Source organism: Dreissena polymorpha, chromosome 12, assembly GCF_020536995.1.
Source record: "Dreissena polymorpha isolate Duluth1 chromosome 12, UMN_Dpol_1.0, whole genome shotgun sequence".
NCBI lineage: Eukaryota > Metazoa > Mollusca > Bivalvia > Myida > Dreissenidae > Dreissena > Dreissena polymorpha.
Window position 1 is genome coordinate 63,532,285 of NC_068366.1, and position 72,089 is coordinate 63,604,373.

At 34.9% G+C, this 72,089-nt stretch overlaps 1 protein-coding gene and 1 long non-coding RNA gene across 7 annotated transcripts; both read left to right on the forward strand.

The window, feature by feature from the left end:
- The first annotated feature begins 1,286 nt into the window (after positions 1-1,286).
- On the forward strand, positions 1,287-38,595 carry LOC127853456 (polyphosphoinositide phosphatase-like). Of its 6 annotated transcripts, none has more exons than XM_052388004.1 (24): positions 1,287-1,447; positions 3,716-3,814; positions 5,759-5,885; positions 8,476-8,635; positions 9,401-9,451; positions 13,535-13,635; positions 14,809-14,934; positions 15,426-15,526; positions 16,143-16,305; positions 17,196-17,293; positions 18,131-18,273; positions 21,651-21,764; positions 23,138-23,273; positions 23,676-23,734; positions 24,588-24,754; positions 25,088-25,226; positions 26,461-26,519; positions 27,142-27,170; positions 27,646-27,752; positions 30,180-30,254; positions 32,802-32,879; positions 35,656-35,910; positions 36,827-36,904; positions 38,366-38,595. In XM_052388004.1, exons 1-24 carry the CDS (start codon positions 1,391-1,393, stop codon positions 38,538-38,540), a joined length of 2,697 nt encoding a protein of 898 aa, XP_052243964.1. In that variant the 5' UTR covers positions 1,287-1,390; the 3' UTR covers positions 38,541-38,595. The 6 variants fall into 6 exon arrangements, with proteins under 6 accessions (XP_052243964.1, XP_052243963.1, XP_052243962.1 ...); XM_052388003.1 differs by lacking the exon at positions 27,142-27,170 and adding an exon at positions 27,507-27,535; XM_052388002.1 differs by lacking the exon at positions 27,142-27,170 and having other exon boundaries at positions 27,617-27,752.
- A 9,275-nt stretch (positions 38,596-47,870) lies between these two features.
- Positions 47,871-50,390, forward strand: LOC127854210 (uncharacterized). The gene is made up of 2 exons (XR_008036966.1): positions 47,871-48,155; positions 49,566-50,390. It is a non-coding gene; the product is annotated as an uncharacterized LOC127854210 (long non-coding RNA).
- Positions 50,391-72,089: the final 21,699 nt, after the last annotated feature.

Genomic DNA, 72,089 nt, shown 5'->3' on the forward strand with positions numbered 1-72,089 from the left:
GAGGAGTCAAGGCAACTATGTGGTGAATAATTTTATATAACATGATTAGAAGAAATTGTGTTCTGCATGTTTCAAAAGTGGGACAATTTAGGGTGTCTATCATATTAGTAACTGAGCTTGTGTTGTGATATCTGTTTGTTACGAATCTGTTCGCACGTCTTTGTACGTTTTCCAGTTGATTTGTTTGAGCTTTTGTATGTGGGTCCCAGACACTGGAGAAATATTCTAATGTAGGCCTAACTATTACTAAGTATGATTTTTAACTGTTGATGAGATATTTTTAAGTTGCGGCGAAGAAATCCTAGTGCCTGGTTTGAATTATTAGTGATTGAGTCAGTTTGTTTATCCCATTTGAGGTTACTTTGAAGTGTGAGACCTAGATATTTGGCATGATTTACTTTTTCAAGGATATGATCATGTAATTTAAATGAGCAAATTATAGGGTTTCTTTTTTTATTTATGGTGAGGATGTTGCATTTTTATAGTGGAATTTCATCAACCAGTCCTGCTCCCATCGACCAGCAGCTTCAATATTTAGCTGGAGGTTATGGGCGTCGAAGTGCATGGTTGTTGATGTTGTATAAATGATGATCATCTGCAAAAGTCTTAGAGTGTTATGTTTTATATAATCTGCAAATTAATTTGTATAGATCAGAAATAAGATTGGGATCAAGACAGTGCCTTTTGGGACTCCGGATGTTTTAGGTACCTAGTCTCAAATGGTTCCCTCCAGGACAACAGTCTTGGTTCTTTTTGTTAGGAAGTCAGATATCCAGAAGAAAGCATTCAAATAAATTCCATAGTATTTTAGTTTGTATAAGATGTGCTAGTGAGGTACTTTATCGAATACTTTAGTAAAATCCATTATAATTATGTCAGTTTGTATACCTTGATTATTTGATTGTGTAAGGTTTTGGAGGAATGCTATCAGTTGTGTTGGAGGTCATATTAAATATTATTTTTATCCTGGTGGTACATGATAGAGCTAGCGATGACATATTTAGCATTGTGTTTGTTTCCTTTTTTATAGATAATGCATACGTTTGCATGCTTCAAATCAGATGGAATTTTTCCAAGGGACAGGGACTGTGTAAAGACTAGAGTCAGGATTGGGGATATTTCTATCCTTAAGAACTCTGCATGATATTTTATCTGGATCTGAGGCTTTATGAATTTGAAGGTTTTGTAATTCTTTAGTTATTCCATTTTCTGTGAGGTTTACTAAACATACGAAAGGCTTTCCGGGCCGTTTTCCGCTAGCTAGTAATACTTATTTTAGTGGTTTATAACCTACCACAATATTGTACTTACTAAGTATGTAAATAAGGAAATGATCAGCTGATGTATTAATTAATGTATACGGCTGCAACCAAACGAAGAGGTTGTTGCAATGGAGCTGCCTTTAATCTCATCAATTCAACGTGTTCAAGTTTATGAGACAAAAGCGGTAATTTTTATATCGTTTTACATGCTGCAATCAAATCATTCGTCCCAATTTTAATCGTTCCAAAATGAAAATGGATTCGTTCTTATCCACGTCGTGCCCATTTATCAATGGATTCGTTTTCATTTTTGATATTACAAAAATTTAGCCTACATTTCGCACATGGAAGCGATGAGAATAAAAAACAAATCTTATTCTTAAGTAATGTTTAGACGCTAATAGCAATGATAAGTCTAGAAATTAACTTGGTGTAGTTGTTTCATTCAAGTCATATATTCCAAAGAGAAGTCTTACAATGAAACAAAAGGATTTTGCCAGACTTGACAAATGCCTGGTGGCCTAAAAAGGCGAATGGTGACATCTTTCATAAATAAGCGTCAGATTGTAAACTTTGAACATTGTTTAGTGTATTGATTGCGCTGTTTCCACCTAGCATGTCTATGCTTAGTATCGTCCCTCTTAATGAATACATACACATTTTGGAAGTGAACAAATACAAAAACATGCATATGTTATATGTCAATTTATAGTTAAATGTGTATTATTTGATATTACAACAAAAACCGCATTTAAATCAGCAATGTTTTGACAAAATACTGGCTAGACTAAGCTCTCTGTAGTAATCTGTTTCATGTACAATTAATTGTCTCATAGTATTTGTCTTTTTGTTTGTTGCTAAGATTTGATACTATGCACATGTTCTTGTTGTGACAAAAAGTAACTTAGTGGAAAAACGAAACTCTTGCTCATGTTGCTCTTAAAATAAGTTTATTCAAAAGTAAGCGAAATATTAAACATGATGAAGCTACTATTAACCCATAAACAAACTAGCACATTAAGTGTTACGTAATTAAAAATCACAGCACTTCCCTGGAATAAATATGACCTACTTTCCAACGATCACAGGAAATCATGACAATGATCGTCATAATAGTCATGCAAAACCATCAAATAAATTATAACTTCTAAAAATTGAAAAAACATTATCTTTCCAGCTCTTCTTGAAAGTTTTTCGTTAAAGGCAGGATACTATCCGGAGTACCTACATGTATGTAATGCTTAAGCTAGGCCTAATTGGAAGAGCGCCCCGCCCTGCCATCCCGAAGCCCCGCCCTTCCCTTCCGAGGCCCCACCCTGCAGAGGCTCCATCTTGCCCTGCCCTTTTATTTAAAAAAAAAAAGATTTTTACATTATAATTATTTTTTTCCTCATTTTAGATATTTTATTTGAATGGTTTAATAATAAGGGGAATAATAAATTCTAACAATTATTAATAGCATATAAATTAAACTGCAACAGGGAGCATTCAAGATAAGTCTGCGTGCTCGAAAGTGCCCTTTTAACAAAATACTGTGCATCGAAAGTGCCCTTTTAACAAAATAGCCGCCCCTGCCCTTTTAAAATCCTAGCTGGAGCACTGCTATGAGAGTAAGGGATAAGAACTATTCAGCAAATATAGTCCAATCAGGAAAACAGCATATACATTACATTTAGCTGTACACAAGTAAATACATTGAGATCATATAAATAAATTGCATATTTCACATTTTCAAAAAATATTTTAAACAGAAAACTACAGTTATTCTCGAAATCTGATCTAGACAATTCACTTACAGTGTTTTTTTAGTCCCATTCTCAATCTCAAAAAGTGTATATGAGTCGTGTTCTGAGAAAACTGGGCATAATGCATGTGCGTAAAGTGTCGTCCCAGATAAGCCTGTGCAATCTGCACAGGCTAATCAGGGACAACAATTTCTGCCTTAATTGGGATTTTTGCTAAGAAGAGACTTCATTTAAATGAAAAATGTCATAACAGCGGAAAGTGTTGTCCCTGATTAGCCTGTGCGGACTGCACAGGCTAATCTGGGACGACATTTTAAGCACATGCATTAAGCCCAGTTTTCTCAGAACACGACTCATATTATTCCCAATGACTGCCAAAATTATCAATATAAATCGTCAGAACAAAAATGAACATTAAGTTCATTTCCCTATCCAGCTCTTTAAGTTGAACCTAAGTAAATACACTATTTGAAAACATTTTTGTTTTCAATATTTAAGTCTTTGTTTAGTAAAAACAACAAAAACACTAATTTCCCAATTGTTATCAAAACGACCTCATTTTTCCCCATCCCAAAGGCACCAGGTCCCATACCCAAAAAATAGTGAAAAAACCCTCTGATTTATGACAGCAATGAAGAAAACTTTAATATACTTATCATTTAATAGTAGAATTCTGCTCACCAGAATTTGAAAATCTCCCTTTTTCAGCGTTACTACATTATTGGGTCCAACAGTACAGAGACGGCGTTCAGAGTTCTCAAGATTGACAGACAGGAGCCAAAGGATCTCGTGATTCAAGATGACAAGGTATGGCGTAGTTATCCCCACACTTTTCGGAGAAAAAGTGGAGATAATGTGGTTATCTCCGCCGTCTGTCCGTCCTGGCCACTATCTCCTGCTACCCTATTAGCTCTAGAACCTTGAAACTTACACACATGGTAGCTATGAGCGTATGTGCGACCGTGCACTATTTGGAATTTTTATTTGACCCCTGGGTCAATAGTTATGGGGGTTGGGGTGGGGCCGGGTCAGAGATTTTCACTCATTTTTAGCTCGACTATTATATATCAAATATATATAGTGGAGCTATCCTACTCACCCCGGCATCGGCGTTAGCGTTCTTATTCCCGATAGTGTTAGCATGCAAATGTTAAAGTTTGCGTACCACCCCAAATGTTTTCATTGACCCTTGACATATTGCTTTAATATTTTGCATACTTCTTTACCAGAATGACCCCAATCTATAAGAGCAGACAACTGTATCAAGCATTTTGTAAGAATTATGGGTCTTTTTTCACTTATAATATGCATATTACTTTAGTTACATTGCCATATCTTCTTTATTTATGATCAGATTTTATTAATACTTTGACAAAACAACACTTACCTGAATACCAAATGGATTCCAGTTTCCACCCAAACAATACCCCACACCCAACCTGGAATCCCTGCCCCCCCCCACCAAATTATTTATTTTTTCCTTTTTTTAATTTTGAAAGATCATCTAATAAATGACCACACCCCACATTATACCCCCCTCTCAACCCCCCCCCCCCTACCCAACCCAAAACGAATATGTTTTTCTTTAAAACATTGTTACAAAAAAAAAAATAAAAAAATATTTACTTTATTTTTGAAGGACCTTCCAAACTTCCCACCCAAGCTATTGGTTTAAACATATTTATTCTAGAATGTGTGTACAAGATACCCAAGCTATTGCTATCAAACTTGAAATAAAATCTTATAAGTTTGTTTTATGTCTTTACAAATGTTCAGATTGTGGAAAATATACCTGAACTACTACCTTGACCTTATTGAATAATTTGAACAATTTCCCCATGATGGCTTACGTTATACTGTCAAGCACTCGAATAGTCGAGCGCGCTGTCCTCTGACAGCTCTTGTTTTAGGTTGTTTTAAATTGACTTCTTCACTACACCGATTTACTTCAAATTGATACTGAACATCTCTTATGACAATTCAGTCAATCTCAACTATACATTACCAACCCTGGGGCGCCCCTTGGTCAAACATGTGGCGTGGGGATAAGCACCATGTTTACTAGATTACTAGATGTTTATTTATTGGAAAAACATGGCAATAAAGGAAAACTAGAAATGAAGCGTCAGCATCTGCCGCATCATTTCTTGTTTTCCTTTATTGCCATGTTTTTCCGATATTGATGATTCAATAAACATCTAGTAAACATGGTGCTTTAACAATAATGGAATAAATAAAGATTTGCCACAATACAATTTGCCACATAACAATTCATCACTGCAAAAATATGATTTGCCACAAGTTTATAACACCTATAGAAGTGTGTTTGTAACAGCAATAGATTTTCCTTATTATTAATGTGATTGATACCTCATGAAATATTGAGGGACTTAAGCTAGATATTCATAGTATTATTTGTTTTTGTTTCCACCAGAACTGATCGAAACGTTTCTTGATATAATAAAAATCCTAATTTCTTATACGCAAGTTATTTTATGTTTTATATGAAATGCGTCATGCACAGATGGTTCTGATGCCACACAGGGCTTGTGCATCTGCCTAGTCTTATCAGGAGCTACCCAGTCTGTTATAAAGCCACGCAAGGTTTCCAGGTCCCATTAGCTGACAGTTAGCTCCTGGCAAGAATGCCAGTGCATAGACTGAGCTGGATCTATGCTTGCTGCATATGGCATAAGATCCCTTTTTGCATGATGCAGATTGTATTTACCCAATATGCACATTCCTTTTCAGCATGTATACAATAAAGTGGACATACGAAAGCTCCTTGAGATGATAGCCTCTGGAAATGTTAAAGCTGGAAAGCAGAAGCACACAGGGGAGGGCTTCATGAAATATGTGTCTGCATACGGGATAGTAGGTGAGTAGTACATACATGGTCAGATTGGCCATGCTTAATAGGCCTGTATTATGTTTATTTTGGTTAATTATTTTTTTGTTTCATTATATAAAAGGTTCAGATTTTCATGCCCCCCTTCGAAGAAGAGGGGGTATATTGTTTTGCATATGTCGGTCAGTCGGTTGGTCGGTCCGTCCACCAGATGGTTTCCGGATGATAACTCAAGAGCGCGTAGGCCTAGGATCATGAAACTTCATAGATACATTGATCATGACTGGCAGATGACCCCTAGTGATTTTCTGGTCACTAGGTTAAAGGTCAAGGTCACAGTGACTCTAAATAGTAAAATGTTTTCCGGATGAGAACTCAAGAATGCTTAGGCCTAGGATCATGAAACTTCATAGGTACATTGATCATGACTGGCAGATGACCCCTATTGATATTCAGGTCACTAGGTCAAAGGTCAAGGTCACAGTGACTCAAAAATTGTAAAATGGTTTCCTGATGATAACTCAATAATAATTAGGCCTAGGATCATGAAACTTCATAGGTACATTGATCATGACTGGCAGATGACCCCTATTGATTTTCAGGTCAAAGGTCAAGGTCACAGTGACGAAAATCGTATTCACACAATGGCTGCCACTACAACTGACAGCCCATATGGGGGCATGCATGTTTTACAAACAGCCCTTGTTATTGATGTTCCTTTTCTTAAGAAGGAAGTATTACAGGGGCATATGTAAGGATTTGACAAATTACAATGAAACAAGGTTGTCCGATCTTTAGGATGATAATTGATTGATATAAATATAAATAAACATATGAATGACAAGATTATTTATTAAACAAATGTATCTTTTTAATGAAAAAATGCATAAATGAAATGTTTCAAACAATTTAGAGAAAGAAGTCAAACATTTTTTTCTGAAAATTGGTCCTGATATTCATCTACATGTCACTGTTTGGAACTATTGTGATAATTAAAAAAAATCATAGATTTGCTTCAGATTATCTGCATGCTGTATGTTTTCAAAGTGTTTAGTTTTTCTAAACATATATCGTTAAACTTGCTGGAAAGACCTTTTATTCTTCAGATTTTATGAGGTTATTAAAGTTTATTTGTTTTATAATTTAATGTTATTTTGGTATGTTAATACTTTGTAATCTGAATTTTGGGTTGGGACATAACTTCGGCCCTGTTGACTCAAGACCAAACAAAATGCAGTTTGATTATCTAGTAAAATGCAAATATCCAAATTTGTTTTAAATGGAACTAATAAAACATTGATATTATCTAACAGGGGATCATAAATTGCCAAAAAAAGATCCATAGAAATTTTGCTAAAAAAAATGACTTGTCTGAGGTTCTTTATACTTTGGAAGATCACTTCAGCTTTTAACCAGCCAATGGTGAGCTGGTGTCCACTTAAGTAAACCTCTGTTTTTGGTTTGCAGATCAAGGTTTGGGCATGAAACTGTTATATGTGCTTTCTATTTTGAATGCATTGGGAATATAACATGATGGTGGTGTTCCGGTTGGTTTAAATACAAGTTGATGGTGATATGTGGTTTTCATGAGCCCACAGGGCGAGGGTAATACAATTTGTAAGCAGTGGATGCGATACAAACCATCGGAACACAACAACTATGAAATATTTTATTGATTTATTCCTTCATATGATCAAAAACAACATGACAAGTCACAACAACAACGCAACAAATGATAGTTACATGTAAGTAGGTAATATCACAATCATCATAATGACAGAGCATTCAGCCTTCTTTGTTTCATATTTTGCAGTTTTCTTGTCTTGAAATTTTTGTATCCCCCGCCAAAGGCAGAGGGATATAAAATTGGGTTTGTCCGTCTGTCCGTCTGTCACAAAACTTTTTAGGGCTATATCTCAGAAACTAGATTTCAACATAAAACTTCAGAGGTGCATAGATATCGATTGGGAGAAGTGCCATGCACAAGAACCATAACCTTACACTTTCTTAAATAAGAGTTATTGCCCTTTTTTGTATGATGAAACTTTTTCAGGGCTCCTTTTCAGATATGATACAACATTTTAACATGAAACTTCATGGGTGTGTGAAAATAAATGGGAAGAAGTACCATGCACGAAAACCATAACCCTGCACTTTCTTTACTTAGAGTTATTGCTCTTTGTTATTTTTGCATGATGTAACTTTTCTATACTATATCTCAGATAGGCCACCATTTCCCAAAGGTTTAAGAAAACACTGTGAATAAGAATTGGTATTCATATAATTGTGTGGCATCCATAAAATGTACAGATCAAATAAGCATTTTACTTCGAAAAGTGGGTAATTTGTATAACATAAACATTAGCATCGCTCTCAGGGAACCATGTTTAATGTATGTGGGTAAAGAATTATCCCAGATGAGCCTGTCCAGCCCATACAGGCTAATCTGGGATGACACTTTCGGCCTCTATGGTATTTTATGTTTCAAGGCAGTCTCTTCTAAGCAAACATTCTCTTAAGGCAGAAAGTGTCATCCCTTATAAGCCTGTGTGCAATGCACAGGCTAATCTTGGATATATTTTTTTGCAAATGCATTAAGCCCGGTTACCTACACATACAGGATTTGTGCGCTTTCTGGAGGGGTACTACATGGTTCTGGTAACAAAGAGAAGCATAGCGGCAGTCATTGGTGGTCATGTGACCTACAAGATCGAGGATACAGTGATGCAGTACATTCCCAACATGCCCGCTGATAAGTACATGCACCCTGATGAGCCCAGGTGTGTTGAATTATGTCAATATTAAGCTATTGTTATGATGTAATCAAATAAATACTACATTCTTGTAGGGCCATACTTAATTTTGTTAACTCTTGAAATAGACAACAGTAATGTCTTGGGTTGACAGAATCCTCTTGTGCCATCCAAGAATTCAGCATTTGTATTGTAATATGACCATTATTATTATACCTCATTATGAAGTAAATGGGAGTAAAACTACAGTCACCAAAGATGTCTTTTTATCTAAAGACACAAACCTGTCTCGATACAAACTTGTACCACAAATTACTCCTACACTTTGCAACATAAGACATTCAACATTGCATGTATTGTTCATTAGGCTTTGAATTTGTTTATGCGCTATGGTTATTTTCCTACAATAAAAAATGCTTTACAAGTTATACCTCTTTTTTAACTTGAAAATGTAAATGGCGTTAAGGGATATTTGTGACTTCGACGACATGCTCTAGTTTGTAATTGACCCTCACTCTGGATAAATGGGGTTTAATGCATGTGTGTAAAGTGTGGTTCCAGATTAGCCTAAGCAGGCTGCACAGGCTAATCAGAGACGACACTTAACACTTTCATGAAATTTTTCATTTAAAGGAAGTCTCCATTAAGCAAAAATCATCCAGTTGAGGTGGAAAATATCCCCCCATGTTAGCCTGCGCAAACTGCACCTGCTTATCTGGGACAACACTTTACGCACATGAATTAAGCCCTGTTTTCCCAGAGTCCTGCTCAATTGTTTGTCACGTGTTTCAGGTATGTAAAGATGTTCCAGAGTGTGGACCTCTCCAGTAACTTCTACTTCAGGTATGAACACAGCCTATTTAAGCACTGAAATTAACAAAGCTGCACTCTGGTAAAACAGGGCTTAATGCATGTGCATACAGTGTATTTCCAGATAAGCCTGTGCAGTCTGCACAGGCTAATCTTGAACAAGGGACAAAATTGTCACAAAACCAGGTTTTCAGTTGAAAAAGTCTGATAAAGGAGACTTTTCAAAATGTGTATTGTTAATCCCCTTGTGTAAAATTGACCTTGATTTCAATTAAAACAAGATAACCACCTTGGGGGCGCAGACCGCTCATCTATTTTTCTTTTTAAAGGTGAAGGGATTATCTCAATTTCAATCACAAAGGAGGGAGGGGTGGAGTGGAGAGGGGTTTATAGTGTGGGGTGTGGTCATTTATTACATTATCTTCAAAAAATGCAAAAAAAGTGTGGTTTTTTTTTTGGGGGGGGGGGATTCTAGAGTCCCTTAATAAATATTTGTGTTTTTTTAACCATGTTTAAAAAAAAATGGGGGGGGGGGTTGGGGGGGTATAGTGTTAGGGTGTGTTGGTCATTTATTAGATGATTTAAAAAAAACCCAAATAGAAACGAGTTTTTTGGGGGGGGATTCGGGGGGGGGGGGGGGGGGCGTGGGGGATGGTTTGGGTGGAGTCTATTGTGGTATGTCAGGTAAGAGTTGTTTTGTCAAAGTATCAATCAAATCTAATCATAAATAAAGAAGTTATGGCAATTTTAGCAAAATTTAATAATTTGACCTTGAGAGTCAAGGTCATTCAAAGGTCAAGGTAAAATTCAACTTGCCAGGTACAGTACCCTCATGATAGCATGAAAATGTTTGAAGTTTGAAAGCAATAGCCTTTATACTTTAGAAGTAAAGTGGATCTAAACACAAAACTTAACCATATATTCAAAGTAACTAAGTAAAAAAAGGGCCAGAATTCCGTAAAAATGACAACCAGAGTTATGAAATGTGTCCTTTACTGTCCCGTTATGATAGTTTGCGAGTGTTCCAAGTATGAAAGCAATATCTATTATACTTTAGGGTAAAGACCAAAACACAAAACTTAACCAAATTTTCAATTTTCTAAGTATAAAAAGGGCACATAATTCTGTCAAAATGCCAGTCAGAGTTACATTACTTTGCCTGCTGAGTCCCCTTAAGATAGTAAGTAAGTGTTGCAAGTATGAAAGCAATAGCTTTGATACTTAAGGAATAAAATGGACCTAAACAAAAAACTTAACCAAAACTTTCAATTCTCTTAGTATAAAAAGGGCACATAATTCTGTCAAAATGCATGCCAGAGATATCTTACTTTGCCTGCCCAGTCCCCTTATGATAGTAAGTAAGTGTACCAAGTTTGAATGCAACAGCAATGATACTTAATGAGAAAAGTGGACCTAAACGCAAAACTTAACCGGACGCCAACGCCAAGGTGATGACAATCGCTCATAATTTTTTTTCAAAAAATAGATGAGCTAAAAAAAACCAAAGGATGTGTTCATCAGAAACACAATGCCCCCTATTGCGCCGCTTTGAAATACATATATTTTTTTTTATTTTTTTTTACCTTTGACCTTGAAGGATGACCTTGACCTTGAACTTCCACCACTCAAAATGTGCAGCTTCATGAGATACACATGCATGCCAAATATCAAATTTCTATCTTCAATAATGCAAAAGTTTTTTTTTCCGGACGAACGGACAGACTGACACACACACATACTGACATACTGACGGACAGTTCAACTGCTATATGCCACCCTACTGGGGGCATAAAAAGTCTGATAAAGAGAGACAACTCAAATCAAAATGTGCATTATTACTGATTGTTCATAGTTACATAGTTGTTACAAAATCAATCTATTTTTAGTTGTGGCAACCTTGACCTTGGAGATATTGATGTTATTCTTTCGCGCAACACACCGTCCAATAATGGTGAACAAATGTGCCAAATGATTTTAAAATGTCACAATGAATGACATAGTAATGGCCCAGACAAGCTCATTTATGGCCATTTTTGACCTTCAAACTCAAATTGTGACCTTGACCTTGGAGATATGGACGTGATTCTTCACGCAACACACCGTCTTATGATTGTGAACAAATGTGCCAAATAATTTTTAAATTTCACAATGAATCACAAAGTAATGGCCCGGACAAGCTCATTTATGGCCATTTTGACCTTCAAACTCAAATTGTGACCTTGACCTTGGAGATATCGATGTATTTCTTTTGCGTGACACACCGTCTAATGATGGTGAACAAATGTGACAAATGATTTTAAATCTGACAATGAACGACAAAGTTATGGCCTGGACAAGCTCATTTATGGCCATTTTTGACCTTCCAACTCAAATTGTGACCTTGAAATTGGAGATATTGGCTTAATTTTTTCGCGTGATACACCGTCTAATGATGGTGAACAAATGTGCCAAATGATTTAAAAATCTGACAATGAACGACAAAGTTATGGCCCGGACAAGCTTGTTCCGCCCGCCGACATCGCCAATCTAATAACCAGTTTTTTCCTTCTGAAAACCTGGTTAACAACACTTTCTGCCTAAACTTAGGGCTAAGTTTATCACTTATTTAAATGAAAAGTACCATAAAAGCGGCAAGTGTTGTCCCTGATTAATCTGTGCGGACTGCACAGGCTAATCTGCTATGACACTTTACACACATGCATTAAGCCTAGTTTTCCCAGCACACGGCTCAAATGTCTGGCCAATCTTTGTCAGTAAGTTTAATTGTGAAGCCTTAAACTGATCTCTTAAGGTAGAATCTTTACTGTCTGCAGATATGAAACAAATTAAGGCATTTAAACATTGTAATTAACACGTTGAAATACATGAACGCACTGCAAGGTGATTATTTTTCACAACTTAAAAAAATTTGTTCGCATGTATGCAGTAACAAAAAGCAGAGAATGTCAATGGAAAGGTGTAATAATTCAACATCAGTCTGTTACGGATTTCAGCGCTGAAGCTGTGACTTTTCTTACAAACTATAATACTTGTACAACATGTATTACACTGAATAACTGAAGCCGCGTTGTTTTCCACCATTTTGGGATTGAGGCCAGGGTTCTTACAGTAAGATTGGGAAAAGTTGGGGCATTTTGACTAAAATTGGGAATTAAGTGTTGTTGTTCTTGTTTTGATAACAAATGCTTCAAAATTGAGATTTAAAGTGTTTTCAATAGTACCGGTATAAGGAGCTGGATGGGAGATGAACTAATTGTCGTGATAAAAAAATCCACAAAACCAAATAATTTATTTTGTCTTGGAAACCTTTAATTGGAAATTTTAGGTCCAATTTTGGAAAATTATATACTTTTTTCAATTGGGAAATTGGGCCCCGAATTTCATGGAAAAAACCCCATTGTAAATGAATTGCCATTCTTTTCTTCCCATGTTTCAGCTACAGCTATGACCTCACTCACACTCTTTCATACAATATGGATTACTCTGAATTATTACTGCCACTCTCTCCTTTAATGTTTCAGCTACAGCTATGACTTGACTCACACTCTTTCATACAATATGGATTACTCTGAATTATTACTGCCACTCTCTCATTTAATGTTTCAGCTACAGCTATGACTTGACTCACACTCTTTCATACAATATGGATTACTCTGAATTATTACTGCCACTCTCTCCTTTAATGTTTCAGCTACAGCTATGACTTGACTCACACTCTTTCATACAATATGGATTACTCTGAATTATTACTGCCACTCTCTCATTTAATGTTTCAGCTACAGCTATGACTTGACTCACACTCTTTCATACAATATGGATTACTCTGAATTATTACTGCCACTCTCTCATTTAATGTTTCAGCTACAGCTATGACTTGACTCACACTCTTTCATACAATATGGATTACTCTGAATTATTACTGCCACTCTCTCATTTAATGTTTCAGCTACAGCTATGACTTGACTCACACTCTTTCATACAATATGGATTACTCTGAATTATTACTGCCACTCTCTCATTTAATGTTTCAGCTACAGCTATGACCTCACTCACACTCTTTCATACAATATGGATTACTTTGAATTATTACTGCCACTCTCTCATTTAATGTTTCAGCTACAGCTATGACTTGACTCACACTCTTCAGTACAACATGGCTCCGTCCGTGGACCCCAAGTTTGGTGAACCCAAGCAGACGGACAAACACAAGAGCAATGGTAAACACTAATTACATGGTTTTAGATAGTTCAATGTCATTTTTCAGCATAAGACATTTATTTTTATCATTATCACATTGATTGTCAGATTCATACCTGGCGGTTGTGGGTCACCTGAATAGGGGTCAACAACAACAAAAATATCTATAAAAAGGTATATATCACACAAGGCTGGTAAGTTCAGTTTGAACAGTATAAATAATAAGCTTGATTGGGAAATATATAGCCAGTACATATTTGATCTAATATTTGTGTTTATAAAACACAGGCAAAGCACACAGCTACAGGGGTATATCTAATTTAGAATTCCAGCTACAGGGGTAACCTTGATTTAGAATTTCAGCTACAGGGGTAACCTTGATTTGAAATTTCAGCTACAGGGGTACATCTGATTTGGAATTTCAGCTTCAATGATACATCTGATTTGGAATTTCAGCTACAGGGATACACCTGATTTGGAATTTCAGCTACAGGGATACATCTGATTTGGAATTTCAGCTTCAGGGATACATCTGATTTGGAATTTCAGCTACAGGGTTAACCTTGATTTGGAATTTCAGCTACAGATGTACATCTGATTTGGAATTTCAGCTACAGGGATACATCTGATTTGGAATTTCAGCTACAGGGTTAACCTTGATTTGGAATTTCAGCTACAGAGGTACATCTGATTTGGAATTTCAGCTACAGGGGTACATCTGATTTGGAATTTCAGCTACATGGGTACATCTGATTTGGAATATTTCAGCTACAGGGGTACATCTGATTTGGAATTTCAGCTTCAGGGATACACCTGATTTGGAAATTCAGCTACAGGGATACATCTGATTCGGAATTTCAGCTACAGGGATACATCTGATTTGGAATTTCAGCTACAGGGGTACATCTGATTCGGAATTTCAGCTACAGGGTTAACATTGATTTGGAATTTCAGCTATAGGGGTACATCTGATTTGGAATTTCAGCTACAGGGGTACATCTGATTTGGAATTTCAGCTACAGTGGTACATCTGATTTGGAATTTCAGCTACAGGGGTACATCTGATTTGGAATTTTAGCTACAGGGTTACCTTTGATTTGGAATGTCAGCTAGAGGTGTTACCCTGTGCTTTAAAGGTCCTGATGAAAGGCCTGCACTATATTTGGTTTTAACAATTGAAATGTCCTTCACAGTGTATGGAGTGAAGGTAGCACCTGAGAGAAACTATGTGTGGAACAAGTACCTGATAGAGCCATACCAGGCCCATGTACATTCAGACTGGATCCTTCACATCATCTATGGCTTCATAGCACAGTCTAGTATCCTTCAATAATAATCGCTTTAAATAAATAATTAAAAATGATGGTTTAAATAAATAAATTATACAAAAATTGTTGCTTTATAGTATTGTCTATCATCCTTGTATAATCATTGCTTTAAAGTTAATAAAAATGATTGCTTTAAATAAATCAATAAATAAACAGTAGTTGCTTTATAGCACAGTCTAGTATCCTTCAAAAACCAATGCTCCATAGCACAGTCTAGTATCAATAGCTATTGCTTCATGGCTATTTTTGAAGTGAGGATGTTATTATTTATGCGTAAATAGCTTTCACAGATGTGATGAATTACCTCTTTGTGAAGCTTTTTTTTTAAATTGGTGAAGACACCAATTTTTTTGACTATCAAAATGTTCCCCTATATAAAAAAGGTTGTATAAATGGAAAAATTTAATACTTAAAAAAAAAGAATCATTTTTTTTTCAAAGTATGCTTGTTTAAATATCTTGTCTTTTTAACTCTGCACCTAGATATGTACATCTATGGAAAGTCAGTGTACATAACATTGCTAGCACGACGTTCCAACCAGTTTGCAGGACCACGATTTATGAAGAGAGGAGCTAATAGCCAGGTTTGATCACTTGTTTTAACCCATTTATGCCTAGTGGACTCTCCCATCCTTCTAAATTTGATCAATATATTTCCAAAATTAGAGATATTAGTATATTTATTTCTATATTTAGAATATTTCTTACAGAAATTCCTTTAAGCTAACAGCGCAGACCCTGATGAGATGCCACATCATGCGGCGTCTCATCCGGGTCTTTGCTGTTTGCCGAGGCCTTTTTTCTAGACGCTAGGCATAAATGAAAAGTTCTCAAATCAATTGCAATTCTTGTGTTTTTAACCTGACTTGTTAGATTTAGAAAGCTATGTTTTATACCTCGACAAAGTAGATGAAAAAATATTGTTGGTAAGGTACCATGTGTCCAATCATGTTTCATAGAAGGATTCTTGTTTCTAGTGTGTAACAGGAACCAAATTGTCGTTTGCAGAAAGTATGAATTTACATGGTGCATACATTTCTTTGTATTTTTTACTGCACATTGAGAGATTTTAGTATGACATTTTTTACTGTACATTTGATTATGAGCTTTGTACCATATTAAAAATACATTCGGTTCACATTCAACCCTTGTTATGGTTGTCTAGTATCATGTTGCTATGGTAACACTGCTGGTTGCTAGGGAGCGGTTGCTAACGAGGTGGAGACAGAGCAGATAGTGCAGGACATGTGTGTGACCCAGCTTCACAAGGGACGTATATCCTCATATGTACAGATGAGAGGATCCATCCCACTGTACTGGTCCCAGGACATCTCGAAAATGGTTCCCAAACCAGCTATAACTGGTATGCATGTCACAATATACTAAATGATTTCCTTAACAAAGTTGAAATCAATAACTTTAACAAAAAATGAAGTCAGAATTTTGCATATAGACACCCTCATAATCATAAATTTTCTCAAATAGCATTCCAAGACGAATAGATATCAACAATTAAAAAGATAATTCATGCAATATGTAAGAAATAACTCAACACAAATCAATTGTCACTGTTTTAAGGCTATCTATTTAGGGGCTGCACTCCAGCTGAAGGTAATCTGCGAAATGTCAAGGTCTCATCATGTAGTTTCCAACCTTAAAGAAAAACATTGAATTTGTAGTACACAACAATGTTTTTCCTACCACATGAACAATGAAATATAAAAAAATAAAGTCATTGTGATTGCCTGTACAGAGCATTGTGTATTCAAATAAATGCTGATGATTTTTATGCCCCCGGATCGATTGATCGGGGTATATTGTTTTTGGCCTGTCTGTCATTCTGTCCCAAAACTTTAACCTTACAGTAAAGTTTTGCAATAATTTTTGAAAAAAATGGTTTGTGAATATTACAATACCAGAATTCACATGAATGCTGACTGTCTTTATGATACATTATCATGAATGTAATTATATGTGTAATTATATTGCATGTGCATAAAGTATTGTCCCAAATTAGCCTATGCAGTCCACACAGGTTAATCAGGTTTGTCACATTCCGCTTTTATGGAATTTTTCGTTCAAAGGAGGTTTCTTCCAAGAAAAATTCAGTATAGGTGAAAAGTGTCCTTCCTGATTAGTTGTGCGGACTGCACAGGCTTATCTGTGACATCACATAACGCACATGCATTAAGCCCCATTTTCCCAGTGTATGGCTCATGTGTTGTCACAACTGTAGCTATGTCACTTTTCCAGTTGATAAGCGCGACCCGTACTTCCACACAGCTGGGCTGCACTTCAACCGCCTTCTCTACAGATATGGGGCTCCTGTCATACTGCTGAACCTTGTCAAGGTATGATGTATATCAGTTGTTGGGCAATCCAAACAAAATTTGCGTGCAGGGACACAAATAGTTCAATCTTGCTAAAAGCACTGCCAGAGAAATTTAGTTATTATCATCTAAATCTAAAGTAAGCATTTATGAAGAGATAACAATTAATGAGCCTCACTCAGGGAAGATGGGGCTTTATTCATAATGTGTAAAATGTCATCCCAGATAAGCCTGCCACAGGCTAATCAGGGACAATAATTTGAATGCCCCCGGATCGAATGATCGAGGGTATATTGTTTTTGACCGGTCTGTCTATCTGTCATTGTATGTGTGTGTCTGTCCCAAAACTTTAACCTCGCTTATAACTTTTGCAATATTGAGGATAGCAACTTGATATTTGGCATGCATGTGAATTTCATGGAGCTGCACATTTTGAGTAGTGAAAGGTCAAGTTCATTCTTGAAGGTCAAAGGTCAAATATATGGCTTCAAAGCGCAGTAGGGGGCATTGTGTTTCACAAACACAGCTCTTGTTTATTTTTGGTATTTTCAAAACCGATTAGCCTATGCGTACTGCATTAATCCCACATGCATTAAGTCCTGTTTTCCCAATGCGTACTGCATTAATCCCACATGCATTAAGTCATGTTTTCCCAATGCGTACTGCATTAATCCCACATGCATTAAGTCCTGTTTTCCCAATGCGTACTGCATTAAAATCCACATGCATTAAGTCCTGTTTTCCCAATGCGTACTGCCTTAATCCCACATGCATTAAGTCCTGTTTTCCCAATGCGTACTGCATTTTTCCCACATGCATTAAGTCCTGTTTTCCCAGAGCGAGGCTGAATTATTTCAGCGTCGTGAGAAGCGTCGCCATGAGGGCCTGCTGTGTGACGAGTATAAGGACTGCAAGGCCTATCTCAACCAGTTCCTACCGCCTGACAAGCAGCTCATTTACATCGGCTTCGATATGGCGCACTACACCAAGAAGTATGCAAAGTACGTGTTGTAAGCTTTATCATAGCTTTTGATTTCGATTTATTTTAGGGATGGGAACAAATATTTGAACGTTTGCAAATGAGATGAAATTTGAATCTTTTCAGGTTTGAATATGGGATTTTCAAGAAAATTATTATATAAGTCTGTAAAGAAAAGTAAATTTGTTCAACTGCACAGTCACATTTTTGCTTTTTTGGGGGAGGAAAACTGTTGTGTATACTGTGACCTCTAATATAAACAAAAACCTTAAAATTGCCTCTAAAATCAAAGTGCTCCCATCTACAACTTTGAAACTTCATATGTAGATGCACCTTGATGAGTTCTACACGCCACACCTATTTTGGGTCATTAGGTCAAAGGTCAAGGTCACTGTGACCTCTCTCTAAAAAAAAAAATTCTGACAAGCTTTTGCAGCCAATCGTGGCACCCGTTATGCGGTGCTGTTGTTATAGGTCACTTTTATTTAAATCCGAAAAACACTTGGTCCAAAGGAGGTTGTATACATAACTAAACGATTATGTTAAATGTTTAGGGGAAAAAATTATTTTGTGGAATTGGAAATACTTACTTCACATCATTTGGGCTAAGATACGTAATTTTGTTGTTTAGCATTATGAAACTTTCATATAAAAGTGACAGTACCATAGTTCTGAGCAGTACACAGTTTTTATTTGACTTGCATATCATGCTACCCACATGGATTACCTGATGTTGTACATGTCCACATATAATTTAGCACTTATGTTTTACGTGCATACACATTTATATTCAGTTAGGCAATCCAGATTTCACTATTATACATGCGTATTTTTGACACATTTGTAAGTGTATTTGATAAAGTAAAAAATAATTGTAAAGAATACCATAATATTGGAAGGTAAAGCGAAAATTGAATCAATGGGTTTATAACTCTAATATTTGAATCAATTCAAATAAAAAAATACATTTGAATATCATTTTAGTATTTGTTTCCATCCCTATAAACCATGTAGATGTTATGTTTAAAATTGTGGTTTTTGAAGTCAGACAATGTAAAGGTTTTCATGCTATAAGTTGTAAAACTATTTTATTGATTACCCGGGTATTGGTTGTTTAGCAAAAGTGAATGCCTCATAATTAAGTATATATGATAATTATTAAATAGTAAAAATATATATTTTTTTTTTCTTTCCGTTGTAGATGGGTAGTGGTGAAACTGTCTACTTTGATTGAGTTTGAATATTGAATGCATGTATCACCCTTGCTTATATAATACATTTAAATGAGCATGCACTCTATTTATTTCAAAAAGAACATTTTAATGTTTGGCTTAAAGATCAGCCGTGTACCATAATTATGTTCTTTATTGCATGTGTATTACATTCCAAAATATCTTCCCTTACTTTAAATTTCTTGAAAAGGATTTGAGCAGCGTTCTGGGAAAATTGGAATAAATGCATGTGTGTAAAGTATGTTACCAGATTAGCCAGTGCGGACTGCACAGGCTTATCTGGGACGACACTTTATTCACATGCATTAAATGCCATTTTCCAAAAGCAAGGCTCATTTTTATGCTTGGAACACATCAGACTGATAAACCTGTGACTGTTTCTCCTTTACTATGCTTCTATTCTGTTTACATTTGAGCGGCGCTCTGGGGAAACTGTGCTTAATTCATGTGGTTAAATTGTTGTCCCAGTCCACAAAAGCTAGTAAATATCCGCATTTATGGAATTTATCATTTGAATGAAGTCTCTTCTTGATAAAATTCCAGTAAAGGCAGAAAGTGTTGTCGATAAATAGCCTGTGCGAACTGTACAGGCTGTTCTGGGTCTATGCACATGTATTCAGCAGGGTTCTCCCAGAGACTGGCGCATTTCCAAATATAATTATCTTATATATGTTCAGCTTGTTAAATTGTGTTTATCAATATGTATCTGGAATATAGAAAAGTAAATTCCATTTGAATCAAGAAATGTGTTATTTATAAAAATAAGCATATTATATGGTTTTATGGAGTATTCGGTTGTGCAAATTATTTAAACATAATCACTATTTTCGAAACATTTGTTTTGCTTTTTAATGGTGGAAAAGTACCATCACTTAGGTACTTTGTATTTCATCAGAATATTACGGGAATTGTTTTTCTGTTGATTATATTCTTTCTAGTGTGGAATGCACAGCCTTTTGCTTTTACTACAGTCTTACATTTGTGTGCTACATGTATATACATTTTCTACCAAATAAATTCAACTTTAACTGATATTGGTAATCTCTTTGTAATTTTTTAAAAATCATTTCTGTTTAAACAATGAAAATAATGTGTATACAACTGTATTTATGAACATTTTATTCATAGAAATGGAACAATCCAGGCTTTTTCCGCCCTATGCCACGGGTCCGAAATTCGGCCCCATTCCCAATGCAAATCTGGTTGTTTTTTCCCAATTGAAAAAAAATATTCCCAATTCCAAAAAAAAAAAAAAAATTTTTTTTTTTTTTTTTTTTTTTTTACCTTAAAATATATAAGTTTCCCCAAATTCAGATTAAAAAACCTGCACTTATCACACATGTTCATAATATTTTGTAAAATTTTAATAATTAATTATCAAAATAGTCGTTTTTTACCATTTAACGGCTTCTTTGAAATATAAGAAACACTATTTACATGCGATAATTTTTCCCAATTGAGCCAATTTTGCGATTAATTTTTTTTCCCAAAAAGGGGGTTTTCACGATGCGAAATTCCCAAAATTCCAGTGTGGCGTTTTCCCAAAATGGAGCGGAAAAAGCCTGCAATCCACTGTCCATTACAAATACCTTTGTTTTGTATGTTTAGTATATAAAGTAATATATGATAACAATGCAAGTAGCTAAATAGCAAATTCATACTAAAAAGTCTGTTTGCTTAATCTACTTAACAATAATATTTCTTGCAATATTTGGAAGTGAAATATATTTCACAGATTCAATGTGACCAGTTTAAGAAATATTTATAAAACATGTAGTTTTGTAACAAAAGTATGTTGATCATTATTGACAATTCTAAGTGCCAACCTAAAAATCAAACTGGTATTTAACCTACTGTAACAAAGATTCTTATGATTCACATTCTAGAAACACTGGACCTTATGCATGTGGGTAATGTGTGACTGTGCCATATCAGATTAGCCTGTGCAATCTTCACAGGCTAATCAGGGATGACACTTTTCACTTTTATGGAATTTTTTGTTTAAAGGAAGTCTCTTGTAAACAATAATCCAGTTTTGGTGGAAAGTGTCGTCCCTGATTAGTTTGTGCGGACTGCACTGGGAAAATACTTTACGCATATGCATTAAGGCCAGTTTTCTCCGAATAAGGCTGACATAATCTTTCATACATGTGTTCCACACTTGCAGACACACCAATGACGTGTTTGACCGTCTGGCAGGGATATCCAGGTTCTGTGTCAAGCAGACTGGTTTCTTTTTGCAACTGCCACAATTGAGAAGTGGCTTCTGGGAGCAACCAGAGTGAGTAAACCAGTCCAGTGATGTATTTATCTAACATGTTCTTGACCTTGTTCTTAAGTATTCTTCAAAGAAGGCACTTACTAGTGCTCTTGATAAATATTTAGTTATCCCTTTCCCGCTCAGATGAAAAGTATAAATAGCTGTATGCAACCAGCATAAAACCAAAACAGCAAGTATAAATAGCTGTATGCAACCAGCATAAAACCAGAACAGCCTGCAAGTTACTCATTTTTGTTTGCATATGGGGCACATTAGGTCAAGGTTAACATTCAAGGTTACTGTTTATTAACATTGAAAATGGTTTTCTCTCTTAAACATGTGTGTCTTGAAGTATATTTTGCAAATAAGAAAACATCTAAAAAACTTGAAAGCTTAAATAATGTACCTAAGTTACAAACAGTTCAGTTTAGAGAAAAAAAGCGCCAGAAAATCTTACAAGTACAAGAAAAGTCAAGCCGGGTGTCCAACAGTTCTTCTTCTCAAGAATCCAGACTTTTACATTGAATGGTTCTTTAAATTCTTTCATTTCCCTCTGCAGACACTAAGTACTGGTTCTACCCAGGAAACAGACTTTAGAGTGTTTCAATAAGACCTTGGCTGTCAATTCAATTGAGGTAAAGTAAATATGTTAAAGCTAAATTCTATCAAAAGAACAAAATGATCATTGTAAAACTATGTTGGCATGTAAGATGTAATCAGTCATGCATACCAAAATTTCAGAGTTTGCGTTCTGCGAGGTTTTATTTTGACCAAACACAGAAGCAATATTAATGATTTTATTGCAGATGACCGTATTAACAATGTTAACGTTTAGGATTTCTCTGAGTAAATATATAATTTTCCTCCAACAAATAGAAATACGACCATCTATGACAGTTGAAATTTATGTGCACGTGCATCATGAGCAAGTATAAGATAACGCTAATGTTAGTAAATCATGCATAAGGTTAAATTGTTAGGTTGCTTCCCTTTGACTAGTGAAATGTATTCAAATTAATATTAAAACCTAAGATTAAAATAACTAAATAGTATGGATGGTTTGTGAATAATTTGTACCCTACGACAAAAACATTATCATTGCATTTCGCAATACTCTTCTATGTCTTCATTATCCTTGAATAGAGAATAGGATAGAGAATGCAATTAAGGCTCTTTCTGGGAAAACTTGGCTGTATACAATTTGCGCATAAAGTGTGCAGTCTGCACTGGCTAATCAGGGACAAAACTTTCTGCATAGACAAAGAATTCCACAAAAGGGAAGTGACATCCCTGATTAGCCTAGGCAGACAGCACAGGCTAATATGGGACGACACTTTACGCACATGCATACAGTCCAGTTTTCCAATAACCTGGCTCTATCTGTCCGTAATCAGATATGATGGCGTGAAGGGAAACAAGACGGAGTCTGGGTGCAGACAGACAGGTGCTGTGCGAACCAACTGTGTGGATTGTATAGACAGAACCAACACGGCACAGTTTGCTGTAGGGAAGTGTGCATTAGGATATCAGGTATTGGAAAGTGCTTTCATGTGAAAAGAAGCGTTTAGATGCATTAAAATGGCAGTTTTCTTGATTTTCCCACAATTTAGGATCTGATAGTTTAGGTGCATTTATTACATGTATACGAGGCGTCATTTACACTTTTACATGTTGGAGTACAGCTTAAGTATGTTTGATGAATAAGGAGTAGTTTCTAAATAAGATTTATATTGATATATTTGGGGTCAAACAACATATCACCATTGCACATATGGATTGGTGGGTTTTTGTAAAACTTTGCAAAGAATTATGTTTAATTTGTATTTTATCACAATAAAATAGTTTTTTGCCATCAAACAAGAGGTGGGTTATAAGAACATACCAACAAATAATGTTTATTTTAATAAAGAATATTGTTTGTTATCCCCACAGTTATGTGCCCTTGGTGTTCTACCAGTCCCTGATCTCGACTTTGATACAGACTGTGTCACGTAGGTAGCTCATAAAGTTTGTTTGATTGTTGGTACATCACATTTGGGCCTGGTTCTGGGAAAACATGGCTTAATACATGTGCATAAAGTGTTGTCCTTGACTAGCCTGTGAAGTGCGCACTGGATAATCAGGGATGACACTTTCTGCATGGACTGGATTTTTAGCTCGGCTGTCGTGCTAAAACCTTAACATTTTGTCAAGGTTTTTAACATTGGCTCTAAAATTAAAGTGCTTCAACCTTCAACTTTGAAACTTTATATGAAGCTGCACCTTGATGATTTCTACATGCCACACCCATTTTTGGGTCACTAGGTCAAAGGTCAAATTCACTGTGACCTAAAAAAAATCTGACAAGCTTTCATTTATTCAAAACTGCATCCGCAGCCGAGCGTGGCACCCGTTATGCAGTGCTCTTGTTTTTGAGAAGAGACTTCCTTTAAACGAAAAATTTATCAACCTGTGAGGACGACACTTTTGTACAATGCATCAAGCCCCGTTTTACCAGAACGCAGCTTTTTTTCCCCCAAGTGTTTGCTTACTTTAAATTTAGTAAATCACAACTTTTACAACTTACTGGAGCAATTTCTTGTAAAATCTCTGTTCAGTCACAAAGAAGTAATTACCGGGTATTTATTATTTAGTGTTTTCCCAGATTAGGCTGTGCTGTCTGCCTAGGCTCATTAGGGACAGCACTTTCTGCTAAAACTGAATTTGACCAATGAAGAGACTTCTTTAAAATAAAAAATACAATTAATGTGGAAAGTGTCGTCCCTGATTAGCCTGTTTTGACTGCAGAGTCTAATCTGGGGCGATACTAAATGCACATGCAATGTATACTCTTTTATGTTGCAGGATGTTGGAAGAGCTGTATGAAAACATGGGCAACACGCTGGCCCTTCAATATGGAGGTTCGCTACTCGTCCACAGGATTGAAGGATACCGCAAGATTGCACCATGGAAGGCGCACTCTGTGGACATATTCCAGACTTTGTCTCGATACTACAGCAACGCATTCTCTGGTATGTTGCATGCCTAGAAAATTTTGAAGATGTATTTTTCATTGGCATTAAGATTTTTTTGCAACTCATGCTTAAACTTGGAAGAATTGGTGGGTGGTCCCTTATAGAATTGTTTCAATTCCGTATTGCAATAGACTCTGTTTGCCATTTCAACAAACCAAAAGTTTTTTTTAAAGAGCCAAACACCAAGACTTATTGTTGAAAAGATGTGAAATTATTAACAAACATACAAATTAGTTTATTGGATAGCCCTTTACCCAAATTCATACAAGTACTATTGTTTTGTGTAAGGGAAAACACGCTCCATATTGATCATACGTCTTGCTGTTGTAGACCTAGAGAAGCAGCAGGCTATGAACGTGTTTCTGGGGGTGTTTGTTGCCCATGACAACGAGCTCAACATCTGGGACCTGCCCACTGATTTCTACCTTCATAACCCCGATGCAGCGGGCCTGAAAATGCATAGAAAAAGGTATGCACTTCATGACTTGGTCTGGAAAAATGCGCCTCTTGGCATATCGATATGCATAGTGTTTTCCCAGATTAGGCTGTGCTGTCTGCCTAGGCTCATTAGGGACAGCACTTTCTGCTAAAACTGAATTTGACCAATGAAGAGACTTCTTTAAAATAAAAAATACAATTAATGTGGAAAGTGTCGTCCCTGATTAGCCTGTTTTGACTGCAGAGTCTAATCTGGGACGATACTAAATGCACATGCATTAAGCCCATTATTGCTAGACCAAGGCACAATTTGTCAACATTGTTTTTTAACCAGGTTTTCCGAAGGAAAAAACTGGTTATTAGATTGGCGAATGCGGGCGGGCTGGCTGGCGGGCTGGCGGGCGGGCGGAACAAGCTTGTCCGGGCCATAACTTTGTCGTTCATTGTGAGATTTTAAAATCATTTGGCACATTTGTTAACCATCATTAGACGGTGTGTCGCGCGAAAAAATTACGTCAATATCTCCAAGGTCAAGGTCACACTTTGAGTTCAAAGGTAAAAAATAGCCATAAATGACCTTGTCTGGGCTATAACTATGTCATTCATTATGAGATTTTAAAATCATTTGGCACATTTGTTCACCATCATGGGACGGTGTGTCGCACAAAAGAATCACGTCAATATCTCCAATGTTAAGGTCGCCACGACTAAAAATAGATTTATTTTAAAACAAACTTACAAAGGGGGTTAATTTTGTTTGTTCATTTCAAAAGTTCAGTTTCAGTTGTCTCCCTTTATCAGATTTTTTTTTACAATGAAAACCTGGTTTTGTGACAATTTTGTCCCTTGTTATCTAATGAATTCATTTACACTTTTAGTTGATAATAAGTACAGTGTGTTAGACACGGGATATCACATTGAAAAAGTCAGCTGAATTTGAAACTAGTATTTGTTGGGGGTTAAGCATAAAAGTGTTGTATCAGCTTAACATTTCTTTAATAGATACTGCAGAAGTGCTCTTATTATCATATTTTGTTTCAAAATACACAAGAACAACCACTCTCTTGAGACTGACTTGGATTGATAGTTTAATTGAATACGAATGATAAGGTAAAACATGGTCATATAATATTTCTCTATAAAAGATACAGAAAATCTTTAAAAAAAAAATTCAATCAGATTGCCAATAGCAGATAAAACTCATATTGTACCAAATAAAGTTTTCAAAGTTGTGTACTGATGTGTATTGCCAACTCTGATTGCAGCTACACCATGTGGTGTGATCCTGCAATCTTCAATCACCTGCCTCTGCCCTTTGAAGAAGGTAAGCATTTGATTGTAAAGGCTATTTAGTGCATTTTGCACATTTTATAAAGGATATTTGTTGGATTTGGTGAAATATTTATTTTAATTCACAAGTGATTATAGAAAATGATATTTTCACGAGTGGGGCAGAATATTTTTTCTATGATCACATGTGAATAAAAATCTATATTCCTTCAAATCCAATAAATTTTCTTTTTATTTTATGCTTGCAAATGATTATTTTTGTATTTTTGCCATTCCGGACAATATAGTTCCACGCTAGGCGCCACGAAATGTTAAAACATGTTTGTTCAAGGGAAGCTTATCCGAATGTTTTTATAAACATTCAATGCAGAGTTTTCACCCTTTGGTAACATTTGGGTCACAACTGGGAAATCAAAGATATCTTAAAATGGTTCTGGTCAAACAATGAAAATTATCGATAATTTTCACTGTTATTTTACACTGTTTAAAACAGTGAAATATCAGATTTAATTCACTGATATTTCTCTACAAACCATTGGAAAGCGTAAAATAAAAGGATGTTATTGGGTCATATAACCAACAGAAAAAGGAAATCTATCCCTATATTTTCCCAGTCATAGCCTGATACAGGTGTTGTCCTCTCTCGTTATTTCCAGCCTGCAAGCCCTGTCATAGCCTGATACAGGTGTTGTCCTCTCTAGTTATTTTCTGTCTGCAAGCCCAGTCATAGTCTTATACAGGTGTTGTCCTCTCTTGTTATTTCCAGCCTTTAGGCCCAAACATAGCCTTGTACAGGTGTTGTCCTCTCTTGTTATTTCCAGCCTTTAGACCCAAACATAGCCTTGTACAGGTGTTGTTCTCTCTTGTTATTTCCAGCCTTTAGGCCCAAACATAGTCTTGTCTTGTTATTTCCAGTCTGCAAGTGCAAGTATAGCCTTGTACAGGTGTTGTCCTCTCTTGTTATTTCCAGCCTGCAAGCCTAAATAGCCTGGTACAGGTGTTGTCCTCTCTATATGTCCAGCCTGCAAGTCCAGTCATAGCCTGATACAGGTGTTGTCCTCTCTTGTTATTTCCAGCCTGCAAGCCTAGTCATAACATGATACAGGCGTCGTCCTCTCTTGTTATTTCCAGCCTGCAAGCCCAAGCATAGCCTTGTACAGGTGCTGTCTAGAGAAGACGAGGCTGTCAATGTGCTGTTTGAGAACTACAAGCCATACACACTGACAGACATCAAACGTCTCGCTCAGGACATGGAGAAAGTCATAAGGTTTGTTTAACTGAGAGCCTGTTTGTATAACTTAATTTTTGAGAATCCCCAATTTAAAGCTATTTTGTTATGTGAGCCTTCTTCTTGGAAAACTGGGATTAATGCTGTTGTCTAAAGTGTAACCACAGAATAACCTGTGCAGTGCACACAGGCTAATCAGGGACAACACTCAAGGCCTACAATGGATTTTTGTTAAGACATGATCTCCTTCAAACAAAGATTCCACAAAAGCAGAAAGTTTCGTCCCTGTTTAGCCTGTACAGAATGCACTGGCTAATCTGGGATGACACTTACCCAGATACATGAAGTTCAGTTTTTCTAGAATGCAGCTCATTTTACTATCTTGATTACATCAAAAGCCTTTTGTGCAAATTATCAAGAAACCCTTTGTTTAAACCTAATTGACCAGTCGCCAAAGTATCGATCGCTCCGCCCACATTTTTCGATCAGCCAATCAGATATCGATTTTTCACACACCCTTCAGCAATGCTAATCTGGCCGCCATTTTGTCCGACAAACAAAGCGTGTCGTACATATGGAATGGACGTAATTTTTAAGAGTTTACACAGATTTTATATCAAATGCATGATCATTACTGTTCGATCATTATTCAAAATTGTAGGTGCTATACATACTTTATAAAAGGTTATTATTGTATCTTTATTTCTTGAACATATGATTGAGTAATGAGAAAACAAACACAATAAATAGTTTAACCACACCAGTTGTGTGTTCTATAAAACGTGTTATACCGTTTGATGCACAATATTATTATTAAAGCAGTTTGGGCAACATAATAATTGCCACACGTGCTTATTAATCTTAGTGTAATGGTTGATGATTAATAAATGACTGTATGTTGCGTGGATCTCAGAATGAAGGAACATTAAGGCATTGTAAGGTACTGTACACAAGAAAAGAAAACTATTTAATTACTTAAATGATTTCCAATTATATATTTATTTTCTGTTGATCATAAACAAGGGAAATCATTATAAATTGTTAACTTAAATATCGTTTTAACTAAAGTAAAAACAACAAAAAGGTGATTTCAACGCGGCTTAGCCAGCTTAAAGCGACTTCAAGTGTAAAATGTACGACTTATCTACAACAACAACATTTCTAATACAACATATATTGATACAGGGAGAAATGTGAAAATTGCAATTAACATATAAGGACCATCTTGTTATAAATAAACAAATGCATAATATGCTAAATGTATTCAATTTGAATGGTCGTGAACAGCACCGTAATACCAACATTTCATTTTTCGATAGTGAAATGTGACAGGTTTGCATTTAAAATAAATGAAATAAAATGCATATTAGACTATCTGTTAATGAAACCACGAAATTAGGCCTGTATTAAATTATGGTTACAATCAAATTTTAATTTATATCTAAATAAAAAAAATCGGTGTCTTTTTAAAAATAACACAATAAAACAAAGATCTAAACATTTTTAATAAACAAAAAACCCATCATGATATGGATGTGTAATTTGCATTTTAATAAAAATATTTTCAAAATTATATATGAATAGCCACCGGATTCACTGTCAGACGGTTTTATACAAGTTCAAAATCAATATGAAATAAATGCTCATTTTTACAACGGATTTTTCAACAAATCCCTATAAAATGTATAAGAAACGTTTCTGATAGTCAGTCTGCCGTTAACTCAATAATTTTGATTACGCCATTTCTCTCTAAAGCATTTATGTATTGTATTACAGTTTCCAAAGCAGTTTAGTTAAATGTGCGCCTTTAATAATTTATATTATAGAAAAGAGCATGATACATCGATACAAATATAGTATTTCACTCACGTAGTCCGCTATAATTGCGATCTGCTTGTAGGAGTTCGCATCTATGTGGGCGGAGCGATCGATTAATTTGGCGACTGGTCAATTGTAACAACTGTACTACCCTAGCCTTATAGCGATGCTCTTGAGTCAGTTTTCTGTGGAGGCCCAGTACTTAGTCTTGGTTTCCATGTAAAGATCCTGAAAAATTTCATCCAGTAGGAATCAAACATGAGGCCTACCTGTCACAAGGCTGGCACCATTATATTATTGTGTGTAAGAATAGAACCAAGACATCATGATTAAATCAGGTAGGATTGACAAAATTCACTGGATTGCTCAGTTCCAATTCTTTTTGTATTAGAATCATTTGCATTGATGTTGAGTTTGATTTCGAACTTAACTGAGTTTATAGGTTTCGAAAATTGTTGAACATTTATTGTCAGTGCCTTAGAATTGGAAGATTTTTTTCATTTATTGCCCTTGAAATTTGTTACCCACCTATCATGGATAAAACAGTGTTTTTCACATATGAAGCAAGAGTTATTTTTATTTTTTGTAACATAATGTTAATTATGTCAGAAATTTGTCATATAATATGTTATTGAAAATCTATTGTAGAAACTACAGGCATAGAATCTACCGCAATCCGAGTCCATTTGAGAGGCGGGCCAGTTTTGATGGCAAAGACAGTAGGTAAGATGCTGCATGTGGTGTTCACAGAAATAGTCTGAGTCCGAGCCTCATTATGGGAAGACTACTCTTAATGCATTTGTGTACTGGCAAATCAGGGGCGATAGTAGCCAATGCAGACAGCACAGGCTTATGTGGCTAATATGGGATGACACTTTACGCACATGTATGTAACCCTGTTTTCCCAAAGAGAGGCTCATAGAGATTTTAAGGGACTGTCAACCACGACGACGAAGAAAAGAAAAGTTGTAAAATATTGTATTTTTTAACAATTATTAGTTTATATGCATTAAAATATCTTGACTGGTATAATACATTACTTGAAAAAAGTTGTTAAGTTTCATATTTTCAGTATATTAGGTAATAAATTTTACTGGGTATGTCTACCGGGTAACTACCAGTTATCAATAAATAACGCCAGCAGATTGATTATCATCTTCACGTGGTAAACCCAGGAATGCAAATTTTGCATGAGTGGTGAATTGTATATATTTCATATATATAATGATCAATCTACTTCGGTTATTTATAGTGAGTATATCGTTATGTCACTTTTTTTTGTGATGTACTTTCAATTTCACATCTCGAAATTTTATTACCGAATATACTGAAAATACGAACTTTGTTCCATGTTATGTAATACACCAGTCGTGAAATTTTAATCAATATAAACTAATAATAGTATACAAATACGGTATTTTACCACTTCTTTTTTCGTCATTCATGGTTGACAGTCCCTTTAAGATTTTAGTATCAAGATAGCTATTGATAAAAAGGGCAGGGTGGAAAAGTCTGGTGACATGTTCCAAATATTTGCTAGTCCATGAGATCCCTTAGTAATACTTGTAATGAAGATTTTTAGCACAAAGTTTAACATGGTATTGAATATTTGCAAAATAATATTTAATATCCAAATATTTGTACACTTATTTTTCTGTCCAGATTAGGCAGGGTGACAAAAAAGTGCAAAGTGCAGCTGCTTGGATCTTTATTTTTACGAAACTGCTCTCTGTTGGTTTCTTTGTATTTTCTTAAACATTTTTTGGAATTTTATGGAATGAGCTTTTGAACTATTAAGTGCAAAAGGAACAGTGTTTGGGAGAGATGTATACAGGTATGATTGTTGATTTAGGTATGGAAACATTGGGGACTGATTAGTTTAACATGTAGTTACATTCTTACAATACTCGTAAATGGAGTACTTTTGGCAAATCTGTAGAATTTTGTATATCTTTCTTTTGCTAATGTTTTTTTGCTAATGTACTGTTTTTGATTTGCTTTTGTTGCATTTTATATTATGTCATATATATACATTTTGTTTTTAAGAGCGGGTATATTTCAATCACCACATTGGTTTGATTAGAAATACAGCTTTTACTCAATAACTGAGTTTGGATGCAAGTATTGTAATTGAATGTATAGGAAGCTTACATGCTGAACAAGCTTGGGATTGCATTTGGGGGGAGTCACCTAAAAGTCAAGGTCATTGTAACATAAACAAATGGTTTCTGCTGAAAAACTTGAGTTTGGATGGAGGTTTAATGATATTGATTATTTGCTCATTCAGTTTTGATTGAAATACATATGAAATTGGATATTTGCAAAGGTCACTTTTATTATAAATTTATAAGAAATGGGATACATGTGTATTTGATAATATTGTTATATTAAGTAGAAATGCATAAGAAATTGGATATTTACCAATACTGTTTAGGTTCAAACTTTGTTCAAAGTTGGATATTTGATAATGATATTTTCAGTTGAAATTTAGAGGTTGGATTTTTGCTAATGCTGTTTTAAGTTGAACTTAATAAGTAGATATTTGTTGAAATTTAACATTAATTCAATATTTGCTATCGCTGTTTTATGTTGAAATGCATTTGAATAATGTTTTAAGTTAAAAATCGTAAGAAGTTTGTTATTTGCTAATGCTGTTTTAAGTTGAAATTCAAAGGAAGATAGATAAGTGCTATAACTGTTTGTTTCTTAGTGCTCTCATGCAGGCAATGGAGTGCAGAATCAGTTCTATACAGAAAATGTCTGCTAACTGCCTTCCAGTACATGAAATGATGTAACGTCCTCGTAAATAAGTTTTTGTTTTGTTACCCAGTACAGTGATTCCCTTGGACAGACTGTTTTTGTAAAGTTTTGGCATTGATGTATATATGTTTTCTTCTTCAAAGATTTTATACAGAGAAATACAATTTTATTTTCATTTTTGAGGCATTTAGAGCAAAATATCAAAGAAGAATATACAAATTTTACCAGTATTTGCTCTAAATCATTATTTATTGGGGAATCTAATAAACCATTAAGTTTAATGTATAATTTAATTGTTTTATTGTTAAATGTAATTTTTTTTTTTTAAACCAATGATCGTTTCAATATCAACAGAGTATTTAAAATATTAAGGGACTGAAATCTTTGACCAAAAGTTTTTGTGAAGACATTTTTAAAATCCTGTATCGGTTAAGACAATTTATGCTTGATGTAAATGTTAAGTTAAGCATGACTTTTTTGTATTCTTTTCACTGGAAATTGTTTCCTCAGATTTGCTGCTTTATCCATTGGAGGAAGTAGTTCCCATCATCATCATCATTCTGGGAAATTTATGTTACAGTCAGCCAGGTTATTTATGTCTTTCCTGAATTTCTATCTTTGCTGCGACCATATTTCTGCCAAAATATTTAAACTGCTCATAGCACGGCATTATGTGACATTTTAATAAGACATCAATAAGCATAAGCCTGTTCTGCAAAGGATATTTGTATTTTTTTATTAAAAGATTTGTGGCAATTTTTTTTAATTTTCAGTTAAAATGATGTTAAAATTAACATTTATGACTCATTATAAATGAAACTTTGTAAGAATGTTTATCTTGACAGTATCAAATCTGGGGTAAGTGGGGTTAAAAAGGTCATCATGCCAAGTCTTTGACTATTAGTGTACCTTGAACTCAGGTGAGGGCTTCATGGCCACCATGGCTCCCTTGTGTTCATAAATATTAAAATTTTGAAGATTTAGTGTGAAACTGTTGTACATATCTGCGTAACATTTCTTTATCTGATACCGCGTTTGCAAACTCAACAATAGTTTATTGCTGTGCCTTTATGAATTAAAATATGCATAGTACACATTAATGTTTGAAACAGTATTTTGATGTCTTCTTGGAAATTTACATTATACAAAAGTACACCATCTCCTATATCGTGTTCTGTTGGACCTGCATTTTCTATTCAGAATACATAAAACCTTAATAATAAATAAGATTTGCAAATTATAAGTTATTATCTAAGTGTATTAATTTGTATGGCATCATTTCATGTTGACGATATAATTTTCCCCAAAATAATATCATGTGATTGGTTAGTCAAAGACTGTACAGCACATGAAAACATGTAAATTGTTATCCTGCATGTGTCTTAGATTGAACAAAAATGTAATGGCTGCATTATGCATAAAATAAAGTAAACCATTTGACAGATATACAATTTTTTAGAAGCATTTCTTAATAAAAACTACAAAATCATATATACTGCTTTGTTTGTTTGCTGTCTTTTTACTGTCACCTATGCTTTATTCTTGTGCATGTGCCCACTCTTACCCATACACAACAAGCAAAAGTAGTCTTAAAGAAATGGATGTAAAAAGAAACCTTAATTTTGCAATAAGTATAAATACAAAGTTTCAGAAAGGGTGTAAATGAATGTAGGCTCTGTTACAATCTTACTAATAGTTATGAATTTTTAATGTTTATTAATATTAGATATGGTTACAAATACCGGTAAAGAATTAGTATAGAGTTAATTGTAAAGATATTAGTATATTTGAATATCTACTGACTGTTCAAATAGTAAACATGTAAATAATATATTAACTAAAGATGTATGATACTATACTGTGATGGATGTTTTAATAGTCCGTGTACCTTGTGTTTGTAAATGCCTGCGCATGTTCTGTAAACGCAATTACAATATTTCTTGTGTAGCACATACTTGTTGCACGTATGATGAATATAAAACATGTTAAACTAAAAAATTAATTGTATATCTAAACCAAAGCAAATGATTCTCCGATATGTAAATGTATTTATGTATCCAGGGTTCAGAGTGAAACTATTGTATCTTGTTAACAATTTCATATTGAAGAAAAGGGGGTATATAGTTTTCGCACTGTCAGTCTGTCTGTCAGTCTGTCACACTTTTCGTGTCCGCTCTCTAATTCAAATAGTTTTAATCCGATCTTTACCAAACTTGGTCAGAAGTTGTAACTAGACAATATCTAGGTCAAGTTCGAATATGGGTCATGCCGGGTCAAAAACTAGGTCACGGGGTCACTTAGTGCATTTCAATAACCACTTTTCGTGTCCGCTCTCTAATTCAAATAGTTTTCATCCGATCTTTACCAAACTTGGTCAGAAGTTGTATCTAGACAATATCTAGGTCAAGTTTGAATATGGGTCATGCTGGGTCAAAAACTAGGTCACGGGGTCGCTTAGTGCATTTCAATAACCACTTTTCGTGTCCCCTCTCTAATTCAAATAGTTTTCATAAGATCTTTACCAAACTTGGTCAGAAGTTGTATCTAGACAATATCTAGGTCAAGTACGAATACGGGTCATGCCGGGTCAAAAACTAGGTCACGGGGTCACTTAGTGCATTTCAATAACCACTTTTCGTGTCCGCTCTCTAATTCAAACAGTTTTCATCTGATCTTTACCAAACTTGGTCAGAAGTTGTATCTAGACAATATCTAGGTCAAGTTCGAATAGGGGTCATGCCTCATCAAAAACTAGGTCACGGGGTTACTTAGTGCATTTCAATAACTTCTATCAATGCGTTTATTGGGGGCATATGTCTTTCTATGGAGACAGCTCTTGTTCAACTGAACATGCATATGAAAATTCTCTACTCTACCTATTGAAAAATACACACAAACAGCCAGAAAATTTTAACGTAATATAACATACTAATAGTTCATCTTTGTAGTCATTAAGATTCAGACTATAGGATGATATATAAAAGACTCTAGGAAACTAACCTCAAGGGTCAGCATGCTATTTTCGTAATTTTTGAACTCTAAAAATCTATTTAAGCCTCAATGTTAATAGAATCACAAAAGTAACTTGTTCATTATAAGGCCAGCGTTCTTGGAAAACTGGGCATAATATATGTGTGTAAAGTGTCGTCCCAGATTAACCTGTGGATTCCGCACAGGCTTATCAGGGACGACACTTTCCGCTTAAAAAATATTTTGTTAAGAGGTAGTCTCTTCTAAGCATTAATCCAGTGTAGGTGGAATGTTTTATCCCTGATTAGCCTGTGAAGACTGCACAGGCTAACCTGGAATGACACTTAAAGCACAACGCCCAGTTATCCAAGAACAAGGCTCATTTAATTCTCAGCCAAGAACTGGGTCGCACGATCAGTGTGAAGGACTCCACTGCTTCCATGTCGTCAAACACATCGAAATCATCGGAGGACAGCTCGAGCAGCGCTAGTAGCGTGGAGGGGGATATTGTCACCTCCAGCAGTAGTGACGATGAAGAGTCCCACTTTAAACACCGCGTGGCCAAGGTCAGCCACACTGAGCCTAACGTGTATGACCTTGACCTAGCCCAGTATGAGGAAGATGAGTTTACACAGGAGTTGTACAAGAGGCAAGTTAGCTAAAGTTACTTCTCTTTAATTTACTTTGCTAAGAAAAATGAAATGTGTTGCTGTATGCTTACAATCCTCACTTTTCATCATCTTTTGGTCATGCATAGGTACTGTACTTTTTTATTGTGATTCAATAAATAAGTTACTGAGCTCAGGGAATTCTTCACAGGCTTATCAAGGGCAACACTTTTCACCTTAACTGGATTTTTGTTCAGAACAGACTTCCATTAAAGGAAAAATACCTTAAAAGTGTTATACCTTCACACATATGCATTAAGCCCAGTTTTCAAAGAGCAAGGCTCTGGGAAATAAGAGACTAGTTTGTGGTTTCCTTGCACAATGTCATGCTGCCACATCAATACTGATACCACGTCACTGAACATGTGTATACTGGTTGTAAATTTCCATATATAGTAAAGTTTACTACAGCTCATGCAACCAATCAAAATCCATATATAGCGTACATTTAAGGCAGTGCTATTAATGATAAGGTGTTTCAATTGATGTCTGCAATCCAGCTATTTCGGTAGATTATATTCTTATTGTATATACTGTGAGCATATGAGTACATTGATGTACAGGTCAAACCAGAAGGGTCATATATAGCTGGAAGTTGAGATATGGCAACTTATTGACCGTTACTCTGGGAAAACAGATGTGAATGCATGTGTGTAAGGTGTGGTCCTGGATTAGCTTGTGGAGTCTGCATAGGCTAGTCAAGGACAACTTTTTTGCCTAAATTAGATTTTTGGTAAGACATGACTCCATTTAAAACAAAAAATACCATAAAACTGAAAAGTGTTGTCCCTGATTAGCCTTTGCAAACTGCACACCATAATCTGGGATGACACTTTACGAAAATGCATTTAGCCCAATTTTCTCACATGGCTCATATTATCATTGAATCATTTCCAGGTATGTGGACATTGGTGCTGCTGACCAGAGCAAATTGTCAGAGATGAAGGTGCCGCACCTCATGGCTTCTCCTAAAATGTAAGGCATTAACCATTCTGATTTGATTGTAAGGGAATGTGCAATTAACATAATGGTGTACTTGTCCATGGACCAGTACATTGCAAATGTTAACTTGTTTGCATGCTGCAAGAAAAAGTCACTTAAAGGTCTAATAAACATCTATAGATGCAGTATACACACATTCTAGACTTTTAATTTCATTAAATTGATATAACAACATAATTTGTTATTGAAGGGACCTTTTCACAGATTTTGGCATGTATTGAAGTTTGTCATTCAATGCTTTATATTAATAAATGTAAAGATTGGACCTAAAATCCCTTTGGACCCTTAACTGGGCTCGAACCACTGACCCCTGGAGTAAAAGTCTGTCACTTAGACCACTTGGCCATCTGTGCTCATACAATTAGTGATGTATTTTATAATTTATATCAGCAATCCTCATAGTATCACAAAATATAACAACAACAACAGAACTCTCCAAATTATTCAATGGTTTTGTGTTGTAACGCTTTATAATTTTCAGGTTTTTCAATCGTCAAAAGATGCATTTAATCGATATTTTAAAGCATAGTAAATGTTCAGTATGACTGTTTTCTCACAAATATCAATGTAAATTTGTGAATCTGAAACATTTTTTTTTTAATTTGTCAACTTACCAAAACATGAAAAGGCACCTTTAAAATGTTTAAGCATATGATTGTATGATACCATGCAACTTTGGCGTCATGTTCATACATGTACCTTGAATTATTACCTCTACATTGTCCTTGGACAAGAGGACATGGATACATGTAAATACCTGCATCTGACAATTTTGTAATGGGATTTCCATAACCCTGAAGTCTGCTCTTACAAATTTAAAAGCAGTTTCCCCTGGGTTTTTTCCTTAGACATCAAACTTCTTTTGAATGTAAAAAACAACAAGAATTATAAATCTGCCGTGACAACTGGACAGTAGATTTGATTTTAGAAATATTAAACAAAGTGAAAATGGCTAAATGCAACCAGCATAAAACCAGAACAGTCTGCAAGTAACTGCGAGTTCTGGTTTTATGCTGTTTGCTGGTCATGAGAACTAATTAAGGTTTTAAATATATGATTTGATTGTCTATGGGAATAAAAATAGGTAAAAATGCTTATCTTTGTGGTGAAAGGTTAACTGATAAAGGCATACCTTCATGTTTTAGTGGAATCAATTTCAACCAGCCTAAAATTGTGCTTAATGCATGTGTGAAAGTGTCATTCCTGATTAGCCTGTGCAGTCTGCACAGGCTAATCAGGAATGACAATTTCCACTTGTGGGTATTTTTGTTTGAAGTAAGTCTCTTCATAGCAAAAATCCAGTTAAGGCAGTAAGTGTTGTCCCTGATGAGACTATGCAAACAGCAAAGTCTAATCTGGGACGACAATTTCTGCACATGCATTAATCCCTGTTTTCACAGAGCAATGCTGATGTATTTCTGCATTTCTTTACAGCGAGCCTCTAGGAGAGTACCCTGGTGACATATACGGTGTGGAGGAGCCAGAGGTCAGCAAGAGGTCCATGGATGTCTACATCCGCTATGTGCAGTGTGGCCTGGGAGGGGCCAGCGAGCCGTCTGCTGCCAACAAGGAGATCTATCGCAACTACATACGCCAGCTCTATATGTGATGTACCAGAATGGACCTACATAGGCCAGCTCTATATGTAATGTACCAGAAAGGCTCTATATGTAATGTACCAGAAAGGACCTATATTTGAGGGCTCTATTTTATCTGATGCACTACATGTAGAGTGGACCTACATACGCCAGCTCTATATCTGAGGTACCGAAATGGACCAAGCAACTGCATACGCCAATTTTTTCTGTGATGTTTCAGAATGGACCTTTTATTGACAGCTCTTAATTTAATGTACCAGAATGGACATAGTGTTACAAATGACATAGATTATCGATTTTAATTCACTCGTGATCATAAAAAACATTTATTTTCTATGATCACTCGTGAATTGAAATGGATTATCCACCGATTCCAACAAATTTTCTTTTTATTTTATGCCTTTTTAACAGTTTTTATACATTGTTAAAGAGTTTAACTAAAGAATTTCGCTGCGATAATGACGTCATTTCGTCAAAGAAATGACGTCATTTCACAGTAGACAGTGAAAATTATCGATAATTTTCACTGATAATTTTCATTGTTTGAACAGTGAAATAATCAGTTTTAATTCACTGATATTTCCCTATAAACCACCGGAAAGCATAAAATAAAACTCAATAATACCTGAATGGATCTACATATGCCAGCTACAATCACAATGGACCTATGGGTACATACCCCAGCTCTTTATGTGATGAACCAGAATGTGTTTGTTGGAATATAACGACAGCTCTATATGTGATGAACCAGAATGTGTTTGTTGGAATATAACGACAGCTCTATATGTGATTGACCTTAAAGGACTTAGTGGTGCACATTTCAACTCTATATGCAAATGTGGATAGTTGTCATTCACTAAGAGCATCCAGTCTGTGTTATGTTATATATCAGGTTTTTAAGCACACCAGCATAAAAAAGTAAGTTATGTTTTATATGATGCATCATTAGTATTTACGATATTTGTTACAAGAAGATTGCCTTTATTTATTGAACTAATGTGAAACTAACACAAAATATGTGATATTCAAGTTTTCTCAGACATGTCTGACAATTTTCATGGTGTCTTAGGGTGCAATAAATCAATGCATGTGTGCGCTATGTATGTGCCATAATTGTTGATATCTAAATACTACTTTGTTGTTGACATTGAAATATTGACCTGTAAATTATAATTTAAAATAAAATGAGTGCAAAATGTGTTATACTCAATATGATTAAGACTAATGTCATGTTCAGTCACTCTGGTTTACAATCAATGGGTTTCATTTTTAATAAGCTCCCTTGCTGATACATGAATATCAATGGGAACAGAATGAGAATGAAGTAGAAATACATCATTGCAATTGTAATATTTAATTGACTACCTATTAATGATTTAATGGGACATCACATATTATTCCAATTATTAAGATAATAAATTCAATTTTAACAGTAAAGTCTGCAAAATACCACTTCAGAGGCTGTAAAATATACTCTTATGCGCCAAAAACTACATCATCTTCACAATACATATATGTGTAAACAAGAACATTGTTAAGTAAAACATTTCAAAGGAGTGTCTACAATGGGATGCTGTGACCTCAAGGTCAAAAGTCAGTAAAGAAAATACTAGTAAAAGGTTCTATGAATATAATAAGCTATCAGTTCAACATAAATACAGTTGCTTTATTATTTTATAAATTTTGAATTTTACCCCTAACAAGGTTGGTTTGTAGGTTGGTTTGCATAAAATGTTATACGTGTTTGGAGCTCACGGTGCCGGGTCAATGGGGTTCACAGGGGTTTACACACGGGCTGACATAATGTAAACACACCATAAAGAACTTTTATTTTGAATTATATATATATATTATATCTCAAGTTATTTAAATACATTACAAAAATCTGTAGTACATAAAAGACAGTCTTTCCTGCATTTTGTGTGGATATCTAAAGATTAAAGAATAAATAATTGAAAAAATTTGATTTTGTTGCCAAAATTTCACGTTGCGTGCAGCATAACAGTGAACATGAATGCGTGCAACATTGAACACAGGTTTATTACACAAAGTAATTCTGATGTCTTTCATATTGCCATAAGTAGTGTAAAAAACTGTCATTTATGGACTAGTTGAAATTCTTAAGAAAAATTGTTTGAAAAAGTTATTTGAAGAAAAGCACCACATACTGGTGTGTTTACATCCATTAACGTTCAATTGTGAACCCCACAAAGTCACGTGATCCTGCACCCTGAGCTAAGTACTTTTACATTTCTGATGCAATTAAAAAATAAACTTGAAATATATAAACACCATAAAATATAGATGTGCAAGACTCTTTTTGTTCATTATAAGAGATCCGCACATTCTTTGCCCTTGAACATTGCTTTTTTTCATAGCAGAAGATTAAATGCTCTTAAGTTTGTAGAGCAAGCTACTTACACATTTTTCAAGCGATTAAGCTGAAACTTTTAATATATTCTCAATGTGAAGTGTAGATGTGCAAGACATAAATAACACACAAGTAATCCTTTCATTTTCGTATAATGTGGCTTTAAACTTAGCCATGGGCATGGCTGCTATGCTTCTGACAATAGAGCTGTGGCGGTTATTCATGTTTGTGACAAAAGCTCGTGTTAGTTATGTTTTATCATTCATTCTGCTTACATTTGAAGCATTTTACACTTACTGCACTGAAAACATTTGTGCCCAGCCCGTTTCCTATCCAATTGATACATCTGGCACAATGGCGGTTCGATGTATGTGTATGAGCCTCGCTCTGCTAAAATGGGGACTACACTTTCTGCCTAGACAAGCTTTTGCTTAGAAGAAATTTCTTTTAAACTAAAAATACCATTTATGTGGAAAGTGTTGCTCCTGATTATTCTGTGCTGAATACATGGGTTAATCTGGGACGACACTTTATGCTCATGCATTAAGCCCCATTTTCCTAGTAATAAAGCCTTTGCAGACTGTAATGAGTCTTGCATGTGCCCCACTGCTTGATATCGATGAACAATTACATCAGGGCATTTGAAAATCTCTTGATGTATAGTAGAATCCTAACATAACAAGGCATATTTAATCAAAATTTGTAACAGTTGACGTTAGTGTGTGACCTTGACCTAGAGACCTGAGTATTACTTGTGACACACAGTCAGATAAAGAACAATTGTAGAAAATTATTAAAGAATCCCTTAGTGCATATTGAAGTTACAGCTAAATTATGAATAACTCATCAAAGTTGTGATCTTTGACCTCAATGTGTGACATTGACCTTTCCTCTAGGTTAATGGGTCTTGCATGTGACTCAGCCCTAGATAAACTCCTTTATTGACAAAAGGTTTGCGTAGCAATTTGTCGTACATCATCCTCTTTTCCATATATAAACTCATACCAAGTTTCAATGAAATCTGCGCAAGCACTTAAAAGTTTTGGCTCCATACACACACGTTTGCTTATTTTCAATTTAAAAAGTGGGACATCTTCCGTAATTTGCAAATGGATTGAGGCGGCATTTTACGTGCATCATACTGTTATTCACATATACACTCAAACCAAGTTTCAATGAAAACGGCCCAAGTAGTAGTAGTCCGAGAAATGACTACAGACGGACGGACAAAAGTGTGTTTATTTTCAAGTTAAAAAATAGGCCATAACTCAGTTATTTGCAAATGGATTGCGACTGCATTTGATATGCATCATCATTTTATCCATACACTCATTCCAAGTTTCAATGAAATCGGTCCGAGATATGGCTCCGGACACACAAGTGTTCCAGACGGACGGAAAACGTCATTACAATATCCCTCCGCCTACGGATTGATTGTAACTTTATTATTCATTAGGAAATCTTAAAACAAACACCCAATAAGTAATCTCAATTTTGAGCTAGCGTGCGCACATGATCCCCTAGCTCAACCGTCAACGAAACACTTCCGACATAAAAGGTCAATTTAAGCATGATATAGCTTGAATATCATGGTAATTTGTTAAAATTGTTCTATAAATAGATACGTCCATTTCGACAAACGTGATTATTTTTAAGTTTAAAGGCGCAAAAAAGAATGATTTCTACCTTGTAACCACCAGATATATTCTGTTTGGCAAAGATAAAATTAAATATATAGCCTAGTTTGCAAGTAATTTATTATTTATCAAACGGTACCGCTTTTAAAACCGAAAGTAGGATTTCTAGACGTATACGTCCATTTTGACAAACTCGATTATTTTCAAGTTTTTTAGTGCAAAAAATACGGATTTTTATCTTGTAACCACCATATATATTCTTATTGGCATAGATATAGTATGTTTTTTCTTATTTATGCTTAAATTTACTATGCCAAGGTGTGTGGTTTTAACGAAATTAATAGTTGAGTTTCAGTTTGTGAAGTAGAATCATCCATATCACGACCATGAATCAGCAAAGCTGTTCGACATGAGTGATTTTGTCTGAAGCAAAAGTGAAATAAATGTACATTAATCTACCATTCTTTAAAAAATGCATTTAATTGATTAGAAACAGGTCGTTCTATTTATTTAGACAGTGAATGTATTACAGAAATTGGTCATACTTCGTTTGGATTATATCTATCCCCACCTTTGTGAACTGTTAGACAATTGGATATTTTTAGTAAGGCTGGAAATATACCGGTTTCAATCGAGTTATTGATTAAAGTAGCTAACGTTTGTGCACTTTCATCTATTTTAGAATATTAAATCAGGCATGGCGAAATTAGAAAAAATCTGCCGGTCATCCGGACAGGCATTTGAGAAAATGTGCCGGTCCGGAGAAAATTTAGCCGGACCGAAAAACAACAACAACATAACTAGAAAATTCAAAGATGGCAGCGATCACATCTTGATCTCTTTATACCATATTTTAATGTCCTTATCCTACTCGAAAAAATATGTCAAAGCTATCAGATCTTTTTTGTTAGAACGCAGTTGCCGATTTTGCAACCGAGTTTAAAGTAGTTGTTGTGTAACCAGTTGGATTTGCTTATTGTACGTAACAAACCTACAGCAAACATCAAAACAACGAGCGATTTCATTTTCATGATGTAGTAAGCGGTTTGCTCTTCGAATTTTCAACTTGAAAAAAAATTGATTTGTTTGCAATCATTTCACATTTTGCCGGTCACCAGGACCGACATTCTTGTTAAACCTGCCGGACCAAATGGAAATCTGCCGGTCAGGACCGGCGGACCGGCAATTTCGCCAAGCCTAATATAAGGTCCTGTACTGTTTATACCGCCACTTGTATGTATGTTAAGATTATCAATTAGTGTACAAACAAATAGCGTTATATAATACATAGCTTACTATATATAGTAACAAATTTGTACAGTTGTTCATGCCATTATCACCATTGCGGGGTCATCATAAATATTCGGCCCTAGGGCCGATTATTTATATTCGGCCCTCAGAATGTGTGCGCGTGACGTTCAACTGGAAAAAATGGCGTCCACATCCAGTCTTAGCCATAAAAAGTAAAACATCTAGGTTATTGTTTTACTCACCAAAGTTGTGTAATAACCATTTTTATTTTCGTAAAGTTTAATTTGCTTCCATGACGAGTTAAAACTATGGACATATTTCTTCATCGCCATCCACCTTTTCCATTTTAAAAAACTGGATGTAAGCAGGCAATTCTTTGTGGATAGACATTCTTTGAACGACTGACAAAGGAACAACTTATTCATCAAAGAAATTACCCTTTTAATTCCTTCGAACAGTTAAAAAACAATTCACTTTATGATTTACACTTTTCTTAAATTTAATCCATCAATTATTCAACAAAACATCGCGTTATTCGACATTTTAACGAAATCGAAAATGCAGTCCCACCAGTTTCATTCCAGTTTTATATCCCAACACTGTTATTCACATTCATAATATAATTTAATATTATAATAATCCATCGTAAACACACACACTAATCGTTCAATGCTTAGCAAATATTTAACTGTTAAATAAAAACACTCTTAGTCCGATTTGTTGTTGTCCTTTAATCCAAAGCGTCTAGCTAGTTTCGTCATTTTAATTACGTCACATGAGATACTTCATAAATTACGTAATCAATTCAAAGAAAATATAAGTACGGAAAGCTGGTTCTTCATAAATTTTAGTAAAGGACCAAAATAGTATGATTTTATGACTCAAAACATGTGCCCATCTATAATTTAGTATAAAAGTAAGATATATATTATAGACGTTAATACACGGCTGAGCCGGGCCGGGCAGTGATAATCGGGCTGTTATGCTCCCTGCGGGCCGATTATCACTACCCGGCCCGGCTGAGCCGTGTATTATCCTCTAAATATTCAATCTGGAACTCGCAGTGACTCTATAATATTGTCATTAAGGAGACTGTTTAAACATTTAAATAATAATCTTTCTTATATTTGGGTTTCTTAATTATTTTATTAGTATTAACATAGGCGGCTCCCAGGGGGCGGCGGACGCGGCGTACGCCTCTCCCCCCCCCCCTAAAATATCCAAAGTAAAGTCAATTCATTTGTTGTTTTACACTTAACTAGATCTAAATCATCTATTTAAACTTATCAAAGCCTTCAAAATCATTAAAATCGTAGAGCTTCCGGGGGGGGGGGGGCCTGGACCCCCAAAACTATAAACTATGCACTTTTTTGGCATTATAAGAAGGTACTTTGATGAAAGTATATACGGCGTGACATGCTCGAGAAGTGGTTGTCAAAGCCTTCAAAATCATTAAAATCGTGAAGCTTCCGAAGCCCCTTTAGACCCCCTAAACGATAAACTATGCATTTTTTGGCATTATAAGAAGGTACTTTGATGGAAGTATATAAGGCGTGACATGCTCGAGATGGGGTTGTCAAAGCCTTCAAAATCACTAAAATCGTGGAGCTTACGGGGGGCATCGCCCCCTGGACCCCCTAGCAGAGGTTTGCCCTGCACCCGCCAGGGGCCCTAGCGGCCCCCTTGACCCCCAGCAAATCTTTCAATATCCCGCTCCCCCCCTAACCAGAAATCCTGGAACCGCCCCTGATTAACATTTGTTACCTACATTAAATAGTCTATACAGATTCAATATGTTTATCAACCATGTTTAAGTTTTGCAAGAAATCGCTCTTTACTCAGAAGTAGCGTCAAGTTCCAATAGCGATGCAAGAATGTGCGCATTTGGATTAATTATATTTGGAGTTTACTTGCAACACATTAGATTAATAGTATATTATAAGAGCTAAATGTACCGTCTATAATGAAATTGAATGTGGATATTGTCAGATTATACAATGTAGTAACGTACTTGTCTTCAAACTCATTTGTGTAACTATGATGTAATACAATTAAAGTACGCCACACTTTGGAGAAAGTTGTAAAAAGTGTTTATGTGCTTTCTGATTCTGTGTAAGTTAAAGTGTATTGTGACAAAAATGTTTTGGGTTCGAATTAGATGATTCACGCATCTTCACGGTTACATTATAATTACTTACCTTAGTTCTACATTTGCCAAGTAAACAATATGGATATGTTAATTAAAATAACACAGTAAGTTCTATTTTCGATATTGGAAATGATTTATTAAGAATGTCTAGAGCATTTGATATTTAAGGAATGAGTGTAAATAAAATCCTGCATATATATTCGGCTTGTTTCTGAGGCAGTGGAGAAGGAATTGATAGTATGTAATCTCCGTTGAGTTCGGAGGAGAAATCGGTTAGCTTCGTCAGATGCTAAGGAAGTTCGGTAACGTCGATGGTTTCCGGATCGTATCTTTCCGTCGACTAGGTGGCGCTCGGTTCGCCAGTATATAAAGGCTCGAAAATAGGCAAATCGATCACTTTTCCTGCGGATGCGATCAGGACAACATCTGAAGAAAGTGTGCGGTACTCTAAAAAACATTTCTCTGTAGCATTTGGATAATAACGTTGACTTCAAACGTTGCTGCCCGGGCTGCAGAGTTCCTGTTGCAAGTTTAGAGGGTCTTCAGAGGGTTTGTGTCTACGGAAGTCGTACTAGGTGTTGGACGTTTCACCTAGGGCCTTGGGATGTCGAATAGCTAGGGGTTCATTGAAGCGAAAAGCTTCATTGAAGGCAACGGTCCCCTGATTGTCGCATTGTAAATATTCGTGGCGACTTGATCACTTTAATGTTCTAATCAAAAGGCAGGTTGCCTGAGGAAAACATTTAATTATCTTGTTATTTTGTAATTGGCCCTCCGAGGGCTTCGGAAGGCACATCGTCATTGTGAGGCCGCGCACATAGCGCTCGTCGGCGGCCTCAGGAAGTCGGCCTGCCTCTCGCTACAGTATTTAATATACACAATATGATATACATGCTGTGAGTGAAGACAAATGAGTTTTGCTCATTATTCATCAATGTTTACAATGTTGATTCTAATTGAATTTATCATTATATGTAGGGCATATATTAATTTTGAAAAAAAAATCATGTTTACTTTTACTCATGTCCTTTGTTTTTAACCATTTAGTGTGCAACACAATGTTCCAACACGGCCCCTGCCATTTGTGTAAACAATGATGTCACGTGTTTCCTTATTGAAGAAAACGTTTCGGTTTTTGGGAAAATAGCTGCAAAAGCTCCAGCTTATTTCTCATAATATAGTAACGCTAAATGAATAAAATGTTTCTAATCAGACTCGAGTTAAACTCAAAAAAGTTTATTTAATAAATAAATCGGACTAAAAGTGGTATGTGTTAATGATTGTCAATACTGTTAACAATTTCTCAAAAGTAGACGCACAAATAAAGAACACTACACAACACTTTTAAATAGGGATCAACACTGACGGTGGTCCACTAGACCGTTGACATAACTTTTTTGAAAGGACCAGTTAAATCCGAAAAGCAGCTGTTGGACTTGCTTCTTTCGGATGCCGCTTACAGTTAAAATCGGTGCATTGCATTGCAATTGCCGGGCATTGTGGCATTATGACCTATACGCGCTATTTCATTACGCGCTATAATGCACACTGAACAAAAACTAATTAACATTGTTTAATTAAAATCTTGCCAATATCGACGTTAAATGTTTTTAAGAATTTCATCAAGTTTCAGAACATCTTTTACAATCAATTTACTAATTAAATCTAATTTTAGATAGAAATGAACATGTACAAACTATTTTCTGAAAATCCGATCATCTTGCATGTGTCTGCATTTAAATGACTTGCTTATTTATTATTCAAGCACAGTGACATATTCCTTTTTCTTTACATGCCAATACATGCACCAAAATCCAATCAATAATCATTAATAACGTATTTAAACATTCAACATTGCGGTATTTTCTGAAAATCTATTTTAAGAAAATAAATAATATGGTCAAGGTCAATGTATGTAAGGTAAAGACGAATATTAAAGCTTTCAACAGCATAACAATTTGCTAATTTAAGCTATTATGTCATGCATTAGTAATAATCATAAGACATAGTCACGCCGTGATAATTGAGGTATCCCAAAATAGAGAAAACTGAAGTATATAAACTTGGTATATCTGAGCCGGTACCTGAATCGTGCGGTAAATACTTACTGTAACATATTTAAAATTAAATACTCCTGCAATGAGTGTCCATATTTAAATTCGCGTACAAAAAGGACAAGAAAACACGGGAAAAACGGTAGTTGCTGTAAAGGTCTTGCGTAAGTATCACTTGTATATTTGTTGTTTGTATAAGTAATCTCGGTATATTTGTAAATTTTAGATTTGTACAGATAATGTCACAAGGTGATTTAAGGGGTATACATTGGGCTCAGCTAATAAGTGGTAAAATATCATTGATTGTTTTCACTTACACGACCGACTAATTGCTGACTACTCAAATCTCTTTGTTTCTGGGATTCCATAACTCGTGTGTTAATAAATGTTGCTACAGTCGATCATATTCACTATATTAACTTCAATAAGTAATAAGTTTGCGATAATGTTTGGAACATTCGATCATATTAATTTTACATTAACAAACAATAACGACACCAATAGTGTTAAATCAAGATTATGAAGATTTCGACGTTTAACTGCATACACTTATTAAAGTAGTGAATCTTAACAAATATATAAAGAAAAAAAGAAAGCCGACCTATCTACTCTAACTTTTTGGCGATGTTAGTGGAAACAAATAAAAAATTTTTTGTCTCAATGTCAAACGATTGAGTATTTGTTCTTAGTTAATAGATTAATTCAATTCTTCTTGTTTAACAGAATTCCAATAAAAACGCAAATAATAGCAATTATATTATTGTAGATAGACAGTTATTGATTAATTTACGATATTTTAAGCGTTTGTAAACAATTGCAAACCCATATTATATGCATTCCATTTTAAAGGACATATGCGTTTAGACAAGATTCAGTGGATCAACATAATTCAAGATATCTACAATAATTGTATTATTAGTAACACAACATACGTACAATATAAAGTTCAATAAACTGGCAATAACCTTTGAGTATAAGGCCGCTTTTTACATGCTTCTATCCCTCTTTCTTTCCTACTGACTCATTGGCTCGTGAATGACACTTTACATGTTATCGTGTGAAGACGTGTTAAATATCAGGGGCATTTTTTAAAATACGTGTAGATATTGAAAATCATTTCACTATACATCGAGACTTTTATTTTGCAGTGACATCGACCATTAAATTGTAAGGAGATTGATAGATAATATTGCTTTCTGTGAATACTCGACAAATCGTTGTTTGTTTTAAAGACATTGCCAGAGTTTTAGGGTAACACCAGCTTCAAAGATTAAATGCGAAAAAATAACACCGATGCAAAATGAAACCGAAAAGTTATCCTAGAATGTTACGTTAACACGGACCTGATATACATGTACCAGTCAACACAAAGAACATCAAGACATAACTGGCTCAATTCATTGTCTCTATAATCTACAGGCTACACCCACATCGGCTACCCGATCTCACAGTCAGCGGTTTCTGACCTGTGACAACTTCTTACATCACTTTGCATTACGGATTGACCGTTAAGGTTTGATCCTTTAAGTTTAGTTACAAGAGTAACCTGTTGCAAATCTTGTTTATACTTTCAGACAAAGTATCACTTAAAACCGCATCTACAATTCAAATACCAACGCAAAATGGCGGCTGAAAGACTACGCGACTTGAACCTAGCTGTGCAGCCTTTTCAGAACAATTTATCGACATGGAACAAAAGGTTGCTAAGTTACGCGAGGACCAAGGTAGCGGGGAGGTCAAGACTTGACACTGCCTTATTTGTAAATTTCGTAGACCGAGAGCAACTCGCATTGCCACCGAATGGGAACGATATCTCATCAATTCTGATTATAAAGTATAATGAAAACGGCATGCTAACAACGGAATTCTATGAAGTCAATGAGCATGCTTTGCTTCTGAACCATTTTAACGGTCCACCCATAACTTTGAAAACCCTTCTTGCATGTACTGTAGGCGTTGCGGGTATTGTGGGTGTGGTTTGGATGGGCTTCAAGTTGGGACAACAGACACGAATCATACACGAGTTACTGCCGCTTGGCAACGACATACGACAGACGGCAAAGGAAGTTGCCCGAAAATGCATTCATCAATGGTAAACACGTTCGAAGTTCGCATGTGACATTAAAATTCTAAAATATAGCAACTCAGGCTAGTTAAGAGTTTTCGTTTGACACAATTAAATAATTTAAAAAAAAATACCATAGAGAGGATTATATGTGACATACCCAAATTATCTCTTTTTTACAGATATCTTTAAATTTTGATATACTATAAAATAAAACTTGTTTATTTATTTGTTTTGGTTTAAAAATGCACTTGCTTGCTAATCAGTCTTTTAGTTTGTCTACTGTTAATAAGACAATTTTGTGTTGCTATTAAAGGAGTGTGAGTGAACGTCACGTGTGTTTTTGTTTTTATTTGTCGTGTAAGTATTTTGTAATCCAATAATGTTTTTCTATTGTCGTCTTGTAAATAAGTGGAGTTTGAAAAGGACGCGTTTCATTCTTATTTTAGACGCATATTTACACTGGTATGATTACCAATACATACATATGGCTATATCTTTTGGTTAACGTGACCAACCATTACAATTTAAAACTTTTTATCATCGCTGAACGGCAGACACATACTTTATATACCTTTTATCCCCCTATTTGCAACGACACAATAAAACCTCAGTGGCACGGTTTGTATTACATCAAAGACAGAAAAACGCCGAGGCAAATACTTACAAATCAGCGTTAATGGCAAATCTATGGACAAGCCATTTTTTAATTGTAATGACATTAAAAATTCCCCGATCAAACTCGCGTGATAATCAGTTAAAGAACATTTTCACAGAGTTGGGCATGTATTGAAGTTTGTCATTACATGCTTGAAATTGATAAATGTAAAAACATTGGAACTAAGGAATTACCTTATAAAACAAGAATGAAATTGAAGATAGAAAAAACAACAACATTAATTTGACTTGAACCACTGGCCCTTAGAGTAAAATTCGAACACTTAAATCACTCGACCATCCGTGCTCACAGAGTGAGTGGTGTATTTTATAAATATATAAGTAATCCTCGTGATGTCACAAAATATAACGATAACAATTGAACACTCCAAATTATTCAATCGGTTCGCGTTGTAACGCTTTACAATTTTCCGGTTTTCAAATCGTTAAAGATTCATAAAATGGATATTGTAGAACACAGTTAACGTTCAGTATTACTGTTTCCTCACAATTATCATTACTACAGCGCAAAGCTGCAAATCTAAAACCATCAGATTTTTTTTTAATTTTGTCAATTTACCATAACTTGAAAAGGTCCCTTTTAGCTGTTCTATTACAATCCTCAAAAAACATATTGAATGTAACATATTTTTTTTCGGTTAACTTTAAGATAAGTAAGTTAATAGAACAGACTTAGTAACTTTCTCAATTCATCTGTTACTTGCACAATTGTTTTCTATTGTTGCTTAACAAGTGACCGTGGCTTTGCGGTGTACAAAGTGTGAATGGTCGCATCGTATGTATATTTATTATTATTGGCGTCCTTGCATTTTCTTATTATTTGTTCTTGTAATATTTTGTGAATGCACTTGAAAATATATGATCTATGAACAACATAAGATTGTGTATCTCATTAAAGGGTATTAGCTTAGTATATAAGCAATTGTAGATCAGTGATATAAGTATGATCAGATAATTTTAAAAACAATATAAGAAACGAAGTTCAGCAAACATGTTTACTACAATTGTTTTGTGTTATGAATTGTTTTAAAAAGAAGTTTAAAATTGAGCTTTGTTGTGTATGAACAATTAAATATGTGATTATACATGATTGCCTGTGAACAAATTTTGTTGTACTACGTGCTTAATAGTGGTCTGCTTTTTCAAACGTTAAATCAACTACCTTTGTATACATGGCAGGCAAGCAGTGCTTTTTAAACGAAAAAGATCGCCAGCGTTCGCAAACGATTCGCGATTTCGCTCTATTGAACGACATGATTCGCTGGGAACTGTTCTACAAATCGCGAACATAGGCTTTTACTAGTTCGCTTACAAATCCACACAGGCCGACGTGGATGTTGTTGCATAATTAAGGAAATACGTATATGCACTTTTAAACTGCAACAACATTGAACAACATATTTGTTCTCAAGAAGCACTCCAATATTTGCTATAAGTTTCTAAATTGTATGTTATTTCAACATGTATCAATCACAATCGATTTTTATTTGATGGGATCATCATCAGTAAATGTTTGCAGCGATCTTCATCTTTCAAGTAGGGTTGATGCGAAACAAACGGTCAATGGCGAACGTTCGCTGTAACTGAACGCAGGAGATTATATACAAATTTCAATGAAGCAATTCAATTGATTGCCAACTGGATCACAACACTACATATTATGGACATACATGTTCAATATATACACATACAGATGATATTGCCAAAAAAACAAAACAAACAATAGGTGGAATGTAAAACATTTGTTTTATTAGTGTTGAACTGTATAAATAGGTTAAATAATTGAAATATGAATGTATTTGCATTGTTAAAAAACCCTCATTAAAGTGCTTTTACGACTAGATTTTTTTCCCGATAAAATGAAAATTATACGCAAACATTACCAATTTCAAGTTTACCAGACCCTTTCACAAAAGTTAAACAAATACTGAAATGTAAAGGAAAAACAAGCAATCATTCTTAGCTTCGACATTTTGTTTCCTGAGTCTCTTTTTAAGATTATCATATAAACATGACGTTGCGTTAAGTCATTTTTGATACCAATATAAACGGAAAATGATGTATATCCTAGAGTAAGTGTTTGTAGCCACTTACCTTTTTACAAATTCACAGGAGTGATCCTTGATTGAACAGAATACTTACCCTTAAGCACCATGCAAATTAACTAGTGCTCATTTTAAGGAGATGAGCACTGCCAAAACTTGAGGTTTGTGATTGTTTATGTTGGTTGATCAGTGTACTGTGAAAGACCTTTTTTATAAATCGCAAGTGAAGTGGATTTCTGCTAAATTAATACCATATAATAAACCAGATAATAAATATTTGTGTTTAAATAACCGATGTTTTTTCTCGTTTGTCCAGAAATCGTTTTGATCACGAAAGCAGTAAAAAACTGCTTTTAACAGGATGTGTTATTGAAACAATAGTTTTTAATATAAAGGTACGTCAAAAAGAACACAAGTAACATATAGTATATCAACATTCATTACATTAAACGTTGTTATCTTGACCATGGACCGAGGAGCATATGATTTGTACTCCCTACTGCTGCTGCTAATTCGGAATAATGGCAATACCACATGCCCCTACTTTTGAGGCATACTTCTTTCTAAAGTCCAAAGCTGCCATTTTAACCAAGCACATGTCCACAGTCATTATAATCGTATTTCAAAAGGTATAATAGATCTCATAGAATGCATGAACAGTGAGCTGAAAGGATTTGAATGAAGAGAGGGATCTCTTGCATGTATTTAAGTAGTGTTTATTCACTAATAACTTCCTTATTTACGCCGACAGTTTTTTCAAATTATTTGAATGCGAAATACTTTTAATAGCAATGTAAGCTATATTTCTTGAACACTCGTTACAAACAGTAATCAATATATTTACCATTTCTATACCAACAATGCATACAGACAATATAATTGAAAAATTAGGTAATGCCAATAAATCAATACTCATTTAAAGTAGGCTCCAACATGTTGCATTGAAAATGTCACCGATTAAAAAAGACATCTGACTTTAACATTTCTTATTTTTAAGACATACCACAGTAAATGTCAAACTCTTTGTAAACAGCAACGGCAATCTTCAATATTCAAACTTTGATGTTTAATTTGAACTCCCATATTTAATACAATCACTATTTCAACCAATTAGTCTTGTCCCTTCTTCAGTTGAATACAATCAATCATCATTATTAATGAAAATCATATGGATATGAAACATGAAATCAATTAATTTTTCAAATTTATAATTATGCTTAAATAAATTCAATATAAGCCCTATGGATTGCAAAATTTAAATTGTCATGTGGAAACCATATTTCTACTTTAATGACGGTGACCTTAACTTTCACCCGATCCATACCATGTGTAACGTTTAACATCGTAACTATTGATTAAATCTGCGTTCATCGAGAGAATACCGTTTGTATATTATTAATACTTGACTAAGAATCGAGCTATGCACACAATATTTAAGGTTTCAATGTATGACCTTTCAATCAACTAGCTGGATATATTGTGGATTTATTGCACTGAAACCATTTGTCTAGTTTCAGTAATTGCAACCTTGACCCCAGCAACAACACACGTAATAATAAGATCGTGAGTAAAACATTCTTACTCACTCTATGTTATACCCCCTTGTGATTCCCTTCTTACTAACGTCGTGATTACTTCCTTACTCACTCTGTATTTCCCTCATCACTCGCGGAGTGATTTACTCCTTACTCATAACGTGATTCCACCCTTAACGACTGGGTGATCCCTTCCTTTCTCTCAGTGACATCGTTCCTACTCCCTTTGTGATTTCAACTTCAGTCACTATTCCATTTCAACCTCCCTCAATGTTTGATTCTATCCTCACTTACTCTGTGATTTCCTCCTTGCTCCTTTTGTGATTCTCTCCTTCCTTCCGATTTAATTTCCAACTTCATCCCTTTCTGATTTCCTGATACCTTCCCACTCCTTTTGTTATTCCTTATTCACTCCTCCCATTGGGATTCAATCATCACTTCTTTTGTGATACACTCTCGGCTCCCTATGTGATTCCCTCCTCATTTCTGTCGCCATTCCCTCCTTTCTCCGCTTTTTATTTCATTATCAGTATCTTTGTAAATTATGTAATACTTTGATGAATCCATCCTGATTCAATTTGTCATCAATCAATGTGTGATTCCTCTCTCTTTACTCCATTTGTGTTTCCACCCTCACTCCCTTAGGGATTTCTACCTAACGCCCTTTATGATTCCATCCGTACTCCCTTTGCAATTCCATCCTTTGCTATCACATCCTCACTTCATTTGTGATTCTCTCCAAACACCCATTGTGATTCCATTCTCATTTCATTCTCGAGTCCATACTCACTCTCTTTGCGTTTCCAACCCGATCACAACACTACAATCTGTGAATCCCTTCTCACTGCGAATTTGTGATTCCATCTGTAATCTGTTTTTGATACCATCTACAATCCATTTTATTCAATCTTCAATTCTTTTTGGTTGTCCTCACCACGTTGTGATTATTTCCCCTTAACTCCCTTTGTGCTAAATATTTTTAATCTTTTTTTATTTAATACTAACGCCCTGTACGATTCCTATCTCATACCTTTTGTGATTCGCTCTCCACTGCCTGGGTGATTTCATCAATACCGCCTTTGTAAGTCCATCATCAGTCTCTTTATTGGCCCATCCTCATATACCTCATTAATCCCTTTGTGATTCGAGGGTTACTCCCGGTTTGCTTTCCTTTTAACCCCCTTTGTGTTTCCATAGTCACTATGTGATTCTATCCTTACAACCTTAATGTTCCCATCTTCAGACACTTTCTGATTCAGTCCTCACATCCTGTGTGATTCCATATTCACTCAGTTTAAGATTATATCTTCTATGTCATCTCCCATAGAGCTTGTGTACATCCATTTAAACTTACTCATTTTATTATCCGCCCCTTTTATAGCTGTTTTTCATAAAAGGTTGTATCCGGATCACCACATCTTTGGAAAATAAACTTAACCATGCGTACAAACAATACTTTCCCATTTATCCACCGTAATTTCTTATATTAAAAATAATAATGGTCAGTACGGTATGTGATTTTGGAAGGATTTTACATGTGTAAGCCTTGTTTGTATCCACAGATTTTATTTTACAAAATCTAAACATTTCCAGAGCAAGTCTATTCCACCTCCAGGTCTTTATCTCAGTAGTTCCAGGTTATCCCTTGCTTTATGTGTCAATAATTGCATGTTCTGTAATACCTGTACACGCCAATTTTCAAATAAATGCATTTTAAAATTGTTATGACAAACAAAGATATATATATTTACTCAGGGTTAATTTCATAATTCAGCTGGATTTGTTTTTTTCTTAAATGCAGCCACAAATGTAGACATTGCCACTGTGCCATTTATCATCAGTGGCCACTACAGTGATTCAGTGCAACATTCTCATATGGGCATTTACATTTGTTTCAACTAGAAAAAATGCAGTTTTTGACAAATATGTTCTGCATTCAGGACTCGTCAAAGAAACCCAGGAAATAAATACAAATACTTATAGAATATAGAATGAGGAATCAAATTTCTATGAAAGTGGTGTATTATGCTCTTCAAATATCAGATCCTATTTAAATTATAAATACAAGGCATGGATTCTTTTCTGTTATCCTAATGTTTTTATTTTTATTTTTAATATTTTAAATAGCATGTAATTGTTTTCTTCTGCTTGAATTTTCAGTTTGTGTGAGATCTAGCCGTTACAGTAGTCAACAACCACACTCACAACTATATTTCTTGGAGGTATATTTAAATGAACACAAATGGAACAAACAAGCAAATTCGTTGAATTTATATCCCCCACCATATGAATTTTGTGTATGGCTGGGTGCAAATCCCTTGATCTATGGTAGATTCCTAAAACATATGGCGTATTTAATCTAAATTTGTAACATTTGATCTCAGTGTGTGACATTGACCTTGGTCCTAGAAACTCGAATCTCACATGTGACACACAGCCAAATAAAGAACAATTAGAAAGTTATTACAGAATCCCTTCATGCATAGTCAAGTTATGACTAAATTATGAGTTACTTATCAAATTTGTGACGTTAGAACTCAATATGTGACCTTGAAATTGCCTCTAGGGCTATGAGTCTTGGAATTGACTCAGCCCCAGATGATTGTAAACCTTGATGCATCATAGAATCCTAACTAAATCAGGCATACTTTATCAAAATTTGTAACATTTCACCTCATTGTGTGTGCCCTTGATCATAGGGACCCGAGTTCTACCTGTAAAACAAAGTCAGAAAAGGATAACCATTGTAAAAGTTATTGCAGAATCCATTGATGCATAGTGAAAGAATGGCTAAATTATGAATACAGTCGAAACCCGATGGCTCGAACTCGTCGGGACCGGCAACAAAAGTTCGAGCCATCCGGAGTTCGAGTCATCCGATTTATAATAAGTTTTTTTACGAACAAGTATGCAGTTCATTTTCACCTCCATTTGAAGAGTACACATATTGCTTAAACTCCGTACTACTTCGTATTACTATCTGCTTTTAATAATAAGAACCACATATCTAAAACAGTTACAAATACAATCACGCCGTCTATCATATCCACCGGAAAAAGATGCCCAGCGAAGCAAAAGTAAACATCACGCAAGAGGTAGTGCTCGTGAAAAGAATAAGTTTTACCATTTTTATTGCGAACGTTTTCCAAAAACTGTGTGACAAATTAATAGTGGACATATCAAACTTCTATCGTAAGTAGTTGGAGTTCTTTATTAATACATTTGAGTGTTGAAATATATCAATCATCAGCTACCTGGTACCGACAGTTAAGTTCATTAGGACATCTTTTTTCCTTTTGTCCGAAGAATACTAAATACTTAATACTAATTTTTCCGAATTTTTCTATGGTGTGCAAATAAAATTATAAAAACTATCGGTTTTTGCAAGCTTTAGCCCAAAAATCTTGTTAGTATGCAAATGTTTGGATTAAATATAACCTTCGTTGTGTACGGCAAATAGAACCTGAGTGTACGGCGTATAGCAAAATAAAATTAAATTGTGCACGGCGAATAGTTTTGAGTTTGGTAACCCACAATGCAGAAGAAGGGGACCCCTGAACGGGGTTATTTCTATCGCTGACATGTTCCCCTATTTGGGATATGTTTGTATCCTAATTGGGTGCAATTCGTCTATTTTGGAACTAGTGGAAATGCAGAAACAAATGAAACACATTAAAACAATCTTGTTTACGGGGTTCCGTTCGACTGTCATGTGCACATAGATGCAAGACACATGTGTATGCAAACATACTGACGTTAACAAAAAAAACTCATTCAGAAACCGTTTAATTTCCACACTCTTTTGGAGAAAAAATTACGTTTCATTCATTCTTAAATTATCGATTGATAGCATAAAGTTTGTAATTGCAATTTAATTTAAGAAATAAATAAGTTTTAATTAAAAAAAACGTTCATCATTCTTGGGATTACAATGACATCTTTATTCATTCTTTAATCTTTATTTGAGAACAGACTGCTTGACGTTGCAATATTATCAATGCGTCTTTGTTGCTGTCTAATGCACGTGCTCCCCCATGAATTGTACGCAAGTCGATTTTAACGTAACCCCTGCGTAAAAAGACGTGCTTTTTCTTTGCATTTGATTTTTCAATCGATATAAAAATAAACAATGCTCAACACATAAATGGACAGTGGACAACTTTATGTTCAAAAATTGAAAATTCGAATGATAGAAATTCCTTTGGTTCTTCCTTCAAATTCACATATTTTCCGTGATTAAGTAATAATCAGTTTAAAGGCCTATTGATTACTAAGTAAGTACCCTAGTTGGGCATTGGCGAGTACTCTAAACTTGGGGAGGGAAGTGTGCATAAAATGTCATTCCAGATTAGCCTGTGCAGTCTGTACAAGCTTATCAAGGATGAAACCAACCGCCTCAAACAAAAAAGAGACTTCTTTTAAATAAAATATTCCATACAAGCGAAAAGTGTTGTCCCTGATTAGCGTGTGCAGCCTGCATAGGCTGATCAGTGACTACACTTAACGTACATGCATTAGGCACATTTTCCCAGAACGAGGCTCAACTAGTCCAGCTAAAGTGCTCAAACCATGAAGTGTGTACCAGTCTTTACCTGTCCATGCGGTACTGCAGGTGAAGCTCAAACGTGGCCTGCTGACCGTTCAGGTGCAAGAACATGCTTTCATCCATACCCAGCTCTCTGAATCAAACATGCAATTAATAACACTGTAACATTGTCACCTCCCACATTACATGGTTAACATTCTAATTGTTGTAATTTACACAATAGGTATAATTGCAACCCATCATAACCTATATATTGGTATTAATTTATCATCTTAAAACACTATGAAAATGCAACTTAATTATTAAAGTTTAGATAAAAAACTTAACATTAAAGGGACCTTTTCAGAGATGTTGGCATGTATTAAAGTTTGTCATTGAATGCATTATATTGATAAATGTAAACATTGGATATAAAATTCTCCAGTAAAAAACAAGAATAGATTTAAACAGAGAAAAAATAGTAACCCTCAACTGGGCTCAAACCACTGACCCCTTTAGTAAAAGTCTATCGCTTAGACCACCGGCAATCCGCACTCACACAATGAGTGATGTATTTTATACTTTATATAAGAAATCCACGTAGTATCACAAAATATAACGACAAAAACAGAACTCTCCAAATTATTCACTCGTTTGCGTTGCAACGATTTATAATTTTCAGGTTTTTAAATCGACAAATTTGCATATAATGGATATTTTAGAGCATGGTAAATGTTCAGTATAACTGTTTTTCTCACAAATATCGTAACTACAACGAATATGTGCCAATCTGAAGTAACTTTTTTTTAATTTTGTCAATTTTCCAAAACGTGAAAAGTCCCCTTTAAAGGAACTGTTAATGATGTTATTTCAGTAGCAAATCAAACATAATAGCAATCAAATAGAACAATTAATGTTCATATACATCTAAACAAAAAGGCAATGGAACATTTATGGATAGTCTGATATATGACTCAAAATATAGAAATTTTAAGTCACGGAGACTTTTTTATATGCGTATGCGACACACAAAAAAGATGTTGATGGATAAATTGAATTAGGTCTATTTGCTATTTCTATTGATTGCAGCACATAATTCCACACCAACCCCGGTTGCTTGGTTCACCCAAGAAAATTATGCCGCTTAGACAATTCCTCTTCGTAAAGATATCATGGTTTTAAAGTCCCACACCAACAAGATCAGTTCAACTCAAAAAGAAGGCTTTGGTAATAAGGTGGGAAAGTTTTTTTTGATTCTATGAAAACTAAGAAATTTTGATTGCTCAGTGGAGGGGGCGGAGGGGAAGTGAGTTAGGAGGAAACCGTGTCCATACATCTCCTACTCCATTAGCCGCCCTTACCTGGCCTCCTTGCTCAGCACTACTGGCGGCAGCTGCTTGGAATCCCCCACCAGTACAAATGAACAGCGGGGTGAGACACGCAGGCTGTACTACATGTGGGGCCTCGGGTCATTTTGAGTTGAATACATTGTTATATATATATTTGATTGTGAAATGTTTTTTTCAGAAAAGTTGATTTTTAGTTCTAGTTTGATTATTTTTCATGTAAAATGATGTTATTACAAATTAATATTATTATCATAGTTACACGCTAACCACCTGTGACCTTGCAGATGATTTTTTCTTGTAAGTATCTTTGAGAAAATATCTTATTATTTCAAACATAACATCTAACAATAAATAAACATGTTAAATACTGACCAAACACAGATGTAAATGGTTGTCAAATTATCTACGAACACAAAGATTGACATTAGAGTCTTCATACTATATTTATACGGCAAATGTATATCATGGGGGAGTAACTCACAAAATTTACTGCACCCACAAATGGGTAATTTTTATTTACAATTTTAGTTGTCATACTTTTCAGACAGTTTAAAGTTGACTCGGTGGATAAACAGTATCATGTTTTCTGATTAAATCGTAAAACAAGTATTGACAATGGTATATTTTTTTCATTATATAACTATAAGTTCTGATATAGAAATCATCATTTAACTTTTAATCTATAAATTAATACAACATTAATTCTTAGTTAACTATTTAAGCTAACCTAGCTTTCATCTTCCTCAGGACCGGCTTCTTTTATCTTGTCACATTTTGCTGTTCTAAATAACTTCATCGATAAATTAATTATATGTTGACCTGTCGGTAGCCTATTGAATTCAACATTATTGTAAAGCTTAAATACGAAGACTGGCTGGATTCCGGGAAAGGTTTAATAACCGTTTTTGCGTCTAATAAGTTGGGTGCAACTTATATTACAAAATATGTTTTACTCCTCAAAAAATGTTGAGTGCGAACGCTTCGGGTATGTACGATGACCCTCATTACTAGCATAAAGTGCGTACCCAGCCAAGCAGAGAGGTTTGAAGTCTCCTTTTATTGTGTTTACTGACATTTTAGGTTTTCAAAATATAGTAGCTTATTCAGGATTAAGGATCACGTGACTTTGTGGAGTTCCATCTTTTAACTTTAATGGATTTAAACTCGACGGTTAGTGGTGCTTTATTTCAAATAACTTTTCAAAACATTTTTATGCAATCCTCACAGGCTAATCAGGGACAATACTTTCCGCCTAAACTAGATTTTTTCTAAGAAGAGACTTTCTTTAAACGAAATATATCATAAAATATTGTATGTCATATGTTTATTGTACTAACCCTACTATACTAAACTATGCTCTAGCTGTAATAATTAAATTTCGTATTTAAAATTCAATGCTTATAAGATATGTATTTTTAGTTACACCGTTAGTAACTGACGGTGTATGGGATATACACCCTTCGCTCTCGTATGGTATTAAATTACTGAGTGTGTATATCCATACACCGTCAGTTACTAACGGTGTAATATGGCAAGCGATTCGACGCATAATCCCAAGAAACTAGGTTTTTACTGAGATTCTGATTTCTGAGAACCTAGGTTCTCGCTTGAAGATTACACATGGCTTCCAGAACCCAAGTTTTTATTCGATAACATAGGTTTTCACCAGAACCCAAGTTAATCATAAAATGTGCATCAAACGGCGATAGCCTAGGTTCTTATTTGAAACCAAGGTTTCGACAGACATTAAATAATCTGTGAAAACCATAGTTAACATGACGATAACTTAAGTTCTCATCTTAATTACTAAATCCGTGGTTTTCATTTGGAATCCATAGTTCTCATGAGAGCCTAGGTTCCCAGAATAACGCGTCGGCTCTAAGACGCTAAACATAAATTCAGAAACCCATGTACTCAGCGAGACGACGCATATAGTCACATAGAACTTAGGTTCTCATGAGAACCTAAGTTATCATTTCAGAACCCCGGTATTCAGTCAGACATTGAACGAATATTTATAAAAACACACATTTTTCATGAAAACCTAGGTTTTCAAATCTAGAAATTAAGTTATCAGATAATAAAGCCAAAACAATTTGCAAGAACCAAAGTTTTCGTTTGATATCCAAGGTTTTCACAAGAACCTAGGTTCTCGACAGCTTTTCGCGTCGTTCTGTCGGATATCCTTAGTTTTCATGAGTACACAAGATTTCATTTGGGATCATGAGTTCTGGTCATTCTGAGAACCTATAGGTTTTCAGAACCTAGGTTCTCAGTAAAAACATGTTTCTTGGTAGTATGCGTCGAACCGCTTGCCATAGTGTTACGATTATATCTCAACCGACTACTCGATTACTGGGGTAGTATGGAAATAACTCGGGGTGTATGGAAAATACTCCATGGGCGCGTGACCGCTCTAAGCCGTTCAAATAAGGTCATTTTTGTAGGAGGTGAGATATTGCATGTGTAATAACTATTAAATAAATACGTATTCATGCTATTTTTTCGGTGTAGCTATCTAAGCCAGATTTTCACCTTACCTGACCTTTGTAAGTGTCCAATAAAATTCAAATAAAATTTCCCGCGGCTAGATCCGAATGAATACACTTCATTTATTCCATTGGCTAATTTGAGCATAATTCCATAGAACATCGGCTATGGCGTGTCAAACGTTGCAAAATTCAATGTTTCCATATGTATATGGTATATTTGTATATATATGTTGTATATTTCCATTTGTGTGTGGTATAAGTGCATATATATGTTGTATATTTCCATTTGTGTGTGGTGGTATAATTGCATATATATAATGTATAAATTTATATACAGTATATATATATATATATATATATATATATATATATATATATATATATATATATATATATATATATATATATATATATATATATATATATAGATTACACATGGCTTCCAGAACCCAAGTTTTTATTCGATAACATAGGTTTTCACCAGAACCCAAGTTAATCATAAAATGTGCATCAAACGGCGATAGATATATATATATATATTATAGTATTATAGAATTATTAATTATATAGTATTATTAGCCCTTGTGTACGCAGTTAAGGGGAAAATGTAATTTCAATGTTCATTTCAATACCAGATTTCTGTAAATGGGACCTGTTCTATTAAAACTTTTATCAAATTTGCCAACGTTAAACCTCAATTATCGAATTATGAGGCAGCTAAATATTATGAAATCGGTTACAACATTCGGCATAGTGAAATCGAAATTGAAAGTTGGAAAATGTTTGATTCTCCCTTTACATAAAACAATACATGAAAAAAAAACAATCAAGTACTCGATTTAACTCAAAAACAAATTTGTTTGATTAGATTATGATAACCAACAAAAAAGAGTAATACCTTTAACGTTCAACCATTCGGCAGAAACACAAGAAAATATCAAAATCGTGCACACAATTAATTTGTCAATTTTATACTAAGTCTGTTTTTGAACGTAAATGTCTCAATCCGATTGTAAAAGCATAATTTAATTGACTCAAAACGTAAACGAAGTCTATTTTTATTATTATATCAGATTACGTAAAATTTTTAAAATGCATGTATACGAAATCCGACCAAAATTGTATTTATGGTGATCGAATCATATTGATAATCAATAAAGCTTTAATGGAGCTTATTACGTATCTGCATTTCCCAATACAAAGAAGGACAGACCCTGAGATCTGAAACTGTAATAATAAACAGTTACATATATCGTGCATTGAGCTTGCGCGTGGATGAAATAACGGCGACGATTTGTTGCTAAAACACAATTAATGGATAAATACAAGCCTTCTTGTTTTACTTCAAAAAGGATAACGTGAGCGAGTGTAATGCACTTACGCGTGAATAGTGCTACTCTCAAAACGCGAGCTGTTTTCGATTCGCATTTAGTTGTAAGAAAGTATTGGTTTATCTGCATCAAATATATTTGTTAATCTTAAGTCTAACTTAGTCTCTCAGCCTTTAAACTATAATGCGAATTTTAATATTCAAAATGTTTAGTGCGATAGTAAAATGATTGATGGCTTAATTTAAGTGAGGCCTAAACTTTCTATTATTATTATTTTAATTAATCGTATACATCTATGTGCTATTTCAACCCACTTCGACACTTATCAGCGTTGACAGGCACTGTCAACACTGCAGTAAAAACTTTTACAAAACACATCCGGAGCATTTTATAGGGAAGCACCATATTGTACATACATGCAAAAATGGCGACCTAAGCAGAATGGACGGCATTGATGTTTGCCATAGAATGATAGTCGAGTCAATAGTACCTTATAGACATTTTTTACAATCTAATAGTAAAGCATGTAAATATAAACCAAAGCCATAACGCAAAATATAGATATACCGACGTATGGACTTGCAAACAAAAACCGACTACGGGAGACCATAACTCATTAACGGCGACTTCGTGGTCATCGACAACTATAATCTATTGTTCAAACGATTAGTCGCTATTGCTTTTCCTGTAAGCTAATATGCGAAACATTTTACCGCCAATGACTCATCCAATTATTAAAACAGAACGAATAAGATTGATCACACCAACAGATATGTACTAATTTTTACTTTTTCCTTTAAACATGGCACCATGTGTACGACGCTTCGCGTATGAAATAAATTTGGTGTGCTCCGGTTGCACGTTTATGATCTCATTCAAATATTCTTTTGTTTTGTTATTACAAAATATATATCTGTTGAACATGTGTACTGTACTACATCTGCTAAAGATGACTGCTTTGATAAGTTCTATACCACTCACCAACATTACCAAATACTTATACAACTCATAATTTTTACTAGATGATGATGGAACATCACAACCTGGAACGTCCTTACATCATTTGATTTCGTCTCATCGGGTTATGTTGCTTCCGTAGTTTTAGTTTACATTGTTTATGAGTGAGTTGTAGACGCACTTGTTATTTAAACTGCAAATGTAATTGCAAGGGGGGGGGGACAAATAGGTTGCAACCGTAGTGGATATTAGATCACAACAAGTAACTGTCATCGCTATACCGTTATACTTAATGGCAGCAATGCCACATTAAATATGTATTGTTTGTTTTGCTTGACTAAGAGCAATATTTACTGGAGTTTTCCATTTGACATGAATGTGCAATGTTGAACTGTAAAAAGGCGAACATTCAAAACGCTAAAAATACAAATACTCAAACCCTGTTATCTTATGAACTTGTCAATATTATACACAGCACTGGAGTTGTTATATTTGCATTTAGCTGTTAAGGTGTATTGTAATACCTGGGCATTGAACTTAAGCACTGACTCTAGATAATTTCGATTTGAAAACACGGTAGGATCCCCCAGCAGAACAAACTGACAACAATCATTCAAAAGAAGCATTTGACAAGTCTTTAAGCTCAAAGTTGATATAAGTACCTTTCAGATTGTTCGTTTAAACCACAACGAATTAAACTAAATATACAAACAAGGTATTCATTTTGTCCCACTGTGACATGTATTTGCTTGAAAGAAGATATCATATTGCATAACACGAGGTTAAATTATTTTTCATCGTATTTTGCCTACAATAACGTTGATGTAATCCCATTCAATTATTGATACCATTGAACGTTAATAAGCCTATAAATTACCGTATTCAATAAGATAGAGGAAAGCCATTGCTGCGAGAAATCAAAGAGGTACCATTTAACACTTTTCATTGCGACAAAAGTAAACGAGAGCGCCGATGGCGTTGAAAGTATATTTGCAAGATACAGATAAGTTTTTGCTGAAGTAAATGTTAAGGGAACAGTTGACTGAATGAAAATCTAAAAGGCTATCAAGAAGAAAAGATTTTTTTAAGATTAAGTACGAATCAATTAAACAAGAAGTGATGCAATATTGCAAAAACATCCTATATCAATCGGAAAATCGGAAACAACCGCGGAAACATGTATCAAACGAGCTTGGTATTTTGCGAGCAAGTTAATGCCCGGATTTAAATGTTATTTCTGATTTGCCGAACGTGTTTTGATGCTCTTGTTTTAAATTGGAGAAAAATAGTTCCCTACAAATCTGTCCGTTGTTTGTTTCAGGAATGTTTGAATTAACGAAGAAGATGTGTATTGATGTAAGTTTATTGAAGAAATGTACAGAAAATATATTAAACAAGGGCTGTTTGTAAAACATGCGTGCCCCCCATATGGGCTGTCAGTTGTAGTGGCAGCCATTGTGTGAATACGTTTTGGTCACTGTGACCTTGACCTTTTCCCTAGTGACCTGAAAATCAATAGGAGTCATCTGCCAGTCATGATCAATGTACCTATGAAGTTTCATGATCCAAGGCGTAAGCATTCTTGAGTTATCATCCGGAAACCATTTCACTATTTTGAGTCACTGTGACCTTGACCTTTGACCTAGTGACCTGGAAATCCATAGGGGTCATCTGCCAGTCATGATCAATGTCCCTATGAAGTTTCATGATCCTAGGCGTAAGCATTCTTGAGTTATCATCCGGAAACCATTTTACTGTTTTGAGTCACTGTTACCTTGACCTTTGACCTAGTGACCTGAAAATCAATAGGGGTCATCTGCCAGTCATGATCAATATACCATGGAAGTTTCATGATCCTAGGCGTAAGCATTCGTGAGCTATCATCCGGAAACCATTTAACTGTTTCGAGTCACTTTGACCTTGACCTTTGACTTTGTGACCTGAAAATCAATAGGGGTCATCTGCCAGTCATCATCAATGTACCTATGAAGTTTCATGAACCTAGGCGTAAGCATTCTTGAATTATCATCCGGAACCGTTTTACTGTTTCGAGTCGCTGTGACCTTGACCTTTGATCTAGTGACCTGAAAATCAATAGGGGTCACCTGCCATTCATGATCAATGCACCTATGAAGTTTCATTATCCTAGGCCTAGGCGTTCTTGAGTTATCGTCCGGAAACCATCTGGTGGACGGTCTGACCGACAGACCGACGGACAGACATGTGCAAAACAATATACCCCCTCTTCTTCGAAGGGGGCATAACAAGTTGTTAGTACATGTATATATAATTATTTCCAAACCAGTTTTCGCGCACCGAAAAACAAAAAACTGGTTGGCTCAATGACATTTTGGGACAGCGCTAGCCCTGGTAGATAGACCCCAAGACACCAGTACATAATATAATCTGCAAATATGGTCCTTTGGAAGCAAAAACTGCATCCAAGAACGAGTCACTGTGACCTTGACCTTTGATCTAGTGACCTCAAAATCAACAGGGGTCATCTGCCAGTCATGATCAATGTACCTATGAGGTTTCATAATCCTAGGCGTAAGCGTTCTTGAGTTTTTTCCATGACTGTGAAAATGACATTTCCATGTGAAAAGAATGTCTTTTTTTTCTGAAGTATTTGATTGAACCATTACATAAAATGAATTATTCTGCATATAATTTGCCATTTTGATAGGTGTTTTTAGGTGTTAAAAAGGAGATGACCAGGGATCCTGAGAAAAGGGATATACATTTGAGATCTGGTCAAGGCTCAATAAGAAAGTTGTAAAATGGTATACATTTTATATTTGGGCAGTGCTCAAGAGAAAATGGGTATACATTTCAGAAAATTTTACTTTAAAAAATGTTTTAATACCTCTTGACTAAGGCTCTTAATTTATCTAGCATGAACATCTGTACTACAATGTTTATCTTTGTAATACTAATAACATTAAATGTACACATTTAATCTAGAAATGTGAACATAAACTACTTAAATATATTTGACTGTATCGAATGTAGGAACTAGCTAAAATATCCATTAGAAAAAGATCAGGGGGTGAAATATGCATTGCCTGAAGCTCTAACAATGAGGCTATGTTTAAATATCAAACACATTGATTAAAAAAGGAAAACAATATATTGGTACAACAGATGCAAAATCATCCCCTCTAAACAACATGATACATTATTATGTATAATATTTTTGGATCTGGATCTGTACACAACAGGACCTTTCGGTATGCGCGCTGCGGGAGAGAGATAGGACTGACTTACATTTTGGCTTTAATGTAATTCACTGAAATTCATCATTGAAGTTACAGTATGATCTCATTTGATATAGATGCACATGATTGTATCAAGCAACATATATTAAATAATTATCAGTATAAATTACTGTTTTGATTTCAGTATCATTTAAATGATTTCAGTCAAGTTCATCATTCATATTATGCATGTACTTTAATTGTGTAAATATTATCAATATAAGTATACTAGATGCAAACATAATTGAAATAGTACAATTTGATATACTGTATAATATAATTGACCAGTCGCCAAATACGAGATCGCTCCGCCCACTAAGTTGTGTTTTCATAAAACACTTTATCCATTACTCCGACAGTCTTTGTTTGTCGGACCATGTGGCCGCAATAAACGAAATCTGATAGATTATTTCGTGAGTTTGATTGACAGCTGGCGACTGGTCAATTATAATGTAACTACACATCCAACAGTCGATCAAACCATTGCAACCAAGCCACCTGGTGTGCCGACGCACCAGCAGAAAAGTCAAATGCCTTCTGACTTAGTGCATTTGATTATTTATAACATCTACATTAGCTAAAGATACATGTTTACATTTGTATGTGTTTGAAAAATATTATCGTTAATGACATCATCTGACCATGCATGTCCTAGATTTCAAAATCAAGGCCCTGGTCTGAAACATTGGTAACATTTAAGTGAAACTGTTACCAGACTTCTGAAATTAGTTTTTATTGAACTATGTAAGGAAATCTAAATCAGGCACTGATTTTTCTTGTTTTAAAACAGTCATAGATCAGTTGTGGCCTGTTGGTAATGACCCATTGTTTGCTTAATTGTCACACCCTTAAAACTTTCCACACTTCTATAATAGCAAATCTGGATTTAGGTGATCGTCAATAGTACGTTTACACTTTAGCTCTGTCACAAGAGTGCTGGTAAAGTCAAGTCATATATTTAAAACTAGGCCATATCCACTCAAAGTGTCAAAGACAAATGAAAGATGCGTTCATTAATTATTGTCCCATTGTTTACTACTGCTGTGAGTTTTTATATAATATAACTCATGATGACAATCGATCATGTGAGAGAAAATCAAAGAAGTTATTTCATTGACAAGTTAACGAAAATATTTGTTACATCATCAGAAATGTGCATACTCGGATGTTGACCGATAAAATGTGAGTATCATGGAATGTTATCTTATCACGTCATTTCCGTGTGTTATTTTTTCGTGAATTAGGTCAGCAAATTAAATCAAACAAACCTAGTCGATAATGTAATTATTTTATAAACCAAAACAAAAAGAGAGAGGTAAACATTGGTATTTATGAAGGCTTAAGCTTATATAAGTAATATGTCCCCTGAACGTTGCGGCAAGATAAGTTTAAGAATATTTATCACACCGCCTGCTCCTTAAGGAATGTAATTGTATTATTATAGTTAAGCGTCAAGCTTTTTGCAAGGCCTGGATCATAAGCTCGGTGTCGCTCTCAAAAAGCCGAACTAGCGCTACACTAATGCAAACAAAAGAAATCCATAATTAAGTGTAAGTACTTATTAACGTGGCGCATCCTTGTTATTTTTTTCCTTAAGGAAGCCAAACGTCACACTCGCAAACTGAAATATGTGCATTTACTCACACTAGTTAAAAATAATTATAACAAATTTAATTAATAATAAAATGTGTGACGACACCAGTTCTGCTTGTGCATGAATTGTTTTGCTACTTTTTAGTGTTTTTCCGAGCTTTATTTTTCTTTACCTGGTTACTGTTGCGACTGAAGCATGTATTTTTGGACCAACCGTTTTAAAACGATCTGTTCTGAAAAACATATCATACAGAAAGAAAACACAAATAAATACATTTTAGAATGTGAACAAAACAAATTATTTGGAGAAAATGTAAAAATGCACACACATTATAACACCGCCTGTGACTAGTCGAAAAACACAATTATCATTCCATACAAACATGTTAACATGTTTACAACTTCTTTGAATATTTGTCCGAATTTGTACGAATGCATGTTTGTCAAGTATTGGCTTTTATTTACATAATCTCGTATATATGAACACAGATGCTGCTTTAAATATTCGAATTTATGAATGACGCCCTTCTCGAATGGTTGCGGTTGTTAAACCACAAACACAGATACAGCGTATTTTTAACGCTAATTTTCAATTAGTCTTTCGGCCTTTCGGGAGGCTGTGTATTAATCGCATTTAATTGCAGTTAAAGTGACAGGCCTTACTTAAGTGTTAAAGGCTAACGACATTAGACACATGAGAAAATTGATGCAATTAACGGATCAATTATCTACCGCACAGTATCGGGAGCAGCCGGGCAAAGCGGGACCGTGAGGTATCGAAGAAAAAATTTCTCACCTTTGCCGACATTGGGACAGTAATTCGCACTTCGAGATAAACCTCAGTAAATACATATAAAATCACCTCGGGACAAATGTTTATATCGATATATCGAATTATTCGAGATAAAGAAAATCGAGGTATGCGATGTTTATTTATAATGATAAAGAAGGAAAAATGTTGGGACATTGAGCTTACCTCGAAATATCGAGAAAATCGAGATATGCGATGTCGAGATAACGAGAGTAGACTGTAAAAGAGAACCATGCGATTCATTGAACCGATTTTGTAAGATGATTCTCATACAAAACGATGTGATTTGTTGAAATTAAAATACATCAAATTCGTTACATGATATCGTTGGATTTAGAATTATAAATACGCTTAAAATTAAGAAAGAAAATACTTACTTCGAACGGAAAATCAATGCTTTTTTTCTAAAGCAATGAAGTGAACGAAACACCGTATATTTGTTAACTAAAAATTAAAAAAAATAACATTGTGTTCACAAATTATGATGTAAAGTTAATTTAAACTTACTTTTTCTTACTTCTTAAAAAGTACTTCAGTTATAAAGAAAGTGTTATCAAGTACCCGTTTTTTATTAATCACAACGGTTAATTGTATAATTTGATAGGAACAAATAATGTAAATCGCTTGATAAAAGTTCCTCGAAATTTGCGGCTGAACTAATGACTTTATTACTTGTGCATAGTTGTACAGATTAACAGACGACGACCAAAATTAAAACACATCGCTCATATAACTGAGTACGATGATGGCTTAAACAAATAATTTATCAATACTTTTATTTTCAAATAAAAAAAACTCATGCACATATGTATATATCACACACATGTCATTATTGCACAAACATATATTAATATTCAGCTTAATCTTTGGCTTCTTTTTCTATCGTACACGTAAGAGGTTCGTTTAAATATTAGTCAAGAAAAAGAGATAAGGTTTATATAATTTATAAATATACGAAACATTGACAATTACAATGCTTCCTAAATACAACACAGCATATACGCAGCATATTATGGTTTATTTGATGTAACACTCGTTTACTGAAAACAACACCTAACTGTAATAATGAATATACAGTCTAAGAAGTGTTTGCCATATGTCTATTGTGTGGTATAACATATGGAATGATTGGAAAATTGTATACACACACACACAATAAAAGAAAGACGTCAAATAAGAATTTTAAGTAGAACAACTGTTTTACAACAAAACAAAAATCCAACTCCCAAGACAAATAATATAAAAAATGACAAAGTAAGGACAATAAGATAATGATGAACACAATTATATATTTAGTCAAACAATCGATTTCAATTTTAAGATATGACCTGTCGAAAGAAAGGCACAAGCCGATAATATCAATACACCCACACGCAAAAGCACGAGCATATCAGATCGCTTTTTGCATCACGTAATGTGATTTCAACTAGCGCAACGTTTGAACTAATGTTAAGACCTTG

Bases quoted from the DNA above. Each gene is read 5' to 3' on its own strand.
- LOC127853456 (XM_052388004.1), top strand. From the start codon at position 1,391: ATGGAGCTGCCTTTAATCTCATCAATTCAACGTGTTCAAGTTTATGAG. The intron at 9,452-13,534 runs GTATGAACACAG...TTAATGTTTCAG, and splicing joins TCCAGTAACTTCTACTTCAG to CTACAGCTATGACTTGACTC. The intron at 30,255-32,801 runs GTAAGATGCTGC...TTGTTTCCTCAG, and splicing joins TTTGATGGCAAAGACAGTAG to ATTTGCTGCTTTATCCATTG.